Below are 72,089 nucleotides of genomic sequence, written 5' to 3' on the forward strand. Positions count from 1 at the left end.
TGGTCCTGCCCTCCTGCATTCTTCCCTTTTACCTTCCTCTTATGGTGGACAGGCTTTGTTCCCCACCTTAGGGCTCCGGTCTCCTCCAAATGAGATAGCCTCTCAATATCTGAGCCATGACCAGAGAAGCTGAATTAAAGGTTACCAGAGTGACTTGAAGGTTTCTTAAGAAGCTATAGCCAATATAGGCCTAAACCCACACAGAACATAGTCCAGGGCTAGAGGAGATGAGCAAGTCCCCAGCCATCAGCCACGTCCCAGGGAGCCAGGCCCCAAGGAGGAGGGTCTGAGGGCTCAGACCCCTGCTGGTCCTTCCTGGGAGAGCACAGATTTCAGATGAGCACATGCTGTTCCTCATGGGGGAAGTTATCCCTGCCTTTGCTGAAAACGTTCTTATGGCTCCCAACACCTACTTCGGGTAAAATCGAAATAGCTCAGTGCTGCCCATAGGCCCTTGAGGCCCTTGCCCCTGCATGGGTGTGAAACCCATCCCCATGCTTCTTGTGTGTACCCACACCACCCTCTGCCTTGTGAATTCTTACCCTTACTGTACAAACGTGACTTCCTCTGGGAGCTCTCCCTGAGCATCCAGAAGGAGTTCTGTGAGCTCTTCTGCATTCCCCTAGCACCCATGTTTCTGTTATGTCTCCCACAGGGCTTCTTACATCCTTTGGTAATGATTTGTCTGTAAATCACAGCAGGCTATGGATGCTTGACAGGGGTGGGGGGTGTTTTCTTGTATATCTTTGTCTCCCTGCAGCCCACACACTGGGAGATACATGGGAGATGTCAAATGAACAGAGAAGTGAAGAAGCTTGACCTGAGCCCTGGCTAAAGAGCCCCACAGAGCTCAGGAGAGCATGGATTCCACAGGGACCCAGCCCCTACAAGGGCCATGCTTTTCTCTTAGCAGAACCCACTTACTTTCCCAGAATGCCTTTTTTTTTTCCTCTCAAAATGCCAAAGCAGAAACTGCAGAGGAAGGAAATATGTGGAAACCCACCAGATGACTTTCCTTATTGTCTCTATGCCAGGTGTCCTTGGAGGGGTCAGAGCCCACTCTCCACTCCTCCCACCTGCCAGATGGCTTCTTTGTAATAAGCATGTCTAATTTTACAGTCAGAGGGAGGCAGCAAAGATGGAAAATTGCTTCAGGGACTTTAGTACCCTTGCCTCCTGTGGGACCAGGCGCCTTCCCAGAGAGCAGGCCCTCAGAACCCAGAGCCAAGACCATCTCCAGGCGTAGGCAAAGAGAGTGTTTGCTGCATGAAATGGTGAGGAGGGAAGCTGTATCAGGGAGTGGTAGCTCTCCATCTCCCTCACATATATCTGCCCATTCTGAAGGGGGCACTTGACGGGATGAGCACTGGGTGTTATACTCTATGTTGGCAAATTGAACTCCAATAAAAAAAATACACAAAAAAATAAAGCTGCCCATCGATTGTAACACTGCTCAAAGTCCCAGCATGCACACTTCATTCTTGGGGGTGTGGATTTAGACTCTAGAATTCAAATGTCCCTGAGAAGGATAATAACTTGAGCGGTTATCAGTATATTCTTCAGAAATAGTTGTTTTATTTTTTTTTCAGATTTTATTTATTTATTCATGAGACACACACACACACACACACACACACACACACACACACAGAGGCAAAGACACAGGCAGAGGAAGAAGCAGGCTTCATGCAGGGAGCCCGACGTGGGACTCCCTCCTGGGTCTCCAGGATCACACCCTAGGCTGAAGGCAGCACTAAACCGTTGAGCCACCTGGGCTGCCCAGAAATAGTTATTTTAACAGATAATGAGAATTGTCATTGTCAGCTCAGGCTGCCATAATAAAATACCATAGACTGGGTGGCTTAAACAATAGGAATTTAATTCTTTACAGTTCTGGAGGCTGGAAGTCCGAGATCAGGGTGCCAGCATGGCTGGGTTCTGGCTAGAGCCTTCTTCCTGGCTTGTAGACAGTGTCCTGCTGGCTGTGTCTTCACCCAGCAGAGAGAACACTCTGACATCTCTTTCTCTTCTTAAAAGGGCACTGATCTTATTGTGGTCCTCCCCCCTTGTGACCTCATCACTTCCCAAAGTCTCTGCCTATAAATACCATCATATCAGGGCTTCAACATATGAATTTGGAGGAGATACCAATATTCAAACCATAGCATTCTACCCCTCACCCCCAAAATTCATATTTCTCTCACATGCGGAATATATCTATTCCACCCCAATAGTCCTAAGAGTCTTAACTCATTTACATCAACTCTAAACTTTAAAATCTAGTCTCATCTGAGCATCTACACAAGACATGGGAGAGACTCAGGTATGATTCACTGTGAGGCAAAATCCTTCTCCATCTGTGCACCTGTGAATCCAGGCAAGTTATGGGCCTCCAGGCATAGGCCCACAGTTAATGGGTCTCCCATTCCACAATGGAGAAACAGGAAAGAAGGAAGGGTAATGGGTCCCAAACAAGTCAAGGAAGGAAAGCTCCATGAAATCTTAAATATTGGGACTAATCCTCTTAGGATTAGTTATAGTTATATTAGTTATTGGTTATAGCAGCATCCTGATTCTTGGTACCAAACCTGTCTTACTCAGCATGGGCTACCATATAAAATACCATCAACCAGGTGGCTGAAATAGAATTTATTTCTTAGAAGGCCTGGAAGTCCAGATTGGGGCACTAACACTGTTGGTTCCTCGTGAGACAGCTTTCCTCCTGGGTTGCAGATAGCCACCTTCTTGCTATGTCCTCACATGGCAGACAGTGAGTGCTGGTGCCTCCTCCTCTTCTTGTAACGGCACTAATCCCTGTATGAGGACCTCATCTTAATGACCTTACCTAAATTTAATTGTCTCACAAACACTTCGTCTCTAAATAGAACTTCAACATAGGAATTTGATGAGTAGGAGGACACAATTTAGTCCAGAGCAAGAATAATTTGCCACAAGAATGAGGAGTAAACTGAAGTCTCCTGGTCAAAAACAAAAAAGAAAAAAAAAAGGAAATAGGGCAAACCTCCTCAAAATGCTTCATATCCTGGAAGCAGGAATATATATATATATGGTTGTTCAGGTTGTACACTAAACAATCTTAGTAGGTGATGTGACCATTTTATGAAAGATAGCAAGGATGTATTTTGTTCTAAGGAAATCAGTATATTAAACTAAGTTTCTAGTTTTTATAACACTAAAATGTCTTGAGGAAGGGTTTTTTTGTTTTGTTTTGTTTTTGTTTTTTTGTCATCCACACAAAACATAGTATATAAGCTATATTAGCCCTTCCACAAAGTCTTCTTTTGATTTCTAACTCAAGGTAATGCTATGAGTGGGTATTTTGGACCCACTTTGCTGATGAGGAAGTTCAAATGGGCAGGATTAAAGTCATCTAGTGAGTAAGGAACTGGCCAGACTGCAATGCAAGCCCAAGGCAGAGCCTCTTTCTCATTGCATTCTGGCCATTATAGACATGGTCCTGTGTCTGGTTCCACCACTTTCTATGAAGATGTTTGTCTTGATGGTCCTCCTTGAGAAGAAGCTATGGAAGGACTGATCTCTCCACATCCTGCCCCAGCCAACCATCCCTTCTCTCCTCCCCCAGGGAGCTCCAGCTCCTCTGATCATAGAAGAGTACCTGGCTCAGAAGGATGATATGTTGAGAGCTGGCATCCCCGACCCCAGCTCACCCTGATGGTCAAGCCCAGAAAGGAGTCTTGCCTGCTTTACTCCACTCCTCATATTTCACTCACCTCAGCCCAGCCTCCCCTCAGGAAGAGAGTCCCTGTGCTCTTCACCCCTAAGCCAGGTGAGACATGTAGGTGTGCACCTGCCTTCAAAGCTTATCTAGTCCCTTGTGCTAGAATGATGTGCCCTCTGTGGTGGACACACATGGTCTGTTCTGTCCAAAACAGTATCTTCATCTTCTGGAAAGGCTCCTGTGAACCATGTGGTTCTGGTGAGGACCGCTAATCACAGATCCCATTCCTGCCCCTGCACCTCCATGTCCAAGATCAGCATAGGGTGGATTATATGACACAGGCTTGGCCAATCAGAACCCTTCCCTAGGAGTTTTTCAAGCAGGATCTCAGAAAAGAGAGCCCCTTCCTCTCTGGTCACAAAGTTTCCAGACAGAGGCCACTTCAGAGCTGGTCGTTGATCCATTTCTCAACAACTCCCTACCTTCTATCTACAACACAAAATATAAAGGTCAGTGAGATTAGAGTTTACACTGAGAAGAGCTGGGGAGCAGAGAAGAGAGAAGGAAAGAGATAGAGCTGCTTACAGCCATGCCTTTGGTTCCAGGTATTCCTGAGGCCAGTTTTGCTGGTCTTCAAGTTATCTGGATACATGAGACAATAAATCCCTCTTCCTTTTTAAGCCACCTTGAGTGAGGTTTCTGTCACTGGCTCCCAAGATAGTTCTGACAAATATACTCTACACGATGGGTTCACACCAAAGGCCATTGAGGGCCTCCTTCTAATCTTTCTCAAGCTCCATTCACCTGGCCCTTCTCTTTGCACCAAACCATCACAAGCATGCTTTTTGCTTTTGAAGCTTGTTGAACACAGACCTGGAGTGCCCATCTCTGGAGTGGGCTCAGGCTGCATGGAAGGCAAGTAGAAGGCCTGGCCCACTGACCTTGAGCTTTGTACCATCCCTGCACAATTTCTCATAATTGCTCTCTGATTTATGCTCCTTTCCTTGGCATGGTATTGACAAACGGAAGATTTGATAGATTCTCTCCAGGTCATCTATTTAAGGTATCCTCAGTTAATGCAGGAAAGAAATGATGTTGGGTTTTTAAGTGATTGAACTCCAGCCACATGTTATTTTTAGCAACATGCCCAGGATCTGAGCAGCTGCCCTGGCCTGAGTTGGGAAGGGGACCCTTTGGCCCCAGGAAGATCAATCCTGCCTGACTGCTTCCTTCCTAGGTGGTCTCAGAAAACTCTAAAATCCTGTTACTAAGCAGTTCTCACCAGGGGCAGGTGTGTAGTGAGAAAGCGAGACACCTGGACTCTGAAGCCAAAGACCAAATAAAATTGAGGGAAGAAAACAGAGAGTTCTGTCCATCCCTGGCCCAGTGCCTGTAGGACCCTGACAACCCATTAAACCAGCTGCCTGCCATGGCCCTTTGAGAGGGATGCCTGGACACAGGCTGTAATAGACTGCATCATTTAGCTGCAATCCTTTGCCTCTCCCTCTATTCACACCCTTTGCCATATAACTTTGTTGTGTGTACTGACCTGGGTAAAGAAATATCTATCCCTTGACTTGCTTTCAGCTTGTCACGTGACTGGCTTTGTTCAATACGATTTTTGTGGTGAGACCTGAAGGAGGCTGGAAAAATGCCTCTTACACTTTTACACCTCCAATGAGCACATGCCCAGGCCAGACTGCTGGAGGATGAGAGACATGTGGGGCCAAACCAAGTCAGCCCAGTCCTCCTCACCAAGGCCAGCCCGTATTAGCCAATAGTCAGCACACTTTCTGACATGTGAGTAAATCCAGCTGAGGCCAAAAGATCTAGACAACTGAGCCCAGTCTTTATAACCAAAGACCCACTATTTATATGTTCATGATTTAAAGTCACTGAGTTTTGGGGTGGTTTGTTAGGTAGCATTAATTGTGGCAACACATAACTAATATATCTGCCATAATACAGAGATTATCAAACCACACATGGGAAGACAAGCCAGGTGGGTAAGAATACTGAACCACTCAAAGGTCTGAATTAATTAAGGTATAGGAAGCCAAGAATTTTTTGAGAATTGCTTTTTAGGGCCTATAGTAACTTAAGTATATATATGTACATACATAAAGTAAATATATGAAGTTAACCAATTGTTGTCAGGTTGTGAAATGTACTTTAAAGAAAAAAAATCCAATTATAATCAACTTACTGATATGGCAGTGAGAGCTGTTAAATCATTTAGAAAACAACTTTAGCTATTAGTCTCATAAAATATTTATCTTGCACTGGGTACAAACCCACAATTTTCTTTATTACAAAAATCTTTACCTTTTGTTTCATTTGGTTGTTTTAACTCTTACTCCTCCATTGCCAGCGGCCCCTTCTCCACCACAGGTACCCAGTGCCCTAAGACTGTCTTAGATTAAAATGCAGTGAATTTTCACACTCTGGGACACTGGAATGGAAGTGGAACTTGAAGCACATTTTTCTGCCAAAATACTTCTACTACTAGAAGTGAGGAAAAGGAGATCTCAGGGGACCTGAAAAGAGCTAAATGTGGCCATGGTGGCATTTCCTTGAAGACTCATATTTAATCTAATAAACCTATCTGAAATTTGCTAGTGATTCTGGATTAATAGTCCCCTCAGGAACCTCACAGAAACAAACATAAATCTTTTCTGAAAAACATATGTTAAATACAGATCTCAAAGAATTCTCAGATAAAATTGCAAAGAATATGAGTTCACCTTTTAAAATCACCAAACACACAAGGGAACAAGCCACCATGAGCAAGAATTATCAGAAACAACAAACTGGAAATCAGATCACCAAAAATGAGAACTATTGTGGTCATCAGATGCCCAGGACAAAAGTCGCATGTTTGATGTGTTTAAAGAATTGAAGGGGCATTGAAAGTATGGTGAAGCAAAGAACTACCAAAATCGACCAATTTGCAAAAGAACTAAAATTGACTCCCATAAATGAAACAAATAAATGAAATTAAAAACTGAATAGAAGAGGCAAGTAGAGGAATAGCATGGCTAAAATGAGAATTTGTGAACTAGGAAATAGACTTGAGTTGATCTCACTGTCTAGGAATCTGGGTCTGTGGCATGAAGAGACTCCATCTCAGTTGTAGGGAGAACTGGTGGCAGCTGGACCCAGACCAGCAATGCCCCATTATCTGCAGTAAAATGGGCAGATAGAAAAGCATTGGCCATTCTACTTAGGGAAGACTTTGTGGAATTATGGGGACTGAGAAGCAGGAGGAGGTCTGGCCTGCAAGACAGAAGTCAACATTATACTATGCTGCATCAGGGAGGATCACCCAGAGTCACAAAATACTTTGTAAGACAGCCACAGTAGGTGTTCTGGTTATTTGTGGCTATATAACAAGCCACCCCAAAACTTAGAGGCCTAAAAACAACAATAATCCTTTATTTTGCTCAGGATGCTGCTGTTTAGGCAGGGCGTGGTGGGGACAGCTGGCCTGTGCTCCCCATCACATTAGCTGGGTTGCTCCACAACTAGAAGCTCATCACCAGACTCGGATTCGGTGGCAGAACTATAGCCCCTGAGTGGGGAGAGCTGACAAGGGCAGGGCCAAGACTGGGAGTTTATTAGCAGATGGTATAACCAAGTGGTTGGGCAGCCCGGGTGGCTCAGCAGTTTAGCGCTGCCTTCCGCCCAGGGCGTGATCATGGGGATCTGGGGTCGAGTCCCGCATCGGGCTCCCTGCATGAAGCCTGCTTCTCCCTCTGCCTGTGTCTCTGCCTCTCTCTTTCTCTCTCTCTCTCTATCTCCCCCCACCCCCGTGTGTGTCTCTCATGAATAAATAAATAAAATCTTAAAAAAAAAAAAACCAGAGTGGTTAAGAGCAAATTCTCTAGGGACACCTGGGTAGCTTAATGGCTCAGGTCATGATCCCAGGGTCCTGGGATTTAGCCACATACTAGGCTCCCGGTTCTGTGGGGAGCATGCTTCTCCCCCTCCAGCTGCTCCTCCTGCTTGTGCTTGTTTTCTTTTTTTTTCTCTCTCTCAAATACATAAACAAAACCTTAAAAAAAAATTTTTTTTTTTAAAAAGAGCAGATTCTCTAACCAGATTCCCTGCACTTGAATCCTGGCTTTTCCACTTAGTAGTTTAGGATCTTGGGCAGGGAACCTGACCCCTCTTTGCCTCGGTTTCCCCATCAACTGGAATAACAGTAGTACTTACCTTACAGATTTGTTGTGAGGATTCAGCCACTTAATGTAAGTAAGAGCTGAGAACAGTGTCTGGCCCACGGCAAGGGCTGTGTAAGGATGAGCTCATATCGGTAATAGGCTGTTTCACAGAAAAGCACCAGGAACCAAACAGGGAACAAACCCACCAAATGGTGTGTATCGGAGCTCCAAAGTGGGGCAAACTTCCAGCATTGAGAACTTCTGGTGGTGAGAGGGATGCTCCTGGGGGGCGGGGTCCCAGAGGCCTGGGGGGGAGGTGGGGCCTCGGGACACTGAAAAAGGGGATCTCAGAGCAGAGAAAATGGCCTCTCACCCCAGGGGCCTGGAGGTCCCACCAGGCTCAGAGGCAATCCCAAGCTCAAATACTATAAAATCCTCTGCAAGGTTGTTGGAGCAGTAAAAATAGTGAGGAGTCCTGAGGCTACTTAGAAATAGAACAACTGTTTTCTCCTTAATGAGCTGCCATACGCAGCATTTAATTAAAACTGCCAGAACTTCCCAAGAATGTGGACTGAGGGAGCACGGAGGGTCTGGGTCCCACACCCACATGCTGGCTTGTCAGGGCTGGGGGGCATCCTCACCCTGCTCCCTTACGGCCAGCTGCACATCTGCTCTCCCGTTTCCAGGCAGTCCTCATCATGGTTTCCTCCCTCCTGGCCTCAAATCTCTGTGGGGCCACCTAAGGCAACTTGCTTAGCCTCTCTGAGCTCAGTTTCCCCATCTGTAAAATGGGCATAAGGAGACCTCCTTGATAAGGTTGTTGTTGGGTCAGAAAAGATACAGCCTGGAGGGGCCTGTCCTTCCAACCCTGGACTGTCCTGCTCAGAATGATGGGTGCTCTGAGGGCTGCAGACGCTGTTTTCCAAGCCACATGCTGTAAGATGCTCCTTGAAAACCAGGCTCCCAAAGGTCAAGTGAGTCTGGAAATGCCGTGCTCTCCATGAGCATCTCCCCACTTGCAGGGTGCAAAGCACATGGATGTTTTAAAGGTTCTGAGAAGTCCAAACATGGAGACTCCCGCTTTGTTTTAACGCAGTGTTTTCTAAAATGTCTCACTGTGCAAACACTTTTTTTCCTTCTTTCACATGAATTTTCTTTATGTGTTTCACCAATTAGCACCACAGGGGGCAGTCAGAAGAAACACCGAGGTGGCACAAATCACACGTGCAACATTGCCTCATCTCTCTGAATTCCTTTCTCATCTGAGAAGTGAGGTAATTTACACCCACTTTGCAGGTGGAGCTGAAAATTAGAGGCAGTGTACACAGAACGCCCACCTCAGGGCCTGGCACCCAGCGGCCTGCAGGAAGTTGAAGCCACCGTGACTACAGAGACTCACAGACATGGGGAATGAGAGGGAAGGATGCACATGCCAAAGGTGAGAACCATAAAAGTCCAGCTTGACCATAAAAGTCCAGCTCAGCACAGGCTGGCTGGGGCTGAGCCTAGGGGTCCTTCAATATTCTGGACCAGCGTGGGGATTGTTCCCAGCACCAGGCTAAAATTGGGGCTGCAGGGGAGGGGTGTGTGGCCTTGGTAGGGGCTGGGAGGACCACTGGGCACAGGGGCAGGTAAGGGAATCATTTATTGACTATTGGGCACCTACTGCAGGCCAGGCTCTCCTAGTCACAGAGGATACATCAGTGGACCAAACAAAGTCCCTGCCCTCATGGAGCTTACACAGTCCACCAACTTTTAAAAATTAGTAATAAATTAGGAGGATTAGGGCTACAAAAAAATTAAGCAGAGTCAAAAAGGATAGATGGAGGGATGGGTGGGTGTTATTTTTAATAGGATGGTCAGGGAAGCCTCTCTGAGGAGGTGATGTAAGCAGAACGTAGAGAGACGCAGGTGATTTCAGATTCCCCGACTCCTCGCCATCCTCACCGTCATCAATAGCATCATCATCTCTGAGCCCCCACCTGCCTCCTCATCTGCGGAGCTAAGCGCCACTCGGGCACGGGCCTCCCCCGGGCGCACTTCCAGAAATGGCCACAAGGTGGAGGCGTGACTCTAACCGGGTTCGGGGGCGAGCGTTTGCCGAGGCATCCAAAAGACTTGAATCCAGGGCTCCTGCCCCTAGAATCCTATCTAGGTTGAGAATGATCTCTGGTTGTCTGCAGCCACAGGAACCCCATAGAATCGGGTTGTAAACAGGACCCACGGTGTGGTGAGGGTCTTTGGCCATCTGCAACCCAGTGACTGGGGGAGGCTTGGGGCCGGAGGGAGAGAAAGAGAGCAGAGAGCGAGCGAGAGCGCCCCACAGAACTTTCAGGAAAGCTGAGTGAGGGAGGGGCACACAGGCCCCCAGCACAGGATCCAGGGGGTCCCAAGGCTGAGATTGGCACCACCCAGAGAGCAGTTCCCGGTGATGGGGGATGGCTTTGCAGGTTTAAGACATCCATCTGCTTGTAGCTGAGGTGGAAGGCAGGTGAGGAAGTGGGAAGTGGAGAGAGTTGGCTATAAAAACTGAGTCCTGATTCTGTACAGTCAGGCTGCGGGGAGCAACAACCTATCTGTGTGTGGTTTATGGCAGGCTAGCTGTGCCTGTAAATTCATCCTAGCATCGGGAGAGGCAGCTGTGAGCTTGCTGGTTGCCTGCCACGATTCTGGGGGCAGGGGGGAGGGAACCCCACTCAGACCCCCCCACCCCTGTTTTCCTTTGGGCAAGGACAGTCCTTGGTGGCAAAACTGCCAAGACCCTCTCTCTGGGATCTTCCGTGAGTGCCCACTGCAAAGGGATAAGGTGGCTTGCTCTCCTCCAGACCCCCTCATTGCGAGGATTGACTACCCTTCCAGACTCATTTTAGAAAGCAGAATTGCAGGATTTCTAATTTTCCTGGCATTTTGCTCCCCAGTAACATGTGAACAGATGCTGCAAGGTTCTCTCTGAGGATCCCCAGGTAGGGAGAGCAGATTCTCCTCAGTGAGGTTCTTTGCTTTTCTCTGGGAGGAGAAATCCATTTCACACTGCTCTGTGATCTCACTAACCTTTAAATGCATGGGCTGAGGACTTAGGGCGCACTTCCACCTGTACCCTGGCTCTCATCTTCTGGAAATGAGGCAACTAAGACTTACCTGCTAGGGTCATCTGGTCAACTTAATAGCATAATATGTCTAATAGCATCTGGCACCACATCAGGACTCAACAAATAGTAATTACTTTTATGTCTAGAAATGACAAGGCACACCTTCATATCTACAATCTTGGTTTTTTTCTACCAAACAACCCTGTTTGGTGCATTCTGCCTTTTTTTTTCTTATTTCATTAATTTTTTTCCACAAGAAATATGAGAACATTCTCATCATAACAGAATTGAGCACTGCATCAGTATTTGGAGTAAAATGCAAACATTGCTCCTACTACCCCCTCAGCATATACCCTACCCCATCCTCCCACACACAACAGGCTCCCCAGAGGTAACTACTGGTGTAAGTTCAGTGCTTATCTTTCCAGACTTTAAATATATATACTTAAAAAAAAAAAAAAACAATACAGTCCTTGGAGCCGTAAAATTCAGTTTCATGTCAGATAGCATTAGATGAAGATTCCCTTCTGAATAAACTGGAGAGTTCCTGTTTCCCTCGGGCAGCTGTTTCTCTCGGGCAGCGTTTATTTCCATATCAACATGTAATGTGGTAATTGCAAAGGAGCCTTTGAAAATAGGCATTCAGGAAGTGGTTTGGCAACATTATGTAAATAATTACTGTTAAGGTCTAGAAAGTCATAGAGGTGTATATGCATATTCTCTGACTCATATGTCTATCAAAGGGCCACAGCCTCTGTTCCAAGCTCTGATCAGGGGATATGGCTACAGATCCCAGGGACATGATTCTTCAGGCCACCTTCTGTCAAAATGAGTAGCCAAACACAGACGTTGTGTCTGCCTGGACAGAGGTTAGGTCAAGCCTAATTCTGGGGTTTGAGCTCTGTTAGGGTAGGGAGGACAGGGTCCCACAGACTCTAGGGAATCCTAAGGGTCAGAAGTAGACCATCCGGTTCCCACCTGCCCACCCTCCCTCAAGCCATACCAGGGCCTGCAAACACAGCAGTCACTGAGCTGGTACCTGCTGAGTGTCTGCAGGGTGATCTTCACCAGCCACGCACTCTGTGTGCATTCTTTCACCCACTCCTCAAGCTAGCTTTAGGAGCTGGGTACAGCAGTCAGTGTTCCCCTTTTCTAGGCCAAGAGACTGAGCTAAGAGAAGCAACACACCCAAGAACACACAGCTAGAAAGAGGCAGCCCTGGGACTGGAGCCTGCTTGGTTGAGATCCCAGTTTCAAAAGGGGGCCTCATTCTTCTATTTTCTTTGACTTGTTTATCCTTTCAGATTTTCTGTACGCAACATGTGAGTCCATTCTGATTACATGTAAAATAAAAATGAAATGTTTTCAATCCCCAGTAGCCCCTTCCCTCCCCATAGTTGGCCACCCTTATTTGCCAAGTGTGTCCTTCCTTCTGGACCTTTTCTTACACACACACACACACACACGCACAAACACACACAGAGTTGCTATTATAAAAATATAAAAGAGATTATGCTGTAAAAATATTTCCACAATCTCTCTTTTCTTAGCAATGTGTTCTTTCCAGATTCATAGATTGGGGCCCATTTCCCTTTTAAATGGCTGTACAGTGCTCGACAGTAAGACTATGTCATCATGTCACTATTCTCTATTGATGGTCAGTTTACTCATCTGTAAAATGGAGATAATAGTTATACTTGCCACAAAGTATTATTGTGAGATTTAATGAGGTACTACATGCAAGTGGCTGAAAATTGGTCATGGTGCATGATAACTGCACATGCACAACTATTAGCTATTGTAATCTTTACTAGCATCATCACTTCTATAGATGGACATTAATATTATTTCCAGGTTGTTGTTTTTTTTTTTTTTTGTTACAAAGAATGCTACACTGAAGACTTTTTTTTCTCACATTTTGTGTGCATATGTGAATTTGCCTATGAAATAGATTTCTGGAATGCTGGGTGAGGAGTTTGGAGAGAGAGGTCAAGGTATTTCTTCCCTGCGTCAGCCCCATGCCTATGACATCAACATCGTTCTCAAGCTACAGTTCCACCAGGTAGCCCCTCTGCAGGTTTTGAATCTCACAGGTATCACATTCCTCCTCCCCTGGCCTCCTTAGCCCTTGGGTGGTGACAGCTTCCTGCCTGTGGCTGGCTTCTGAGGCATTTGCCATCCCATAACCCTGCTCATTCCCCTAGAAGCTGATCCTTTACATCATTACCATTATTTGAACCATCAGGAGGTAAGTTCTGTGTTCTGCTGGGACCTTGACTGACACACTGGCTGTTGTGTTCTACCAGTTGCCTGTTCGTATCCATTGCCCATTTTCTAGAGCATTGCTTTTATGATTTATAAATACTTTTAATAAAATATGACTTAATATTTTATAGATATGATATATTTTAGTCTTAGTTAATCTTAAATTTTTTTTAATGTGATACATGCTTGTAGTGAAAAAAAAAACAAAAACTCTGGGATGTTTGGATGGCTCATCAATTAAGCATCAGCCTTTGGCTCAAGTCATGATCCTGAGTCCTGGGATTGAGCTCAGGATCTGGTTCTCTGCTCAGTGGGGAGCCTGCTTCTCCCTCTCCGTCTGCCCCTCCCCCTCTCCTTGCTCTCTCTTTCAATTAAATACATAAAATCCCTTTTTTTTTAAAATTCTAGCAACACAGAATGATAAAATGAGAACCAAATGTCCTGAATGAGAAGTCCCCCCATAAGTCTTGTGGATGTGAACAGAAGGAAATGAGGGTGCAGACTGACAAATGAAGGAAAGTGTGATTGTGATTGTGATTGGATACTCGCCTATGGTACCAGCCATCATTCAGAAATCATTCGGTCTCTGCAGAGAACACGTTCCTGGTTTTAGCCCAGGGGTGAATACCACTGCAGCCGTCACTCCATGCATGGTCCAGGGAGCAGCTGACTGGCACAGCTGTTTTATGGACAGTCTTTTAATTAATCACCTTGAATTTGGCTTGCCTTCCACCTCTGCCCCACATTTGTAGACTACAAAGGAAGGGGTCTCTCCCACCCCTGCCACCCCCCTCAAGTCCTGGTGAGTTTGGGGTGGTGCCCCCCTTGTGCTGGATTCTCCCTTTATCTGACACAGTCATTCTTTCCACCCAGATGTCTGGTCCTCTGATGGCTCCCTCCTGTCCTCAGCTGGTAATGGGTATACTCCCTTTGGAACTTCTTTACTATCACTTCAGTGGAGTTTGGGCAAGTGGAAGGGGCAATGAACATGCTCAGTTCTATGTAGGAAGCCTACTGTAACTCAAACCACATGAAACACAGGATTTTTGCAACTCATGGGGGAGGTGGCTCAGGGGTAGCCCCATGTCTCCTCTGTCATTGTCCTCCAGCATCTCCTTCTGGCCCCTCCCCTACAAATGCACATACCTACCCTGCCAGCTCTCAGACTCTCCAGTTACCTTACAGAAAGCCTGTCCACACTGCAATCCCCCTTTAGAGTGCTGTGGCCAGAGCCTGGCTGGCATGATGACTTTCCTGTCATTAGTGCTCAGTTTGGGATCCTTCCTAGACCTCCTGGTCCTCTCTGTTGAAGCCCAGTGCCCAACCCCCTTCTCCTGAGACTCCATCTGCCTCAGGTCCTTGACTGGTGGCAGACTGCAGCCCGCTGCATGACACGGCAAATAAAGTTTTATGTCATGTCTAGGGCAGCTTTCAAGCCAAAACAGCAAAGTTAAGTAGTTGAGACAGCAATCGCATGGCTCACAAGACTTAAATTATTTACTGTGTGACCCTTCACAGATGTTTGCTGACTCCTGCTCTAGGCATTCTGCTCCCCAGTGTTTGGAAGGGGGAGAGACCTTTGTGACTCCTGCCCTTAATCTTGTGACCTGGTCAGTCATTCCTCCTGGAGAATGAAGGAGGTAAACCTTGATCCCTGTCCCTAGTAGTCAGGGTGACCCAAAGCCTTGCACATGATCCACTGTGACCTCGTTTCTGGGCAGGGGGCTGGCCCCAGAGCTGGATGACCACACACAACCAGGAACACAGCCTGTAACATGGCCAGCCAGTCAGCCAGACACAGATGTGACCCCACCCCATCCACGGAGGTGAGAAAGTTCTCCTGGACACAGCACTGGTGAGGGTGGAGGTGGTGGGGAAGAGTAGGCAACAAGGTTCTTTCTAGAACAGTATCGGCCAGACTGCTCAGGCATCCACAACCATGGGCAGGCCAGCTATGCCGGCCTTGCCCTCAGGCAGGGGACGGGTGTGGAGGGAGAGATGGAAGGTGCAGTGGAGGTTTCATGAAGGTGGGTAGCATCTCCAGCAACTCTGGGAACTGAGCTGCCGAAGATGCTCCTGGATGCCATTCCTCCAGGGAGCCTTGCCCCTCTAGGTGTCAAAACACCACAAGATTGGATTATACCTAATTTCTGCTACTCTCAGTCATCCCCTGAGACTCCACCAACACCTCCTCCTTTACCCCTGCCCTGCATTGGTCCCAAGGGAACCACGACATAATGCCTTAGAAACTTCTAGTTCTGTTACCTATGGAAACTTCTCTTTTCAAGGTCACCCTTTGACCTCCATGTGTCTGCATCCCATTGGTTAGTCACCTATCCTCATTTTACCCAATCTTCCCATATCCTTTGATATGTTTGCTTTGACACTGCACTTGCTGTCCCCTCTGCTCTTGGAATGTTCATCTCCTGGCTGGTCTCATGGCTGGATCCTTCTCGTCATTCTTGCCTCAGGTCAAAAGGCATCTCCTCAGTAAAGTATGCCCTGTTCATCAGATCCAGGTGACCACTACCCTCCACCGTATTGCACCAATAGTTTCTTCAGAGCAGTTATCATGACCTGAAATTACATGGTTTACTGATGGGCCAAGAGGGTAAGCCTAAGTTCTGGAACCCTAATTACCTGGGTGCAGATCTCCTCTCTGCCATTTCTAGCTGTGAGATCTCTGACAGCCTGTGGTCTTCCTGTGGCTCAGTTTCCATAGTTGTGCAATGGAGGTGATATAAGTCAGGCCCATGGGCTAAATCTGCCTGTTTCTGATCAACCAACAAGTGAAGAATAGCTGTATGTTTTTTGTTTGTTTGTTTGTTTGTTTTTTGTAAATTTATTTTTTATTGGTGCTCAATTTGCCAATATATAGAATAACACCCAGTGCTCATTCCATCAAGTGCCCCCCTCAGTGCTCGTCACCCAGTCACCCCCACCTCCCGCCCACCTCCCCTTCCACCACCCCTAGTTCGTTTCCCAGAGTTAGGAGTCTCTCATGTTCTGTCTTCCTTTCTGATATTTCCCACTTATATTTTCTCCTTTCCCCTTTATTCCTTTTCACTATTTTTTATACTCCCCAAATGAATGAGACCATATAATGTTTTTCCTTCTCCGATTAACTTACTTCACTCAGCATAATACCCTCCAGTTCCATCCACGTTGAAGCAAATGGTGGATATTTGTCGTTTCTAATGGCTGCCTACAGAATGGGAGAAGGTATTTGCAAATGATGTATCAGATAAAGGGCTAGTACCCAAGATCTATAAAGAACTTCTTAAACTCAACATCAAAGAAACAAACAATCCAATCATGAAATGGGCAAAAGACATGAAGAGAAATCTCGCAGAGGAAGACATAGACATGGCCAACAAGCACATGAGAAAATGCTCTGCATCACTGGCCATCAGGGAAATATATATCAAAACCACAAGGAGATACCACCTCACGCCAGTGAGAATGGGGAAAATTAACAAGGCAGGAAACAAATGTTGGAGAGGATGTGGAGAAAGGGGAACCCTCTTGCACTGTTGGTGGGAATGTGAACTGGTGCAGCCACTCTGGAAAACTGTGTGGAGGTTCCTCAAAGAGTTAAAAATAGACCTGCCCTACGACCCAGCAATTGCACTGCTGGGGATTTACCCCAAAGATACAGATGCAGTGAAACGCCGGGACACCTGCACCCCGATGTTTCTAGCAGCAATGCTTTTAAATGGTAGGGAAAAAAATCAAAAGAAGGATATTTTGTGATGGGTGAAAACTATGTGAAGTAAAAAAATTCAATGATCACAAATAGAGTTTTATTGGAATACAGCCATATCCATTCATTTACGTATTGTCTAGGGCTGCTTCCCTTGCTATTATGACAGAGTTGAGTGGTTGTGGCCAACTACACGGCCTGCAAAGTCTGAACTATGAAAGCTTAAAATATTTACTCTCTGGTTCTTTACAAGAAATGTTTGCTGACCTCTGAAATAAATATCTGCCATCAAGGGTTGATGTACATGAATTGATATATATAGAATTCTTAGCACAGTGCCTGACAGATGCATGTAGATAGAGATATAGATGGATGTCAGCAACACGGAAGTATCAGCTACTGTTTACCATCTGCCTTCCCTCTGCCAGCCTGTCCAGTAGAACTTCCTCCAATTATGGAAATGTCTTTATCTGCACTGTCCTGTGCACTAACCACCAGTCACATACAACTATTGAACATTTGAAATGTAGCTAGTATGACTAAGGATTGACTTTTTAATTATAGCTAATTATAACTAATTTCATTAGTTAAATTTCTACCAACTTAAAATACCACATGGCTAGTGGCTCCCTATTGGACAACACCTCTGGAAAGCAAAGCCCCACGAGAAGATGCCTGCCTGGCATGTGAGGAGCTCTCAGTAAATGTAGGCTCTATGTCGTTCTTCCCTCTTCTCTTCCTCCGGCCACCCTCTGCCCTCATGGTCTTGTGCTTTTCCTGCCCTCTTTGTCCTGCTTTCTCTCCTTGAGACAAGTCTTCTCTCTCCCACCTGGGGCTGCCATCCATACCCTGCTTGGGCTCCACAGGCCCCTCCTCAGGCAGTGCCCACTGGCATCCAAGCCTCATCCTTGGCCAACCTAGCTGTCACTGTAAATCAGCCCCGATAATTCACCATCTGGTCCCAGCCCTTAGCAAAGAGCAGAGGGAGCCAGGCCAGGCAGATTCTGGCTGGAGGCGGGTCAGGAAACCAGGGCTCTCGCACAGCAGCCAGGGACACTCCATCATTTCCGAGGCTGGCACAGTACTCACATGACACCTGGTGCCAGGAGTCCATGCCAGGCCTGAGAGGGGGGCACCAATTGCCGAGGAGCCAGGGGCCTGGAGGGCGGAGAGTGTCCAGGAGACTGGCTGCAGGTGCCTCGGATGGGCGGCAGATGGATGGCACAGAGGCAGCGACAAGGACTGGGCTACCAGGCAGCATTGCTGGAGTGTTATGTTCTGTACTCAGGGGCCTTGTTAACATCAGTCATCTGTGGGCCCTTGTCAGCTGTGGGAAAGGGCACTGGGGAAGTGTTGTTGGAGAGGGGAGGACCCATCCAGCGATAGCCCATGCCTGGCCACCTCGTAGCTGCCAGGCCTCCCCTCCCACAGAGGCACCACTGTCCACTCCAGAGAGGCAAGAATAAGCAGGAGAGACCTACGTCCCCACAGTAGAGCACAGTAGAGCACCAGATGAGAAGGTGGTGAGTGGACCCTGGGCCGGGAGCTCAGCAAGGACATTTAAATCATTTCTGACTCATACAGAGTTGAGTGAGTAAGCACTGAACCCTCCCAATCTTTTTGGGAAGAAGCAGGTGTAAGGATTCAGGAACCCTGAACTCCAGCCCTGGCTCAGCCTCTGAGAGCCAGCTGTGTGTTGTGGGACAAGTCATCTGCCTTCATCTGGAAAATGAAGGGGTTGGACTAGATCTGTCATTCTTCACTGGATGGATGGAAGGTGTTGAGAAATGTGTGTGGGGGTACTTTGGGTTGTCACGGTGACTAGGAGGCATGATGGGCATGAGTGGGGGCGGGCAGGGATGCCAACATCCTACAAAGAATGATTGCTCCACACAAGCAAAATTGGGAAGCAGCCCCCATCAATACCTGGATAACTGCTAGGGACTTGGAACTTAACCAAAGCCTAGAGAAGGATGGTGGCTGGGTCAAAGCATACAGACAGCAGGGACTGCCCAGCAGGGGACACTTGGACACTGCCCAGCATCCCGGTGTCCTGAGCAGACCCGGGGACAGAGGAAGAACTTCTTCCATGTCAGTGAGCCCAGGCACTGGGAGTTGCAGAAGGTCCATTTCTTCAGACATAGGTGGGAAACACAGATTCCACTTCTCTCATGGGGACCTTTCTCTAGGTCTGTCACGGTGTCCAATCACCCCCTGGCCAGAAAACACATCAAAACACAGCCTTCCTGTTACCTGTACCACTGGGCTGCTTTTTTCAAGGGAAGATAAGAGTGGAGGGAGAAGATGGAGCAGCTCATGGCTACCTTCCATCCCTCCTCATCTGTCTGGTCTCAGTGAAAAGCTCAACATTCACCTAAGTTGTTCCAAAGACCTGGGCCACTCAAGAGGCCATGAGTTAGGAAGGAAGTGTGTGGTGGAAGATAGCTGCTCCACAAAGGAGAAAGCGAGGCCATGTCTGAGAGGCAGACAGCACAGGTTGGCTTCCCCAGCCCTCACTCCAACCCCTTTGCTCCTCCTCAACATTGTCACCTAAGCAATAATCCTGTAGCCAGTGAGTTGCAGTAGTTATGTGCTGGAGGGTGTCTGGGGACAGCTTTTGCCGACCTGATAAAGATGTGGCCCCTCTCCCCTCCCTCCACCGTGCTTCTACCTTCTTCCTGCTGGAACTGCAAATATGATGGCTGGGACTGCAGCAGCCATCTTGTGCTCTAAAGAAAAAGACTAAGAAAATCTGGCTTTGGTGCTGACATCCCTGACATCCTGGAACATGTACCAGCAGTTACATACCTCTGGATTCTTACCATGAGAGGAAAAAACCTCTTTCTCAGACCCTGCAGTGCATTTTCTGATCATTGCTTCCCAGTACATTCCTCACTGATACAATTGGCTGCGCTTTCTTGCCATTTCAACACTCACATACATCAGAGCCCATGTGTGTCCGGCTCCTCGACCCAACTTTGCACTGAGACCATTGCCGTGGGTGTTGGCTACACATGGCGTCCTCTGACAACAAATTGCCTGGGCAGTTCTGCTTCTCCCCCCACCTCGGTAGCAGCTGCCTGCAGGTACCTGCTCAGCCACAGACATAGACACAACCCCAGAAGTACAAGGATGTCAACACCCCAATGGCATGAAGCAGCCATTGCCCGACAGTGACCAGGAACTAAAGGATATATGGTTCCTCCTTCTTCCCGCCACGTTGAGTAGACATTTCCAAAGCACTCAGAAGGCTCTTGGTGTTGGTCAGGCACACTTATATCAGCTTGCTCTCCTCCTTTCATCCTCCCCTCCCCCTATTTCTATTCCTTTCCCAAATACACTACCCATACCCAAAATCCTGTTTCAGATTTTGTTTATTTTGGGGGGAACACTGGGTGATCTCAGACAGCCTGCTCACCCTCTCTGAGCCTCAGTTTGCCCTGCACAGGGAGTAGATATGAGGCACAAGGTCTCTGGGGCCCCCCTCTGGGCATTCCTATGTTCTGTTCTTGCCTTCCCCCCATGTCAGTGTGTCAGCCCTGACTGCAGCTTCCCCCAAAGCAGGGTCCATGACTTCCTCAGGTTGTCTGTGGGGGACCCAGTCCAGCATCATACACAATCCACTGATTGTGCAGGGGGAGAAGAACAACCAGAGGTGTTCATTACAAAGTGAAGCAAACCAGAAAGAAAGCCTCGGGCTCAAAGCTAAATCATGTGAAGGGAGAGAGGGTGGAGGTTGCCAGGCAGGCGCTGAGCCCATTAATGAGAATGAGCAGGGGGTGGTGTGCGCCAGCCCGGGGCAGGGGTCAAACACACAGACTGGTGCTAATTAGCTGCAGTGGCTTTGGTCACAGGTCACTGAGAACCAAAAACTTCAGTCCTACCAGGTCATTGCTGAAGGAGCTGCAGGAGAAGGAAGGGTAGCCAGAAGATGGATGCGGGGCTGATGAGCAGTGGGAGACATGGGCTGGGATCCATGGCTGCCACTGAGTTGTCGGATCCTACCCCAAATCTTAAGCTCTGCTCCTGTGGGCTGGTCAGAGGCAATTCACTAGGCCTTCACTGAGCACCTGCCTCTACCAGGTTCAGGGTAGAGCGGATGTAGTCCCTGATTTCATAGAGGTCTCAATCCAGCGTGGAAAGAGCTTCTAGAGGGCACCTCTTCCTGTGCCATGTGTCTCCTACTTCCTGCCCAGGGCTTCTCTGATGCTACAGCATTGTAATAGAGCTAATGTGAGTTCCCTCCTCGGTCAGTCAGATAGAAACATACCAGGTTGAATTGTCCCACAGAGGAAACTTTATTTGCAGCTAATAAGGAGATCATGGGTAATAGCTCCCAAAGTCCAAAGACTCCTGGAGCAAGGGTGGATGGGTTCCTTCTGTTTAGGGTTAGGTTGAATTTTTAGATGGGGGAGCCCTGTCATCATAAGTACAGGTGGACCTAAGGTTGCAAAGATGCTTTAAGAAAAATGTGTCTATGGGACACCTGGGTGGCTCAGTGGTTAAGCACCTGCCTTCAGCTCAGGTTGTGATTCCAGGGTCCTGGGATCGAGTCCTGCATCAGGCTCCCTGCAGGGAGCCTGCTTCTCCCTCTACCTATGTATCTGCCTCTGTGTGTCTCTCATGAATAAATAAATACGATCTTTTTTTTTAAGATTTTTTTTTTTAATTCATGAGAGACATACAGAGAGAGAGAGAGAGAGAGGCAGAGACACAAGCAGAGGGGGAAGCAGGCTCCATGCAGGGAGCCCGATGCGGGACTCGATCCCGGGTCTCCAGGATCACGCCCTGGGCCGAAGGCAGGCGCTAAACCGCTGAGCCACTGAGGGATCACCTAAATAACATCTTAAAAAAAAAAAAGGAAAAAAGAAAACACGTCTATACATACATTATATGCTATGTAAATGAGGCTTATGCTCATCCTTGGGTGAGACGTTAGTATTATAATGAGGTAAAAGTAACTGTTGGACATTCTGTGGTCACTCCAAGGTCCATCTGTGCAGGCCTGAGTTGGGGTTTGAGTTCAAACTGGTCTGGGTGGTCTGGGCCATGGGAGCTCTTCCTTCAGGTAGTGGTTATTACTGCTGGAGGGATAGTTTTGGTTTCCACCTGCTGGGTCTTTTGCCTGAGTTGAGAGATAACCTGGAAAGCTGAGTTTAAGGAAAAAAATGTGGGACAAAGGTCAGTGAATACAAGGAGGTAGGCAGTAAAAGTCAGGTCTTGGAGTCTAGCAGATCGGACAGCAAACAGCACGGTCTCTGGTGGGCACTTGCTTGGTGCTCAGGTGCCAGCAACCAGAAAGCGTGGGTCACCCTTGGCTGGGAGCAGCGGCAACAATGGATAATTTCTCTCCCTTTCATAATCCCAGGCTGTATAACACTAAGATGCTTTGTTCCAGGAAGTTCCACAGATGTCCCACTGGGATCAAGTGGCAGTTACTCCCAGGGTTGGCCAGTCCCATGATGTAAACTTGGACTGGCTCCCTCGGTTCCAAGTTCACTTCCCCTTCTCCCTTCCTCCTGCACACAGGGGCCGCTTGCTGCCTGCAGGCCAGCTGTCCCTTCAGATGGCTCTCCAGCAACTGGGCCACGACACAAGGATGCACATGGAGGACTTGTGCGCGCTCTCTCTGTCTCTCTTCCTCTCCCTGTTCCACTTCACCCCCTACAGATCACGAACTGTCCAAGAAGCACTTGACCTGAGTTTAGAAACCCAAGTTCAAGTCCTGGTTCTGCCCTTTTCAGCTGAGTCCTTGGGCTTGGCCTCCCCCTGTTCCCATGGTCTGATCTGTGATTCAGCAGTAGGCGTGCTTACTTACTGGCCGTGCGTTGTACATCATAGAGCACATGGTCCTGTGCTCCTGTGGGTGACTCCCCTGGAGTTCTGCAACCGAGGCCCTGAGACACCACCAGGTAAACTGAGTACTGGATGCTTCTAACATGTTGCTTGACATAGTAGCACGGTCATGGAGTATAATGCCTGCCATTAGACTGGGGAAACTTCTGAGGTCAAAGATCTGTCTTATCAGACTGAGAATTATTGAGAGCTAAGAATGTATCTCCCTAATGGGATAGAGAACTTTCTGAGGACAGGGCTGTGCCTTATGCCAACATCTAGGGGCTCCTCCACTATTCCAACTTGCTGAGAGCATTAATACAATGTCTTCCCTGAGAACAGGACTGGGGCTCCCCTCAGACCGGGGCTCCCTGAGGACAGGGCTGTGTCTCCCCTCAGACTGGGGGTCCCTGAGGGCAGGGCTGTGTCTCCCCCTCCGACTGGGGCTCCTTAGGTGCAGGTTTTAGGAACTTCTCTGTCTCTGCTCCAGCAGCTGTCGCTCCTCCAGGCCCTCCACCCTTCCTGGCACTGTTCCAGTCTCCTCCAGCTCCAGAGATGGCTGTTCTCTTCCAGGCAAGCATGCTCTCTCCCAGTCTCCGTCTCCCCTGTTTTGGCTGAGTTGGTCCGCTGCTCATCCCTGGGTCCCGCTGTCCTCCGCCCTCCTGCCCGCACGTACATGAGGATGAACAGGTTGCATTATGCTAGCTGAGCTTACCCTTTGGTGATTAAAAGGAACATCATGCTGCAAGCAGAGTAATCCTAATTACAAAGTGGAAACCACTGCTTTTTACCAAGAAACAAACGGGGACATTCTGTGCCTTTTCCAAGCACAGCGGGAGGTTGCAAGCTGGCACAAGCTCCTAGGGAGCTAGGTGGTGGAGCTCCCCGGTGAAGCTGCCTGGCCCCCTAGGGTTTACCCCTTCCCCCTTGAGGGGAAGGAGACCAACCTCTGCACAGAGGGAATTAAATCCCTCCACAGGTCAGGTTCATTAACAGGCATCAGTGACCCAGAACCACGACCGTGTTCCCTGGGAAAGTGCAGAGGTTGCTGCAGGAACAGCAGCTCAGGCTGGGAGCTGGGGCAGCGAGGGGTTCATGGAGTGACAGCCAGGGCAGGGGACAGTCCACCTGCTCCTGCTCGGGGACCCATCCCTGCAGATCTGCTGCACCCCCACCTAGTCCCAGCCCGCGGACTCCCTCCTTTCCATCACAAGCCAGAGCTTCTGGTGCTCAATGAGGTGCCTGCAATTTTCCAAGACACAGCTCCACCTTTTATATTCATTTTCCCCTCCCCCTCCTCCCCCTGTCCTTCCTCCCCTCCTCCCTTATGTCAATCACTGGACACAGACTTTGTGACAGTGCTCAGCCCTGGGGATTCACAGCCAACAAGGGAGCCAGGACCTCCCAGTCGAGCTTTCATTCTAATAGAAGAGACACTAGCAAAAAAGTGATTCTAGAAAATATTAATGAATAGGGGTGTGATGGTATTAAAAGGCAAGAATAGAGGTTGTCTTATCTAACCCAGGGTTCCGGTCTTACAGAATAAAGCCTGAAGTTACGATGTATCAGCAGTTGGCATAATTCATTCACTACTCATTGGTTCATCCACTACATACAAAGCACCCACTATGTGCCAGGTCTTGTTGCCTGGGTGGGAAGGAAGCTGATAACCCCCTTCCTCTCCCCTCATGGAGCGAACTTTTCAGACGGGGAGACCGCGACTGTTATAGTAACACCCAGCACCAGGCATTGTGCTTTCAGAGACCTTTCCGAGACTGTAATCCTTATTCTGGGAGGCACCGTCACTTGTTACATGTCACCTCCAGGTGAGGCCACCAGGGTTTCCATAAGGCCGGAGACTCTTTTGAATCTCGGTGCTGCCCAGAGTGCTTGGAATAAAGACAATATGAATTTAGGTAGGTCAAAAGGAAGGCTGACCCTTTAGTGGGAGTCACTGTGAACCTGCTGGTTCATGATCTGCCTTCCCGGCCACACTGTCCCCTTGGGCATCGTCTGACAAGTAAGTCATTGCTGGCTGGATGGAGAAGGCCAGTCTGATTTGCAGGCCCATGCAGCTGCCCATGCTGACCGACACTTCCGGGCTTGGCAGAGGCCCACTTCTTTCCTTGATAGCAACAGTGTCCTGAGGCCTTTGAGAGGGAAATCATTTTAAATGTAATGATTGCCTTTTACATGTGTCTATTGACTTTTCTCCATGTTCATTGGCATTTCCCAATACTTAGTTAACCGAACAGCCCAGTTACAGCAATCCCAAGCAAACGAGGAGGTGCATATTCATTGCTACTGCCCCAGGCCTCAACCTCGGGGCCCGGTGTCACTTTAGGAGTGGAACACCAGCCCCTTCTCCTGCCTGTACTCCCTGCCTTGCCTTAACTCTCCAGTTGGGTGCGGGGGTGGGTGGCGGCTAGGAAGAGGCATACACATGATTCAACTCACGGGTATCTGTGGAGCTATTCAAGGCCAAGGGTGGGGGGCAAGGGCAGGCCAGGTGAGGCTGTGTAGTCCAGCAAGGTCTTTGTCTCACCCTGAACTTAAATTACCCCTTGCCAGGCCTGACAAGATGCATTCTGTGTTAGGACTTGGGAAAGTTCATGGAATGGTGCCAAAGAGGCTCATCTGCAAGACAGAAACCAGGAGAAGAAGGGGACATGGCCCCGCATGGCAGGTGCTTCATATCTTTAATAACATATTCCTGTGGGTCTCCCTGTTTTGATCTCTGAGCTGGAGGTGACGATCCCTGTCCTCATGTGCCATCTAGAAGGTTGGGGCAGACATATGGAGCACAGTCGCACCCCACACACATCCCCTCTTGTGCACACCGGCCACCTTCTGAATGCCTGCAGGTGCTTTTTATTTTTGGGACCGAGGGCTTTCCTTAGTCCCTGGAGCCTTTTCTCCTGCTTGTGGCGAACGAGAAGAGCTGGCATGAACAACTCAGGGGCAACTCAACCTGTGTTTGCTGGAAGTAGGTGTATGAATGCCCCAGCTTCCTCACTGCCAGGCACAAAATTTCAAGCCACAGCTGTCTCCTAAAGCTCCTGCAGTTGGTGATCAGATCTTCAGTGCATGTGGCATTGGATTCCCTCCCTTCCTCACTACCCCATTTACCCACTCCTCTTCCTGTTTCCTGGGACCTGCTCCTTTTTTTTTAAATTTATTTTTTATTGGTGTTCAATTTACCAACATACAGAATAACACCCAGTGCTCATCCCATCAAGTGCCTCAGTGCCCGTCACCCAGTCACCCCCACCCCCCGCCCTCCTCCCCTTCCACCACCCCTAGTTCGTTTCCCAGAGTTAAGAGTCTTTATGTTCTGTCTCCCTTTCTGATATTTCCCACACATTTCTTCTCCCTTCCCTTATATTCCCTTTCACTATTATTTATATTCCCCAAATGAATGAGAACATATAATGTTTGTCCTTCTCCGATTGACTTACTGCACTCAGCATAATACCCTCCAGTTCCATCCACGTTGAAGCAAATGGTGGGTATTTGTCATTTCTAATGGCTGAGTAATATTCCATTGTATACATAAACCACATCTTTATCCACTCATCATTCGATGGACACGATGGACCTGCTCCTAAATAGACTATTTGCACTAGAGTCTTTGACTCAGGGACGCACAGGTGGAAGACAGTAGATTCATTTGGGTATGTGGATTCAGATCCCATTTCTACGACTTAGAGGTTAGGCCTGTGACTTAAGCTCCTTTTGCCTCTTCACTGGTAAAATGGGCATAACGATAGACCCTACTTCATAGAATTGTCTGAAGATTGCATGAGTGATTACATAGAAAGCTTTATAATAGCACCCGGCTCGGAGCAAATGCTTGAATGTTATTAAAGCATGAGCTCCACAAGATCACAGGCATTTGCAGTCTCACATGCCCTGTGTATGCAATTAACTGTTGTGAGTCTGGGCTCTGGTGCCCGGCCTGGCCTGCCACCTGCCCTCACTGTGCACTGTGCCTTTCCTGGAATCGACAGCTGTTGCCAGGCAAGGGAGACTGAGTCAGTCCCTGGGTGACCCCCACTCCACCCTGCCTTAAGGACATCATCCAGGCTGTGGAGGTCAGACCTGAGACTGACATTTTCATATTAAATGAGGCCTGTTCTCTGGTTTCCCTTCCCTTCCCCCTGGGCAGGGGTGCCCAGAAGAGGCCCAGGGCAGCGTCTCTTAGGGCTGCAATTTTTAATTAGCCTTTACTCTTTGAAAAGACTAAAATGTTATACAAACGTGAGTTGTTAATAAAAACAATTAATCTTGTTGGGGCCAACAGGGCCTCTCCCTTCTTGATGAAGGCAGTTCAACAGAAAACAAAAAGGGGACCAGGAGTCTAGTCCTGGCCTATTTACTAACTCACTCAGTGACCTTGAACAAACCATATCTTTTTGGGGGGAGCCTTGGGGTGCTCTTTGATAAAATGAGGGTTTTAAAGACTCCTCCCATCTCTGATTCCAAGGCAGACCTCACCAAGGATTGCAGGCAGGGGACCAGATGTTTACTACCTAGATGTGCCCAAAGATTTTCACCCGTTGACTAATTTATTCTGCATGTGACCCTATTATATAAGGACTGCCTCCTGGTTTATAGACGGGGGCACCACAGTTGGGAGAGTTACATAACTCATCCACCGTCAGTGAGTTAACAGTGATGGAGCTGGGCTGTGTGATGCACGTGCATGTGCATATGCATGACCACCCGTTTGTGTATTGCATGCACTTGAACAGTGTCATGTGTTGGTGCATACACGTTTGCATGTGGGCACATAGGTCTGCTTGTGTGTTCCACTGTATGCGTGTGGGTGCCCAGGAGTGGCATCTATCTGTTCAACATCAAGTTTCCTCTGAGATGTCCTGAATGGCAGGCACCCCATGTCCCATTCTCTCTCCTCTTGCTGTTCCCTCTCCTTCCTTTCTTCCCTCACTCTTTCCTGTGTCTCCAGACAGAGCCACCTGAATTGGTTTTCTTTTGAAAAGAAAACAAAGCCTACTCTTTCCAAACTCCAAATGCTTTTACCTGCTGGAAAATCCATAACAATTAACCAGATCTGCCGGAGAAGAAAAAAAAATCCCAGGACCTGCTGAGATGGTTCTAGCAAAGGCAGTTGCTCTCTGAAGCTGGTTAAAAATTCAGAGGGCGCATTGGCATATGATATGAGGAGCAGTCTTTTACTAAAGAGATTTAATGGCCCACAATTCAATTTGAACTAAAAGAATCCCCCCGATGACTCCTTATAAAGTCTTCCCAAGCCCTGAGTCGATATCTACGGGGCTGGTGAGGAGCAACTATTGATTAGCTGTCTCTGCCAATGAGCATTACAAGCCGAGGAGGTTGGAGGGGAGTCGTGCGCACAGTTACACGGGGAGCACGTTGTAAAATCGGCCCGTATTGACTGGTGGCGGTGCCGCCCAGGCCAGGACAAAGATGGCTCACGTGGCACCTGAGAGCTAATCAAGGTCCCTGGGACCCCACTGGGACAGATGAAGCCACAGTCCTCTCTCCTACCAGGGGGCACATGACAAGGACACAGAAGCCCAGTTTCTCATCATTTCATGCCCAACAATCCTTGGGTATAAGAGGAGACTTAAAATTTCCTTGTGTTCTAACCAGTTGGTTCACCAACGAAAAGTAGAAAAGTGTCTGTGATGCCACATTTATCCTTGTGCTGGCAATTTGGCAACCTCAGCTGTATAAGCATGTAACAAGAATTCCAGAGTCAGAAAGGCAGGGCTTCTGGGTATTAAAAAAAAAAAAAAATCCTCATGATGAAGTCTATGCATTAAAATACATGCTGAATTCAAGGACCAGCAATTTAGGCCCTCACTCAGAACCTATTAACTCTTATTTTATACATAATTCTAATCTACTTGATGTCTGGTTTCATACTAGTAAGCAACGAAGCAGGTAAGGATGACTCTGCTAAAGGTAGTACTACTATTGGCAGCAAGGGGTAAGAGCTGGTGGAAAGAGCTAAGGCAGAGAAGCTTTAAGTCAGAGTGGAAACAGTCACATACTGGGTCTCCGTATTAGTCCATGCTCAGGCTATTCAAACAAAATACCATAAACCAGGTGGCTTAAACAGACATTTATTTTCTCATAGTTCTGGAGGTTAGAAGTCCAAGCTCAGAGAGCCGGCAGGGGTACCTTCTGGTGAGAACTCCCTTCCTGACTTGCAAATGGCCTATTTCTCTCACTGGGCCTTTCCTCTGTGTGCTGGGAGGAGATAGCGAGCCCTCTAGCCCTGTGTCTCTTCCAGTTCTCATACAGAGAGCAGGCCTACTGGAGAAGGGCTCCATCCACCCTTATGATCTCATTTAACCCTAATTACCTCCTTAAATCAGGCCCCATCTTCAAATGCAGTCCCACTAGTGGGTTAGGGCTCTGACTCAGTTGAATCCGGAACAGTCTGCAGTGCCCCGCACGGTACAACAGCTGATGTTCAGGAAGGGTTATCTAGAGAAGCTTCTAAATCATGTGTACTTGCTTCTCTGTAAGACGGCAGGGAAATAAGGGCTGCATTTTATAAAGATTTCCCTTCAAAAGGCAAAAAACATTTGCCAAAATATTGGCTTTGAAGGAACAGAACTCCATTTAAAAAGAATATCACTCTTGTGAAATAATTCTTTTTTCAGAGTCCTGACAGAGCATTTAAGAAATGTCACCCTCAAATAAGGATCATTTAAAGAGAGTTTAATAAAGGGGCTTTTTGCAAAGTTGTGGGCAGATAGGGAAACCAGGAGGTGGAGTGCTGTAGCCAGGCTGGGAGGGGTGAAATGTATGCCCCTCAGAAGCCCAGTTCACCAAGCACCGAGGAGGCTGCCCCTAAAGAACTGGAATGTTCTTTCTAGGGCTCAGCAGATCACAGCAAGGAGGAGGGAGATGGAAAGTGAGTAAGCTAAGCAAACGCTCTCTCCGTCCGTCTCATGCAGCTCCCAAGGTGCCAAATCTGACCAGCAGTCAGAGAGCAGGAAGCCCAGGGTTGAACCCATGGTTTCAGCCTCCTGGAATGGAAAGCAGACATAGAAGAGTAAACCCGGTAAGATGCCCTGGTGCCTTACCTGATCCTGGGTGCCCTGGCTCTGTGACAGGTCATCCTGCCCATCCCCCTGTATGTTGAGTGCAGGAGCTGGAGGGGACCCCAGCCCTCTCCTGGCTTCCCTCCCCCCCACTCTGGCCCTGTTGGATTCTCTCGTCTTCCATAAAGCAGGAGGATCTCACTTAAAAAGCCTCTCCAGCCATCCTGCTGTGCCTTACCATCAAACACACACAGAGCTGCCCCCTCTTCAACAGAAAAAGAAGTTCATTTCCCACCAAAATTCATTTCAAAATGGAACACCACCATTTCTTTATTCAAGCCCTGCCCAGCCTGAGGCTCTGGAACCTTTGCCTCCACCGGTGCTGAAAGGAACAGAGCCAGAGCCAGAGCCGGGCTTCTCCACACCTGCACCAACTGATTTGCACCAAACGGCTCTAATTAGCACATCCCGAGCTATGATTAGGCTTCCAGGGGAAGCATGCCAAATGCCATTAATTATGGATGTGATCTTAAATTATTCACTTGGAATGTTTTTTTTTCCTTGATATGCCCCTTTCATCTCAACTAACTTTTTGTCACATCCAAGAATAGATCCAATTAAGCCTCAAAAAGCAGAAGTTTGTTATGTTAAAGAAAAGGTAAACTGAAAATTAATCACTTTTTTTTTTCTTCACAATTATGGTGTTTGTTGGTAGTGATGAGGAAGCAGCCCAAAGAGGAAAAGGTCTTTGATTTTCTTCCCTACCTTTCCTTTCTGCAGAACCTTGGTTCATATGGCTCAACAGTGCTGCCTTGCTCTTTCTGCTAGGAGCACGGCCGAGGATGTCTTAGTTAGGTTCCCTGGAAGCAGGTCCTGAGCTGAGGGTCTGTGTGCAAAGGATTTAGGAAGCCGAAAGGAGTTGGAGAAGTAGGACAAGGAAGGTGAAGCAAGGTACAGGTCCCAGCCTCAGCCTGATCCTGAGGGGAGCTCTGCAGTGTAAATTTCACCTGGGGTCTCTAAGGCAGGGGAACCAGACTCTTGCACCAGCTGATCATTGACTAAAGGCTGCTGGGGGCTGGAGGGGGCCCTAACTCCCAGGCACTTACTAGCCTGCTGACTACAAGTGTGGACTAGGCAGTTCTCAAAGGCAGTTCTTTGAAAAGAACATCAGGCATAGGCCATTAGAAACAAAGTAGACACTGGAAACGACTGCACAGAATGGCATAGTCTCCACTAAAGGGGCCTCAACAGGATCATAGACAGAGAATGGAAGATGGAGAGCAATTCTGTTTCAGGCCCCCAAAGGTCAGCATGCCTGCAGTGTGGTCTGTCGGCACAGATGCTCTAAGCACCCGTGTGTACCCAGCACCACGCTGTGTGCGGCGGGAGAGACACAGGCAAATCCTGTGGAGCTTACACTCGCTGTCAGGAACCGGTCTAACACAAATGAAAGGACAAAGTTGAGGATGTCCAGATTAAATACAGAGACGTATGGTTGAGACCTAATTGCAGGAAGGGTTCATCAATGTGAATCTGAGCTGGGCTGTGGAGGATGGAAAGAAAAAATGATGATTTCTTACATATACCGGTTTATAAAATACTTTATGAAAAGCACTCTCCAGCCTGTTTTCTCATTTAAGCATTCGAATAAGGCCTTGACACAGTGTAATATTTGCAGTTTACAAATCGGAGGCTGAGAAAGTGACTTTCCACTAGCCATGCTGTCTCCCAGGTAGTAGATTTGCAGGCAGAGAGTAGAAGGAAGGGTGCTGGGTGGGGCAGCAGTCTGAGCAAAGTGTTGGTGGCTGCCATGGGCATATAAAGACCATAAGGAAAAGAACTTGTTTAATTAATTTCCATGTTGTGGTGGCCATTTGTTCCCACCCCCCTTGAACTGCCCCTGCCATGTCTCAGCGGAATAAAATAATCTCTCTTTAGAAGGAACCCATGCCTGGAAACAAACTCCAAGTGGAAGTGGCTGCCCATCCAGGCCTTTTACTGTAGACAGGAGACATGCAGGAGCCCTGAAGAGCCAATGGTCAGGCACTGTAGAGGCAACGCGCAGAAGGCTGGGAGCCAAAGGTGTGCACAGGACGAGAGGGACACTGTTGGTCAGAGATCCAGGCCAAGGAAGACTGTCCCGCACAAACCAGACAGGCCAGAGCCCAAGAACAGCATTGTGCAGCCAGAGATGCCCAAGGACAGTTTTGCTCAAGGGCAGTGGCTGTTGTCTCCAATCCCATCTCAGCTTCAGAGTGGCCCTAGGGAAAGATGGGCTGTCAGTCCAGTTCACCAGACACTTAGCGAGCATCTAGTATGTACCAGACACTAAGTACACCAGGTACTCAGTCTCCCATGGACTATGACTTGGAGTATTTTAAAATCTACTCAAGAATCATTGGTACTCCTCCCTTCAAAAGGTGGAGCCAAACTCCTTTGTATATGGGCTGGCCTTGGTGATTTTTTTCCTAGTCGGCAGAAAGTGGTAAAAGTGGTGATTTGTGACTTCCAAGCTAGATCACAAAAGACATTGTCACTTCCTTCTGCTTCTCCTTCTCTTGAATTTCCTGTGCTGGGGGGAAGAGGCCAAGGTGAGGAGGAACAGCAGCCTCCTACCAGCCCAGCATCCACTTGGCAGCCATGTGAAGGAGCCATGTTGGAAGCCATTCCTCCTCCCCCCGGGCTCCTCCAGCCCCGTCAGGCCTTCAGGTAACTGACATCTCAACTGCAGCTTAATGAGAAACCCTAAGTCAGCACCACCCAGTTAAACCACATCCAAATTTCAGACCATAAGAGAGAAAAAAGAGTTATTGTTTTATCCACTGAGTTTAAGGTAACTGGAGAAGTAGGCATGATTAACACAAGACAGAGTATTCAGAACCCCTTGAGAATAGATCTTCCTGATTCCATCAAAGGCAGGTATCAGCATAGTATCACAGTAAAAATACAAACAACCTGAATCCTAAAGCTTTTTTCTTTTTACTTTTAATTCAATTAATCAATATATAGTAAGTACATCATTAGTTTCAGATGTAAAGTTCAGTGATTCATCAGTTGCATATAACACCCTCTGCTCATCACATGCCTGCCTTGATGCCCATCACCCAGTTACCACACCCCATTTCTCTTCCCTCCAGTGACCCTCAGTTTTTCCTTAGAGTTAAGAGTCTCTCATGGTTTGCCTCCCTCTTTGATTTCTTGCCATTCAGTTTTCCCTCCCTTCCCCTATGATCCTCTGTGTTGTTTGTTATGTTCCACATATGAGTGAAACTCTATAATTATCTTTCTCTGATTGACTTATTTCACTCAGCATAATACCCTCCAGTCTACATTGATATAAATGGTAAGATTTCATTCTTTTTGATGGTTGAGTAATATCCTTTTATATATATATATAATATATTAACATATATATATAATATATTAACATATATATAAATATACCACATCTTTATCCATTCATTTGTTGATGGAATCCAAAAGCTTTTTGAAAATAATGGGCAGTTTTGCTAAAGATTCTTTAGAAAGGAGAGGAATCAGGTAGGAATTACATCTCACGGAGACCCAAACTTCTTACAATCTCCTTTACTCTCCTCTTCTTTCTGGAAAATGTTCTCTAGATGTATCTGCTTTTGCCAGAATTCCAGCCCATCTGTGTCACACCTCCCCAGTGCTTCCATGGGTAGCATTGTTCTGATGCTCTCATACCTGTTACTCACAGCCAGTACAGCAGAGGTGTCCAAGCAGGACAAACACACTTGGGAGTTTACATAAGTTGGTCCTTGTCACAGCAGTGAGAGCAGCAGTGGACAAATGTGCAAGGTCACTGCAAGTCCAGAGGAGAGCATGCTATCTGCTGGGGGTCTCCAGAGCTTCACAGAGAGATGAGCTGAGACGTGAAAGATTCCAGGAGGAGGAAAGGGTGTCCCTGGCTGAGTCCTTAAATGAAGCAAACCACCAAGGTGCCACAATGGAAGGGAGAGTGGTATGTTTGGGGAATGGTGCCTTGTGGCTCCTGCACCTGAAGATAGAGGTCCAGGATTCAGAGAACTTCAGCCAAACTTCCCGGGAAGTTTGGGATTCCCAGGAAAACTCAAGCTTGCCCTAACCTTGGACTATTCTTCCCTTCTTGGAAAACAGCCCTGCTTGGGGTTCACTTTGGTCACGAAATAGTGCTGAGGGCTTTGGGCAGCAAATGTACCCTCTGGGCCTCAATTTACTCCTCTGAACACAAGAGGCTATATAAGGTCACATGACTCTCAAACTGTAATTAGCTTAGAATCATCTGGGGATCTGGTTTAATGCTGATTCCTGGGCCCCACCCCCAGGGGTTCTGCACCCTCAAGAGCCAAGGCAGGGCCTGGGAATCCACATCTTAACAAGACTCCCAGGTGCTTTTGCTACAGGTGGTACTCATATTTTAGTAGCTTCCTAAAGTGTCATGATGCTTATCTGGGAAGAATTATCTGGAAAGTAGCTTGCAGATCCTTCTCCTGAAGATTCTGGTCCAGGCAACCAGCCTAGGAAAGATTTTCAAAGTGTAGTCCCAGAAGCAGCAGCAACAGGCACCCCTAGGGATTTCTTATACAGCCCATGCAAATTGTCAGGCCCCACACTAGAGATACTGAATCAGAAATCTGGGGGCAGAGCCCGTAGTTGCTTGAAAAGCTCTTCAGGTCAGTCTGTTGTCTGCTAAGGTAAGACATCCACTAGCCTAGAGTTTGTATTACTGAGCAATCATGGCAGGTCATTCTTAGCATTGCAAAAGGTTGGGAAGTCTTGCAATCACCAAAGGCATTTCCAGCTCCCATTGCCCAAGGTTCTAGAAGGCCTAGATTCTCCCCAACTTGTCTCTGGGCCTCTCTGGGAAAAGGTGTCCAGGAAACAGCCAGTATTTCCCCTTTATAAGTAAGTAAGTAAGATTCAGAAGAACTGAGAATCAGTTAATTACTCTGCACCCCCTTACCCAACACCACACACTCACTTTGAATATGCATATGCATTTCTCCACACCTCACCTCCAGCAGCTCCTTTGAGAAGTGGAGGCCATGGAGAAACTTCCTGAACACAAGATTTACCAAGAATGATGCTGGAGCAGCAGGGTCCACTTCTATTAATTCGTTCCTGCTAGCTGACATCTCATTTTCTGGAAGGTGACCTGTGGAGCCTGGCTCCCCTGCCCCCTCCCCACCAATCCCCCGTTTTTTCCTCTTTGTAAGTCAAGAACATCCCTCAAAGCATAACAAGGAGATTGGAGTAGGTTCTGGACCCACTACTCATCAGAAAAATGAACAACTCCCTCTGCTCCTCTCTCTCCTTTCAACACATTGTTTAATTCTGGGGCAGACCCCATATCTCAGGGCTGTGACAGGGAAGGGCAGTTCCTGACCTCTCAATGCTTTGGCTCCAGAAGATCCTTCCTTCTCTCCCTTTCTCATAGGGTGCCTAAAATCCCACCATTAGTGCAGCAAACTCTCACTTACACACATACATACACACCCACATACACAATACACTATTTATGCATCCATCCATCAATTCATTCATTTAACATTCTTGTGCTCAATAGGAGTTGAAGGTGCTTGTGATTGCATATGATCTGAAAAAAATATTTAAGTCTTGGCAGATAAAGCTTGACCCTGATAGCTTCATTAGAGTTTCCCAGTATCTGATAAGGAGATTTTATAGGTAGAAAGGATAGGACTTGGGTAGGGGGTAAAAGAGGGCATTGGGAAAAAAAACTTGTCTGTCTTTAATTCACCCTAGAAACATGTTTATTGAGCAGTTCATGTGTTCAGGAACTTCATACTAGGGGCTCGGGAGAGGCAGTGCATAGTATGACCTGCAAATTCCTGGCCTCAAGCGTGTTTCACCCAGTGGAGTTCCTGCTATGTTATGTCAGAGGCAGCGTGATGGTGGAAAGAGCCCTGGTTTAGCAGTCAAGAGGACTAAGTCTAGTCTGGCAGATCCTCCAGCAGCTGAGGTCTTGGAGAAGCCACTTTATTTGTAAGCCTCCTAACTTCTACAGTGAGGGAGGGAGTCCTCTGCAAAATGGAAGTATTCATAACTTCCCTGCTGTTAGAAGCAGATGAGAGGTGGTGGCTGTACCTCTTCCCTGTGAAGAGCTGTAAGTGCTGAGTCATTCTACAAAGATATATTTAGCACCTACTATCTGCCAGACACAATTTAACTGGGGATCAGTGAACACAATGGACAGAAATCCTTGTCCTGGCAGAGTTTCCAGTGGGGGCAGATGGATGATGATTAAACAGACAACAGAGAATACTATCTGGTTACCTTGACTACCAGGGTGTCAAGGGCTCTGGAGAAAAGTACAGCAGAGTGAGGGGGTTAGGAAGTACTGAGGGAAGGGGGTGCTGCTATTTTATATAGAATGGCTAGGAGCACCTGGGTAGCTCAGTCCATTAAGTGTCTGACTCTTGATTCTTGATCTCTGCTCAGGTCTTGATCTCAGGGTCCTGACTTTAAGCTCTGTGTTGGGCTCCACACTGGGCTTGGAGCCTACTTTAAAAAAAAAAAAAAAAAAAAAAGGAATGGCTAGAGAAAGTCTTTTAATAAGGGACAAAGTGATCCCTGAACAGGAGCTGAAGGAAGTGGGGAAGGAATCACAGGGTTATCTGGGAAAAGAGCATACCAGGCAAGGGAAACTGCCTGGTTCACCTAAGGGCAAAGGCCCTTAGGTGAATATGTTTTGCAAAGAGCATCATCAAGGTTGCTAATGAAGAGGAGAGCCAATCGTGAAAGTTTCAGAAATTTTGACAGATGCTTTTCTTTTTTAAATAAATTTATTTTTATTGGTGTTCAATTTGTCAACATACAGAATAACACCCAGTGCTCATCCCGTCAAGTGCCCCCCTCAGTGCCTGCCACCCAGTCACTCCCAGCCCCCGCCCACCTCACCTTCCACCACCCCTAGTTCGTTTCCCAGAGTTAGGAGTCTTTCATGTTCTGTCTCCCTTTCTGATATTTCCCACTTATATTTTCTCTTTTCCCCTTTATTCCCTTTCACTATTTTTTATATTCCCCAAATGAATGAGACCATATAATGTTTGTCCTTCTCCGATTGACTTATTTCACTCAGCATAATACCCTCCAGTCCCATCCACATCGAAGCAAATGGTGGGTATTTGTCATTTCTAATAGCTGAGTAATATTCCATTGTATACATATACCACAGCTTCTTTATCCATTCATCTTTCGATGGACACGAGGCTCCTTCCGCAGTTTGGCTATTGTGGCCATTGCTGCTATAAACATCGGGGTGCAGGTGTCCCGGCGTTTCATTGCATCTGTATCTTTGGGGTAAATCCCAGGCAGTGCAATTGCTGGGTCGTAGGGCAGGTCTATTTTGAACTCTTTGAGGAACCTCCACACAGTTTTCCAGAGTGGCTGCACCAGTTCACATTCCCACCAACAGTGTAAGAGGGTTCCCTTTTCTCCGCATCCTCTCCAACATTTGTGGTTTCCTGCCTTGTTAATTTTCCCCATTCTCACTGGTGTGAGGTGGTATCTCATTGTGGTTTTGATTTGTATTTCCCCGATGGCAAGTGATGTGGAGCATTTTCTCATGTGCTTGTTGGCCATGTCTATGTCTTCCTCTGTGAGATTTCTGTTCATGTCTTTTGCCCATTTCATGATTGGATTGTTTGTTTCTTTGCTGTTGAGTTTAATAAGTTCTTTACAGATCTTGGAAACTAGTCCTTTATCTGATACGTCATTGGCAAATATCTTCTCCCATTCTGTAGGTTGTCTTTTAGTTTTGTTGACTGTATCCTTTGCTGTGCAAAAGCTTCTTATCTTGATGAAGTCCCAATAGTTCATTTTTGCTTTTGTTTCTTTTGCCTTCGTGGATGTATCTTGCAAGAAGTTACTGTGGCCGAGTTCAAAAAGGGTGTTGCCTGAGTTCTCCTCTAGGATTTTGATAGAATCTTTTGACAGATGCTTTTAAAACACAACTGTAATTTAAAATTATACTATATAGAGGTGCCTGTATATCTCAGTCAGAAGAGCTTATGACTTTTGATCTTGGAGTCATGAGTTCAAGCACCATGTTGGGTGTAGAGATTACTTTAAATAAATAAAACTTAAAAGTTTTTTTTAAAGATTTAAAAAATGTATTTATTCATGAGAGACACACAGAGAGAGGCAGAAACATAGGCAGAGGGAGAAGCAGGCTCCCCGTGGGGAGCCCAACAAAGGACTCAATCCCAGGACCCTGGGATCACGACCTGAGCTAAAGGCAGACACTCAACCTCTGAGACATCTAGGGACCCAAATAAAATTTTACTATATAAACTTTATACATCTATAAATATATACATAAATATATACAATATGTACATATATAACTTATATATACTATAGAAGTTATAGAAATTAAATAATATATCAAATATGTTAAAGAATATTATTAAATAATATATAAAATATTATATCAAAAAGAAAAGCAAGAAATATTCAAAACACATCGTTTCCTAATTATTTAGCCATATTCTACTATGATCTGTACTCTTCAGATTATTTACATCTGTTGTAGGCATCTAGTGGAAATAGTATAAAATGGAGTGCTACCGGGCATCTCTTCTGAACTCTGCATTCAATGACAGCATGTTGGTAGTTTGCAATCAGCCATGGTTGGGAGTATTTACACCAGAGAAATTGGCAAACAATACTTACTAATCATGATTGCTTCTTTGTTTTTCCAGAGAGCTGATTTTTAACATCTTCCAGCCCACCACTGCCTATGGCACCCTGGAGAGAAGATCTGAGACTCCTTTCAAGTCAGATGGTCTCTGAGTCCAAAGAAGGTGATGGGGGTTGGTGCTGAGAAAAATTTTAGGGCCTGGTAGAGACAATCAGGATGTATTAGGTAGGCCATCCAACCCCAACTTCCTCCCTAGGTCCCCATATTTCTCTTGGAGCTGTCCCTATTGCATTATTGTCTCTATGCCCTCACTTTCCCGGCAGACTGAGGCCAGTCCCTTATTTTCATAGTTCAGTTTAGGAGTCAATCTGAGCTCCTTTGTTTGCCCAGCCCTGTGCTTGCAGCTCCCAAGGGATAGTGATGATGACAACAGGTAACATTCATTCAGGTAGACGTGGTTATCATGGAGGGGGAATCTGAAGCACAGAGACTTAGTAACTTGTGCAAAGTCCCACAACTAGTAAGTAGCAGTCATAAGTTGAGCCCACGCCATGGCTCCAGAGCCTACACTGATAACCACAAGGTGACACAGTGAGATGAGAGGTGGAGGCCCTGGCCTCAGGGGACTCCTTCCTCAGGGGTGTGGGGGGTCAGGAATGTCTGGACCTGAAAGGATAGATGATAATATGCCAGGAAGAGATGGCAGTCAGAAGACAGTGTTCCAGGTGGAGGGAACAGCAAGTGCAAACATCTAGAGACAGGGATAGAAAGGGAAGTGGTCAGAGAATAGCCAATGGCCCTGTGAGGCTTTTTCCACATCCTCACTAACATTAGAGAAGCTTGCCTTTGGGTGCTTCAAAATGAGTGGGAAATATTAAAAAGGGAGACAGAACATGAGAGACTCCTAACTCTGGGAAACGAACTAGGGGTGGTGGAAGGGGAGGTGGGTGGGGGGTGGGGGTGACTGGGTGATGGGCACTGAGGGGGGCACTGATGGGATGGGCACTGGGTGTTATTCTATATGTTGGCAAATTAAACACCAATAAAAATAAATGTATTAAAAAGAAAAGACAGCATTCCAAAAATAATTTATCTTAAGGTTTGTCTGTGTCTGATAGCTTTTGTTTAGTGATTCATATTATGCTCAAGGTGGTAGTAAAGTGAATTGCTTCTCTGAACAGAGACTGGAGAATTGAGTGTGTGTGTAGGTGTGTGTGTGTGTGTGTGTGTGTGTGTGTAGGTGGAAGGTGGCAGGGAGTAGAACTAGCAGAGTGAATTTGGCTTGGGATTAGCATTTTCCTTAGGTCAGTTGAGTATTCATCTGCCTTGAGCAAGGCAGGGTGGTAGAAGCTGGTGGGAGGCAGGGCAGGGTGGAGGGATCAGTGTGCATTGATGTCCCTATTGCCCTCTCTTGTAGCTCAGAAGCTGCTGGTCACTCTCATGGGGTTAATGAGAAAGTGAATATCTCTGGCTCAACCATTGTGTAACCACACCGTCTGTAAGAACATCTGTGCAATAAATCCCACTTGAGATGACAAATCACTCTTTCTGAACTCTAAACAGAACCCATGCCTTTTGCTGAAGAAGTTCTATCTTCTGGCCTGTTGGCCTCTTTATACCTGCTTCTATGAACTAGAAGCTAATCATGGGTATCTCAGGAATTATATCCTGTAAGTTTAATGCTGCTCTGTGTAAGGGGTTACAGGAAAAAAAAAAAAAAGGTCCCAATGGAAATTTCCATTGGGGTTTGGAGTGACTATTCTTTCTGGGAAAATACTCTTGAACAAGATAATCAAAATCCTTTTTTTTTTTTTTCCTGGAATTTTAAAGAGAAAAATGCTGGTGGAAGGGCCCAGAGACTTGTTTCTCTAGAAGGGTCCAGAGGTTTAGAGGCTCTTGAGGGTGCTGACTACTCTGGCCAGAAGCACAAGACATCCAGAACTGAGGATGAGAGGTGAATGATCTCAGGATAATGTCCGTTTGACAATGACAGAGCCAAGGATAAGCATCATTGCATTCGAGGTGGACTGATGATGACAATGTGGGCTACATGTGTCTGGAGGGGCTCCTTCCTAAGAGTAAGAGATGACCCTTTTGTACCTGTAGTTATTGGGGTCACTGTTTCTGGTTCTAAAAGATCAGCCAAACTCCCCCAAATCAGAACCCTTAACTACAGTGTATTTTCCTTTTTTGCTTGGAAATTCAGAGGAAAAATTAGTGTTCACATAGTGACTAGATGGTTCCTGACATGTCTATTTCTCAGTAACTCTGTTTTTGGTCCTTGTGAAGACTGTGCCTAAAAAAGGAAGGCAGGTGGTGGGGAGTGGGGCACCTGGGTGGCTCAGTCATTTAAGCATCTGACTGATGATCTCGGCTCAGGTCTTAATCTAAGGGTCATGAGTTCAGGCCCTGCATCAGGCTCTACGCCCAGTGTGGAGCCTACTTAAAAAAAAAAAAAGATTAAAGATTAAACATATAATACTAAAATAGAAGTTGCTCTTCAAAATCAATCCTTACTTGCAAAGAGTGACTCTTCACGAGGCCTTGGAGAGGAAAGGGCACTGGGGAAGAACCACATGATTAGCAAAGGGGACCTTTGCTCCCTGTGTGTGTGGTGTGGCTCTCCTTACCTTTGGGGCCCTCTGCTTCCCTCATACTGATCCTTACTGGTACCTCTAATAAGCCTATATCCCAAATGGTTCTAGTTCCTCCACATCTTTCAGGCTCTATCCCATTGAAGTCCATCCATTCATCCAGCCAGCCAGCCATTAATCCATTCCCCTCCACTCTTCCAGCAAACACTGAGCATTATTCCTCTGTGCTGATGATGGTACAATTATACCAGGACTCAGTATGTGTGTGGCTTGAGCAGACTTTGCATCTAGTAGGGTAGTAGATTTCCCCATGAGTAAGCTCAAGAGGTGTTAGGATAACTGGGAGAACAGTTAATACAGGGCTCAGAGAAGAGGAGGGAGCACAGGCTTTGGGGATGGGCTGTCTGGGTTTCAAATCCTGGCCCCACCACTTGATAGCTATAAGAGCTTAGGCAAATTACTTGACTTCTCTGTGTCTGTCTTCTCAACTGTCAAATGGTATCCCATTGTACTTAGCTCAGTAGGTGCTGGTTACCTACTGCTCTGTAACAAAGTACTCCAGCCATCTTATTATATCTCAAGACTTAGGTGGGTCAGGTACTTAAGCAGAGTTTGGCTGTTTGATGCTTTTGCTCCACGTGGTGTCAGCTGAGGTCATTCAAAGTTTATTCAGCTGGCCTGGAGGGTCTCAAATGTCTTGGATTTCCTCTGGGATGACTGGAAGGCTGGATCTAGCTGGGATGTTGGATGATAGCATTCAGAGGTGCCCACTCCATCACGACCAGTTTAGGCTAATCATACTCCTTACGTGGTAGCCGAGGGCTCCCAAAGAGACTGTGCCAAGAGATGGAAGTGAAAGCTGCTAGGATCTTCAGGCTTGATCTAGAACCTGGCACAGCATCACTTCTATCACATTCTATTGTCAAAGCAGACCTGGGGCCTGCCCAGATTCAAGGCAAGAGACCATACACCCCACCTCTCCAACAGGAGGAGTAGAAGGAATCTGTGGCCATCGTTTGAGCCACTATAGATACAAAAAAAGATGAAATGAGTTAGTACATGGAAAGCAATTAGAGCAGTGACCAGCAGAATAAAGGCCATACAGATGTTTGTTGTTATTGCTATCATTAGCCACCCTTGAGCTGAGTCTTAAAAGGTGAATCTATGCTTTCTTGGTAAATGAGGTGCTGCGGAGAGCCAGGGGTTGGAGAGTTCTAGATAGATGGTGTTGTTTGCACATACTTGCATCTTGTGGGCAATTTTATGAGAGTCTTGGACTTTGCTAATTCAAAGTAGATGATTAGACCAACCAAAACATGTAACCGACTAGTAATTAACAATCTTACACCCCCTCCTAGAGACAAGCAGGGGCCTAACCTAATGGGCAACACAGAGGACAAGACATCACTTGGAAGCCCGCCCTTCACTCAGAACGTGCAGTGTCAGCTCTGAGGGGCTCACAGACCCTAGAACACACAGATGGGCAGACGCAGCTCTGCGCTGCCTGCCTGGGCTCCCCCTCCCAAAGCCCACTGCCTAATTGGAAAGGGCCATTTCGACATCTTAGCAGAAAATGGGGTTTTTCTTTCCTTGATGTCGTGATTTGACTGGGAGTTAGTAAAGCATCCATAGAATCCTAAACATCTACTTAGAAAAATCAAGCCTTCATCTCGGCTTGGCACGGGGCTCTGCGCTCCCCTTGTGGGAGGAAGATAAAATGCTTTCATGCGTGTCCTCCTGCCTGTGAATGCGGGCTGGTTAAACATCTCTGGTAATGGCTGAGCTGTGCCAAGGATTTTATCTCTTCCCAGTAACAGTCCCTGCCTTTAAACGGTTTCCACAGGGAAGAGCCATAATGTACACGCAGAACACAGGCTGCGAAGGGCTTTCAGGGAAGAGGGAGCTTTTAGAGGGACAGGCAAAGCCATGGTGTGAGCCTTTGTGGCTGGTGCCAAACTAGGCCCTTTACATAAATTACCTTATGTAATCCTCACTACACTGGCGGAAGGGGGTGGGGGAAAGAAAGGCTTATTTTCACCTCCTCTTACTGTTATCAAACCTGGAACCCAGAATGGCTGAATAAACTGCCCAAGGTCATGCCCACGGCATGGGGCAGAGCTACAATTGCTATCCAAATGTGTCTGAGATCTCTATTTTTACTCTATCATCTAGTAGGGGGGTATTCCCCATCACCCCTAGAATTGCTCTTCACCCTATTACTAACCCTTACAAAGTCCCCACTTTGAAGTGGACAAAATGATTAGTGTCACAGCTTGACTGTATGGCTTCCTTAGGAAGACCCCAAAGCATGGCATGTACTCAATCTGAAACCAGAATGGAGTACACAGAATGGAGAGTGCGCTGAAGGGAGGGAAAGGAGGGCATTTTAACAGGGACTTAGAGGGTAGAAGAGATGCAGTAGACAGATCATTTTGCTGCTCAGGGAACTCAAAAGCTATGGGTTCACATTTCAACCATTTCATTAAGGTGCCAATCCATAACCTTGGAAAAGTTCTGTCACCACTAAGAGACCCAACAGCTTCTCAAAGAATTAGGTTGATCTAAACAAATGTTTGATCTAGAAGGATTTACCTACCTTGGGGTGGGAAGGACCCACTAGGCTCACGATGGGCAAAACCCCTTTGAACCCATGTACCAGACTGTTGTCCTCACAAGAGTGGGCTCTTTGAGACCAGTACCATTTTGGCTTGTCTTTATCTGCCCAGCCCCTGTCTTCACCCTAAAATTGAGAAACTCTGCTCTAGGCTTTCTGAAGTCTCTTTTAGTCCTGAGACTCTAGAAATTTATCAGGGCTGCTGCATATAGTTGTATAGGTTGTACACTCGCAGACTGCAATGTGAGTTGTACACTGCAGTAGGACTAGCTTCTATATAGGCAGGATGGAAGAAAGGACATGAGAAGGTGGTGAAGAGGGGAGGGGTTCCAAGCAGAGAGAAAGAATGGTCTGTGGCTAGTCTTTTCTCCAATCAAGAGGTAAATAAGTATTTACACTGCCTAAAGGAGTGGTCAGGTAGGTGTGTCTGGTTCAGTAGAGGGGGATTTGTGGGGTTTGTCACTAATTACACTCATTACCCACATCTGATCATGATCATTTTGGCTCTGATTTAGAGGGATGGTCTAGGCAGAAAATCCTTTGATATAAATAAATTCTTTAAAAGAAAGAAAAGACACCCCTTTGATGTGTCAGAGATGTGGTGTCACTGGTTTTAAGAGGCAGCTTCCTATGGGAAATCCTCCATGGACTGACTTCCTTCAGGGTTTATGTGTTTGGTTAGTATTTGCTGATAAACTATTGTTTAAAGAGAAATAACTGTGTGTCCCTTCACACTGGGGCTTCCTGAGAGCAGGGCTATGTCTTCCCCCGCCCCCAGCCTGGGGCTCCCGGAGGGCAGGGCTGTGTCTTCTTCCTTAGAGTATTTGCTAACATCAGAAGTATGTCTCCATTCTTCATTTATTTGATGTTCACTGAGGACTTATTAAATGGCAGACCCTGTTAAGGAACTCAAAATATTATATTGATAAATAATAAACAACATTAAGCAATGATAACAGCTAAGAAGAAAATAAAAGTCCCTGGTGTAGCTCAGGGTTGCATGGCTATCTCAGCTGTGGTTTGGGAAGGCCTGTCTGAATAGGGGCTCCTGCTGAGATCAAATAGTAAGAAGCAGCCAGACATAGGAAGGTCCAGGTGAAAATCATTCCAGGCCCTGCTGACTGTAAGTACAAAGGCCCTGAGGTAGGAAAGAGGAGCAGAAAGGTCAGTGTGTCTGGGCCTAGTGGCACAAAATGACATCAGAGAGGTTGGAGTGGGTACTATGGAGATGTCACTGGGCCTTGTAGACCACAGTGAGGAGTGGAAGGTGACAGAGAAGTGGCTGACTCCCATCCCCTGAGGTGTCCTTAAACTTTCTGTGGCTTCTCTGTGATACCCTGTCTGAGCTCTGAATGTCTGCACCTAAGAACGCTGTGGCCCGTTTCACCCTCCTCAGCTCCTTCTGGTGCCCCCAGCAATAAGGAGAAGCATCCTGCCAGGGCTTCCCTCCTGCAGCCGCCCCAGGAGCAGCCCGCTCTGGACAACACACCATGAATTCCTTTGCCATTACAGCCTTGCCATTACAGACCTGGGCCTGGACTTCAGCCCTCATTTCCTGCTCTTAGGCACCATCGTAGTCAAGCCAGTGAAGGGAAGACCTCCTCAACCCCAAGTTGGGATTTATAGACGGGATAACCGAGAAGTGTGCGGCCGGGCTGTCTCAGGTAGGCCCTCATTTCCGGTCTGTCTCCAAGCTGACAGTAATCACCCCAGTACCCTGGCCACCGTCCTGCCTTTTCTCCACCTCCACAGCCCAGACAACTGATGACAAGGAATCAGTAAGTGCCTGCTTGTCACGTCCCCCACAAACAGGCCATGAAGCGGCCAGGCTAAGAAGTCACTGACCTACTGTTGAAATCTGACAAGTTATTTTAACCTTTCAGCTTCTCAGTCCCTCCATCTCTAAAATTGGAATAATGGCATGGACTCATCAGGGTTGAAGTTAGATAGTAAATACTTGGAGGGGGCCCCCCGTATATCATACCAACCGGGTAACAACTCTCATATTGCCTGTGTGCCCGGCACTATCCTTCATTTTTACCAGGGATATCTTATTGAAACTCCGTCACCCAATGAAGAAGGCACATTGTGATCCCCATTTCTCAGATGAGGACACTGAGGCAGAGGGAGGCCACCCAGATCTCCAGGAAGGCTATCAGATGGGGGTTCTCAGTCCGGGGGGCTACTGTCTCCCTAGGGGACATGTTGAGAGATGGGTGTGTGGTTTGGGGTTGTCACAGCATCTGGGGTGGGCAGGAGGTGTTCTAAGTCAATATGTCCCTTGGGCAATGTGTGGAATTGGTCCTACATGGGAAGAACTGACCAACCCCACGTGCCAATAGCACCCTGTTTTGAGAAATGCTAATTCCAGAACAACCCCTCACTAACAGACCAGAGATTGAATTCCAGATCAGATGATTAGTGGGGGCTCACCTGGTACAATAGGGCAGAGCTAGGACCACAGCCGAGTCCCGCCTTGACTACCAGCACCTTCTCCACACAGAGCCCAGGCCAGAATTTGAACTGCTTTGGACCGCCTTCAGGGCGAGGGTGACTGGCAGCGCTGAGTAGGGCCCATGATTCCCCACACCCCTGGCCTGCAGAATGACCCCCTCACCCAGCCTCACCTTGAAGGGTGACCTCCATTATCTTTAATCAGGGTCTCAGATTGCCACTGCCCATGGCCACCTCCCACATAGAGAAGGTGTTGATAATTACATTTCTGCCCTCTGTCGCCTGTAATTAATAATTGCGATTAATCTGGCACACTTCAGTCAAATAATGCAGGGCCTAATTGGCCTCGGAGACTTTCTCCTTTTGATTGAGACAATCCTCCTTTGAAGGGGTTCTGCAGCCAACTGTGTTAACTCAGCAGGACCTGTCAAAGGCTGCAGTACAATAATTTGCATGACATTTTGGGAGCTGAAACTGAGCAAAGGGGTGGGGGAGCTGGGCCCTTTGAGCTGGGGCCAGAGGGCCAAAGATTCGGAAGTGCTAGAATAGATCTGTTTAACCCTTGACTCACTCTGGATGCCAGACTGAGCAGCGCAGAGTTTTTTCTGGTCCTGTTGCACGTCAGCCCCTACTTCCTCCTTCCATCTGTGAGAATGTGGGTGTGGGGAATAGACAGGCATCTTTGTGACCTAGCAGGGGAGAGAGCATTCCTTCTTTTCCTGAGTTCTCTGATTGCATCTGTTAAAATTCTTTTTATTGTAAGTGACAGACCACTTAGCTTCGCCTTAGGTAACATAATTGAATGAATTAATTATTGAAAAGTTCAGACAGAGTCTTGCTAGCTTCAGGTATGGTTTGTTCCAGGGATTCCCCGGTGGCATCAGGATGTCAAGCCCATTTTTTTTTTGCCATTCTCTTGGCTTTGCTATACTCCTGGGTCAGTTTTCTCTTCTGGCCACCACCCTTCCCTGCCCACTACCATCACCACAATAGTGGCTGTGCTACCACCTGGACACACAGCTTCTTCCTGGGAAGAGGTCCCTGCAAAAGAAGAGAAAGTTCCTTTGGAGAAGCTTCGGGCAAACATCTCACAGCCCATTGACCCAAATTTGTTGTGTGTTCTCTCTACTTTCCTCCCGTAATATCACTATGGTCCAGGTGATGGAACTAGTTTCTCCAGGGTAGTATCATATTTGTGACATAGAACAGGAGTTGGCCTTGAGCCAAAGGACATGTGTTCATAGATAGTTTTCTTAGAACACAGCCATGGTTTTTTTTTGTTTGTTTGTTTGTTTGTTTGTTTTTTGCATATTGTCTGCTTTTGTGCTATCAGGGTAGAGTGTTGTGACAGAGACCTTACAACCTGTAAAACAATTTATTGTCTAGATCTTTAGAGAAAGAGTTTGCAGACTCTTGACATAGAACGGCAGAGCCAGATGATGAGTCTCACCTTATCTACCTCCACACCTTTGCTAACACAAGCAGAATTGATTCTAGCAACAGACAAAGGTGTGGCTTGCTGCTGAGGCAGGGCTGGGTTAGAACTCTCTGGTTTTTTTTTTTTTTTTTTTTAAATTTATGATAGTCAGAGAGAGAGAGAGGCAGAGACATAGGCAGAGGGAGAAGCAGGCCCCATGCACCGGGAGCCCGATGTGGGATTCGATCCTGGGTCTCCAGGATCACGCCCTGGGCCAAAGGCAGGCGCCAAACCGCTGCGCCACCCAGGGATCCCAACTCTCTGGTTTTTAAAAGAGCCAATGTCTTAAGCTGCAAGGGTCACTCAGAGCAGTTGAGGACCTAAGCTGAGGTAGGGAAGTGGTCAAGGGTATACAGGAGAGGAGAATGGAGCTCAAGGAGGCACCAAATGTAGCCCCTCAGTTCCTTCACAAACTTTCCCAGAGGGAACTAGGCTGTGAGCAGGTGGAGGGTCCTGGCTCAGCCTCTAAAGCTGGGCACGTGATGGGCCTTCCTGACCTTCAGAACCGGACTTCCCAGGAGAGGGACAGCCTCTGCTCAGTCCTGGCCCCCAGCCCCTGCCCCCTGCTAGCCTCCCTTGGGTGCTGCCCAGGAAAAGGAACCGCAGTTGGCATTTCTATAACCTTACTTTTCAGATGCATCCAGAAAACATGTTTGAATCAGTCCCAAGACTACATCCTTCTCTAGTTCCTTCACCTGGATGCAAGATACCCTGCAACTGAAATCCATGGGCAAGATAGGATTCTTGAGTAATAACACTGGCTAGTGTGTCCTGGTGCTTATGTGGGTCAGGTGCCACATGGATTCAGTTACTCTTCACAACCACCCCACGAGGCCGGTATGGCCATGAGTTCCCACTGACAAATGAGAGCAATGAAGGCCAGAGTGGTAACTTGTCCCAGGTCACATAGCTTGTCAGTCGGGTCGTCTGGGAAGCAGACATTATGATTTACTGGGGTTTATTAGAAGTAATGCCCATGACAAATATAAAAGGGGGCAGAAGTGCCTCCAACCACCACACACAATCATGGTGTCTCAGCCACCCACTGGAGAGTTCCAGAATGGCCTGCTAGAGGTCTCTGGCTCTGGGCAGATATGGCCAGGCCCAGAACCCTGCCATGGTCTATGGGGAGCTGGCCTGGACTCCAGAGCTCAGGTGGATCCTGAGGGTGCTATAGCCCGAGGCTGTCCGCTAACTGCCCTCCTTGAGGCTGAGTGGCCGATCCCTTCTTGAAGGGGAATCTGAGAGGCATGTGTCTGTGGCCACCTCACAGTTAGGAAATAAACCAGGACCCAAACTCCAGCAGTCTGGGGCCAGATGCTCTACCTCTTGGGAGACAGGGTGGAACAGTGTAAGGAATGCTAAACTGGAGCTAAAGCTGGGCATCCTGGCTCTGTCACCACCAGCTATGGGATCCTTGGGCAAATCACTTCATTCATTCATTCATTCATTCATTCATTCCAGCACATTTTGAACAATTGTGGAGTGTTGAGTCCAGTGCTAAACCCCAATTCGAATGCGGGCCACAGCTTCATGGAGCTCTCTTATGGGAATGAAGGAGCCCAGTAGCTCACAGCCCTGCAGGACAACATCGTAAGGCAGGGATGGACACAACAGGGCACAGAGATATGGATGCTTTCATGGGCCCCAACTTCATCTGAGAAAGGAGCGCTGGACTCAAAGATCTCTGAGACTCCTGTCCACTCTATGAAATCAGCTTTGGGCCAAATCTGAGGAATCACGGGGTCTGCTCCAGCAGACCACAAGGTTGGGACTAGAGTAAATACCAGGCCAGGGGGATCCCTGGGTGGCTCAGCGGTTTGGCGCCTGCCTTTGGCCCAGGGCACGATCCTGGAGACCCGGGATCGAATCCCACATCGGGCTCCCGGTACATGGAGCCTGTTTCTCCCTCTGCCTATGTCTCTGCCTCTCTCTCTGTGTGACTATCATAAATAAATTAAAAAAAAAAAAAAAAAGAAGAAGACCAGGCCAGGGAAGCAGCCTGGTGGTGTGTAAGCTGGGACACATACAGCTGCCCAGTGCACTTTCCAGAAGTGACCTGTTCTATCTCCAAGCTTCATAGTGAATCCCCAACCTTGGAGCAGGTTCATGGCCTTGGGGGGCTGGGTCCAATGCCTTTGGTATCCCCGACAGTAGGGCAGGCCCTCCATCTTTGCCTTCAAATAGACACTACTGGTCCAGACTGAGAGCCAGGACAGCTGGGCAGGAAGTATCAGTTAAACAACAGATGTTCATCAACTGACAGATGAGAGGACTAGGGAAATCAGCAACTCATTTAAAAAGGCAACCACCCAGAATTTCCTTAGTCCCTTTCCTCACCTGGCCATGCCCAGACACATGACCTTGAAGAGGTCCCTTATCTTGCTTCAAATTATTGCCAAGAAAATCTATGGCCAATTAAGCAAATGCTCCTCTTGCACCTTTTACTTTTGCTCTCTTAAATAAGCTCTGGCCCAAGCTGTGGGAGATGATGCTGCTGGACCCACCAGTTCTCTTCATCAGACTAAACATTTTACCCCACAACACAGGCTCCAGGGCTTGGTTATTAAAACAGCAAAACCCAAATGCTCCCAAGATAAACTCCTGATAATGTGATAATAGCAATCACCTGGGAGAATTCCAACTGGTACCTATCACCAGGGGAAATGTCATCAGCAAGCAAGAGTCCTAGCTAAAACAACCCCACAGGTAATTTGCTGGTTTATGGCTCAGATGTAAAACACTAATGTGACCAGACTCCAGTGGCCAGTGGAAAAGCATTGACAATGAAAAGTCCTTTTCCTCAACTGAGCTAGGGAAAGAGCCAGAAAGATGCAGCATCCCTGGTTTGCGTCTTCATCTCTCCTACTCCAGCCATTTGGGGCCAGTGTTAAGAAAGACGCAGATGGTTGGCGGTTGAGGGTGGGGAAGGCCAGAATTTTACCCCTAAACTTAGCCAGATATCACCCATCTACTGATGTAGAAATGTTGGGGTTCAGAGCTGACGGCTCTGAAGAAAGAGTTCTTGAGATAAGACGTCGTCATTGCAAAAAAAAAAAAGGGCGTTTAATTAAAGCAGGGGGACAGGACCTGTGGGCAGAAAGAGCGGCACTGGGGCTGTGAGCAGTGATTGTTTATATACTTTCAAGCTGGGAGGGAGTTAGGGACAGTGTAAGCCTCCAAGGTAATTTGGAAATAAGGTTTCTAGGACCTTGAGGGGGCTAGCTGTTGTTAGGAAAAGTTTATTTATTACTGGTTAGAAAAAACTCAGTCATGAACCCCCTTCAGATGTAGATCAGTGAGTCATATGCTGGAGGATGGTTACTAACATGTATCTTGGGGGAAGAGGGTAGAGATAAAAGAAGTTTCCAAAGGGATTTTTATATGTTAAAGAAGATTTACAGGATCCTCGGGGTTCTGGATAATGTTAGGCTAAGATTGCCATTTGCCCTTAGCAAAGTGTCAACATCCAGGCTACAGAAGCAAAGGGACAGCTATCAACCATTCTGGGACTTAAATGGAGAGCTTGTTTAACATGGAGATTCCTGGCCTTGTCCCCAGGGAATCTACTACAGCAGGTGTGGCCTGGGGCCCCAGAATCAGTCTCCTCAGGTGATTCAGCTGTGGACCACACTTTGAGAGTCCCTGGTTCCCCAGAGCGTGCGTCTGGAACCTTATAGATTTGTATCCCAAGAATGAACACAGTTTAGCTCTCACTCCCCAAATAAGTGTATTAATCTATAAGTTTTGTACATGTAATATCAAGAGCCAGGATATTAATAGAAAGAAAAATTGTTAATGATAAAAATAAATATAAATGGAAATTATAATATTTCCTGCCTGCCAACGCCTGTCCCCCTTTCTGCTTTTAACTCTCAGGGTTTTAAAGTCCTCCCCACTTTGGAGGCCAGGGCCCCAGAGACTGGGAAACCTGCTCCTGATGATCAAGGTGAAATCTCAGGCTTTCCTTCCTTCCACTGTGAATTCCTCTTGATTCCATTTCCTTCGGATGGGGCAGTGGAGCTATGGTGGGTCATGCTGGGGCCCCTCTTGGCTTTTGGGGTGCTCCTTGACTGCGAATGCTCCACGGTTTTGCCTTTCACTGTAGAGCATTTGGACATTTCTCTCTGTTACGCTCAGTGTCAGCCAACATGCTATGAATCAGGCCTGTGCTGATTTAGTGGTATGTCATATTTCGGGTGACATGCTTCCTCACCTGTAAAATGAGAGGGTTGGGCTGAGGGATTGCTTAAGGCCCCTTCCAGTTCTGACAAGTGAGGCCTCTGTAAACCCTGGTAGTGCCATTTGTGAATAGATGAGTAAGTGGGGGCACTCAGAAAACACCAGGGAAAGGGGGAAAGCTGGTTAGTGTGGAGATAACATCTTCCAGCCAGTTCTCAGGGAGAAAAGAACATGAGAGAGTCAAGGTCACCAAAGCAAGGGCAGGAGGACTGCTGGGCTTGGCACCACGCAGGATCGGCAGCATCAGATCTGGCTCCTAGCATAGCCTTTGCCTAGAGCAAGTTCCCTTGAGCAAATACTTTTTTTTTTTCTTAGCCTCAACTTCTTTTTCCAGACAGGATTGACTTGGATGACCACCATGGACCTCATCTTAGGTGTAATCTAAAAAAATTCTTTTTTTCAAAATGAGAGTCATGAAAATAAATTTTAATTATTTAGTGAGGCAGGTAGGGCCTGGTAGAATGGAAAGTTTTCTTGAAAGTTTTGTTTCAGGGATGTGTGTGTGTGTGTGTGTGTGTGTGTGTGTGTGTGTGTATGAGAGAAGGAGACAGAGGGAGAGGGCTCTCAACTGAAGGGGCCCCATGAAAAAAAGCTGTTTTTTTTTTTCCTTTGCTTCTTTTCCTGCTTCTGTTCTTGCTAGGACCTGCACCCTTACTTCATACATGCCTTAATGTATGTCCTCCTTATGAGGGTCAAGGAGTCAATGATTTCTTTGGAGTCTTCCAACATAACATATTACATCTAAGCAGCATCCAGGTGAGCTTGTCTTGACCGTCTTTCAAGACAGCTGGCTCAAGACACCTTGATATCAGGACCCCTGGCTCCAGGGCGTGATTCACAAAGGACACATGACCACTTGTCCTTGTTCGACCAGTTCCTGGGATGTTTGAGGACACATGCATATACCACCATCCTCAATAAAAACCAGACCCCCAAGCAAAAACAAGACTCATGCTCCTTTTCCTTTCCGAGTCTCCCCAACACTCTATCTCTCTATATATATCTTCAAAACATTCTGCTCTCACTTCCTCCTGCCTAGAGTGTGATTTCCACCTTGTGCAAAGCCAAGGACCTTCTTGACTCATCCTGTGGAACCCCTTCTGAGACCTCAGACCTGGCCTGCCTGCATCATGTGCACATGCTAAGTCATCATACCGTTTGGGGGCCCAGGAGGGAACAGAAGACACACTTAAATAAGAACAATGTGAGAAGGGTTTAATGTACTATTTACAAAGCCAAACCATAGGGAAACCAATCTGTAGGACACAGGGTCTTGCATCAGCAGACGTGTTACCACCCCTTGAGCAGAAGGAAATGGGGAGGAAATAGTTTCCAGAACCCAACAGAGGAGTTGCGAGGTAAAGGCCACCTTGAGAGGAGACTTAGCCTTTAGTAGAGGGACAGCCAGCCTGCTATGATAGAGTAGGAAGTAAGCCAAGAGAGAAAATATCCTGGCCTCACTATCCTCTTTCCCATGTCCTGCTGGTGCTCCCATTGGCATCAGAAGCCAGAGGGCAACAGAGCCACAGGTGCAGTGCCCTATGCCTCTTAGGGCAGAAGGCAGGAGATGCCAAGGGACAGAGGGGCAATTTCCCACACAGGGAGATATTTCTTACCATGGATTGCAGTCAAATACACTTATGAGCCATGGCTCACAAGAGACCAAGGTGGTATTGGAAGCCTGTATGGGTTTACAGTCAGTCAAGATAAGGCTGGAAGCCTGGCCAACTGCCTGACCTTGGATAGTCTACTGAACCTGAGGCAGGCAGGCTGGGTCCGAGGCCCCAGAGAGGGAGTCCTATAGGACTAGCCAAGGACTAGCTATAGGATTGGCTTATCGCAAGGTGGAAATCAAATGTGAGCCATCAGGAGGTGAAAGCAGAGTTTACTGAAGATGTAAAGAGAGAGCAGAGATGGATCATCCAGGAGACTCTGAAAAGAAAAAGGCGTGTGTGTCTTATATTTGCTTGGGGCCTGGGGATTTTATTGACAATTGTGGTCTGGTGCATGTGTCCTCCTAGGTATCCAGGAACTGGCCAGAACAAGAACAGGGTCCAGGTGTCCTTCATAAGTCACTCATTCCTTGAGCCAGGGGTCTTGGCATCAAGGAGTCAGTGGTCTTAGAGAATATTCAGGATGACCTCTCCTTAGATGTTATTTACTGTGCTGGAAGACTCCAAAGATAGCATTATCTCTTTGTCCCTTACAAGGAGGACATATGCTATTTGCATTATAAGTCATGTGTAGAGTGAAGTAGGGGTGCAGGTCCTAGCAAGAACTGGAAAATAAAGCAGAGGAAAAAAGTAGCTTTTTTTCCTGGGGTCCCTGTCTGAAACCCAGCTGAACCTTAGCTTCCATATGTGCAAGAGCGGAAGAATGATGCTGACTATGTAGGCTTATCACAAGCATTACAGATACTAATTGAGAAATGCCAGGTACATGGGGTATTCAGTAGTGACAGTGGGGATCCTGTGTTCTAAGTCCAACAACAGGAATTATTCGCTGACAACAGGGAGCCCCTTGACAGCACTGGGGTTTGGGGAGGAGTATGGCCCATCTCTTTTCTTTAAATATCACCCTTGTATGCTGTGGGCCTTCTTTCTTTCCATGCTTTCCATTCAGCCCTTGGCTATTTTGTTCTGCAGACAATTATTGATGGAATGATTTATAAATTACAAGGTGTGTATTGTTCTTGGAGAAAGCACAGGCCAGTTGTCAACAGAATTTACAGAGAAATTAAGTGGTAAGAAGAGTTAAAGCCCAAGGAAGGAACCAGAGCAGGAACAGAAAGAGCTTTTCTGGGGAGCCAAGGGTCTTGAGTGTTCTCTGAGTAATTCCCATGAGCTGTGCTCCTCCTGGAGGCAAGGGGCCTGTTCTAGCCCAGGGGGTGCTTCCTCTGTCCCTGCAGCCACAGCTTGGGCTGAACCCACATTCCTCCAAGCCCCTGCTCCGCAGACCCTGGTCTTTTGATTTTGTGACAAAAAGTCGCTTTATTTCTCTCCTTAACAAACACCAAGGGTCCCTTTTCACAACCAGTCAAGCCAGATTGCCCAAGCTTCTACTACTGGACCATATCTTACTGGAGTCTCCGTTTTCTCATCTGGAAAATGGAAATGATGACTCCCGCCTTAAGGGATGGCTGAGAAGTGTTGAAATCAGGTATATAAATCAGGTATATAAAATGTTGAAATCAAGTCAACAAATGGAAACTTCTGGTCTGGCCCATCCTGATAAGTGTCTTCCACAGATTATAACTCTGGCCATCCTCCCCAGGCAGACAAGTTTCTTCCTCTGCAAGCAGGTCACTTGGATTCACAAGGATCTTCCCTCTGATTCAAAACTGTTGATGCCATTGCAGGCTGCTCTGGCTCTGTTGAAGGAAGATACTGATAATTACACCTAGGGGGTAGGGAGTGGGTGGGAGAGGATTGCTTTGCTGGAGCCTTCAGCCTTGTGCTCATTTGCATTAAATCAGGGGCCTTCACTCACTTTCCCAGCTACACACACACACACACACACACACACACACAGGCACACATGGTTGCTGGAAGCTACAAATCAGGCTTGTCATTGGTGCTTTGGTAGCAGAGGAAGGGGATCAGGGAAGCAAGCCAGGAGTGCTGCCTTGAAAGGGATGACAATACTGTGTGGCTCCTGACAGCAATGGCTGCTGGCTGAGAGTGGGGTTCCAGAACCAACGTGCTCAGGCTGGTCCCTGATCCAAGCCTTAGCACTTTCCCACTGGGTGGCCTTGGGAAAGATACTCAGGCTCTCTGTGCCATGGTTTCTTTAACTGAAAATGGGGACCATAGTGTGCTATGATGAGGATTTCCTGAGTCAGAACAGGGCAGGAGGCTGGAATAAGCCTTGCCGGCACACAGTGTTCTAGTGTTCCATGCATATTAGCCACCATGTCAGCTTCGGCTTGATCATCATTGTACCTCTAAGACACATGTACAGTGAGGGGAGCCCTGGACTGGGCTAGGAAGAAGAACTAACATTAAATCCATTATTATAGTTATTTTTCCAAATATATTACTCGAAATGGGACTTGGGACAAGTCGTAAAGACCCTTTACACTTCACCAAAATAAGCAAAATGAAGAACAAGAGGACATTTGGCTGAGGGGCAAGGAGGAGCAAGGCAAGTATGTGGAATGCCTCTTGCGTGGGCCTGTGGAGTTTCCAGAGGTGGGCCATCCCAGGCTCTGAGCACCATAAAAATACAATCAGTTGCAAAATTCACTGACGCATGCAAGTCAGTTGCAAAATGGATGAACAGCCCCCCAAACAGAAGGTTGAAGAAAGAAGTCACACACAAAAGAGTACATGCTGTGCGATTCCATTTATATAAGAAGTACAGGCACAGGCAAAACTAATCCATGCTGTTAAGTCAAGTTAATTGTTCTCCTCAGGGATGGGACTGGGGGCGGTGTGTGTGTGTGTGTGTGCTGGGGGTCCTGGTCATGCCCTATTTCTCCAGCTGGGTATGAATGACATTGGTGTTTAATGTTTGTGAGGATTCATCATACTGTACAGTTATAGGAGGTGTTTGTGTATATGTATTTCTCCGTGAAATTTTCAAACAAAAGCAGTCACTTGGTGAAAGCATAGCTTTTCAGCACACGGAGTGTGGATGCTATTGTTAATGACAGAAATAAAGAGCTAACCTTCCTCGTGTGCCCTGCTGACCACTACATGGATTTCCCGTACAGCTGTCCCGTGAGGTAGGGTGGCCCTCTGCCTTTACAGAGAGGACAGCTGAGGCTTAGTGGGGTTAAGTCACTTCCTCACACCCCCAGATCCGTTCCACTGTTTTGTGTGTCCTCCCACCCACCCCTACCCCCATACCCAATAGTGAATGCCTTGGGGAAGACAGCACAGAATCTGGCGTACAACTGATGCTCAATTAATGCTTGAGGGAAGAAGCAAGGGATGTCGTTGCATTGTCACCCGTCAGCCCATCTTGGCATTCTGAAATCATTTTTGTCTCCTGTCTAATTTCTATTGCACTTTTAGGCAGCACCAAGGGGCACTTAATTGCTTTTCTGTTGCTAGTTCTAAAACATTCTGTCACTCTGGCCTGTGCCTCTGAGCTGCACAATTGTTTGATGTGATTGAGGAGCAAAGAGAGAGAGAGAGAGAGAGATGCTTCTGCTCCCTAGGGAGCACATGGGGGTCGGCGAGGGAGGATGGGGAGAAGTGCACAAAGGTGGGGGTGGTAGCCGGGAATGAATGCCTAGGCCTGACTCCCTCCACTGGCCCAAACCCTCAGTTCTTAACCCAGTACCAGCAAGGAAAAGTGAGTGAATGGCCCCAAAATGGAAACATCTCCTAGCCTCATTCCCCACTCCAAGGCCTTGCTTATGTCCCCATCATCTGCCTCGGCCCCTTCTCATCCTATTGGATTCTTTGTTGAATTAAGATCAATAAATAGCCCAATATGTGGCCAATTTGCCACAAAGACTGCATTTTCACTCTCCCTGTCAAAAGCTTTAGCAAATACCAAAAAGCTCCAGAGTCTCCAGAGTCCAGGGCAGACGGCACCTCTTCTGATCCCAGAAGCTCTTTACATTTCCCTTCAGAATTGTCAGGGACATGGCTTTCCTGCCCTTTGGGAGGATCCTGTCTTTCTCCCACTGCTTGTGTTACACTGAGTCAACTTTCAATGAATAATGAATTATAATAATAATAACTTGAGGAAATTTATGCCCTAGCTTCAACGAGGTCCAAAACATAAAGAGAAAATTCACTGTAAATTACATCCTGGGACTAGCAAGTGAATAATGCAGGCATCTTTCCCCAGAGACCTCCAAATCAACTCATTTAAATTAATAAATCCCATTCTCCTCTGTGCCTGAATAACAGGCTTATTTATGTGTCTTAGAATTGGCCAAAATATCTGAGTGAGGGAACAGAGCAATTAGAGCCCTTTCTTTACACACAGAGATTTTTGAGTTGCCGGCTAAGCTAGCTAACTCTCATTTTGGCTGGATGTAGAAAAAAAAATTGAACTCAATCTGATGAATAGATTGCTTCTAAATCTACATGCTGCCAAATAACCAAATTGCCTGAATTTTTCACTCTTCAGTTACTTCTTTTGTTATTATCTGGGCATAGGACTTCTAGGCCTAAAACCTTGATTTGGACCAGTCTTTCTTGAAAAAAAATCCTGCAGAGCTGCTCAAGACTGGAAAATATGGTTTTTCTGACAGGTCCCCCTACTGAGACCCCTTGCATTCAGAGCCAAAATTTAAAATATTTAACAGAATGGGGGCATGCGATTGCCAGAGTAGTTGTAGCTTGCTGCAAGGTGGAGGGGGGGCACTGTGCAGTGTTAACTCTCTAGTTTGGGGATTTTTAGGGTGGTCAGTGGAGGGCAGAGGTGGTTCCTGGAAGAGAAGCAGGGTGGGGCCCTGGAGAGATCAGGGCAGTGCTCTTTATCAATGGGAATGAAAGTCTTCTAAAGTTTCAAGGGAACAGATGACAGAAGAGCAAGTCTGCTTCTATGAGAGATGAAGAGATGGGGGTGAGGAAGAGGTTCTTTTTTTTTTTTTTTAAGACTTTATTTACTTATTCATGAGAGACACACAGAGAGGCAGAGACATAGGCAGAGGGAGAAGCAGGCTTCCTGTGGGGAGCCCGATATGGGACTTGATCCCAGGACTCCGAGATCATGACCTGAGCCAAAAGCAGACACTCAACCACTGAGCCACCCAGGCGTTGGGGAAGAGGTTCTAATCTGCCTGTTGTTGGTCATTTTTGTTCTCTTCCTTCTGACCTTATCCTTAGGCTGTTCCCAATCTGTTCATTATCACTCTAGTTCACACAGCTATAGTGCAATGCAATTCTGATGTTAACTATCTGGAGTGTCAGGTCAAGTTCCATAGGTCCCCAACAAATCTGCCCTCACCTCAGACACTAGCCACAATTTGCGGGGCGGGGGGCAGGGGTCAGAGCCACCCATAGTTCAGACCAACTGGCCATAAATTTACAGGTAGCTCTTACCTTCTGAAGTTTGATAATTCACTAGACTGATTCATAGAACTAAGGAAAGCACTTTACTTGAAATTACTGTCTTATTATAAAGCATAGAAATTAGGATCAGCCAAAAGAAGAGATACAGATGAGGTCTGGGAGGATCCCACATGTGAAATTTCTATGTCCTCAGGACCCCTCACCCTCCCAGCACATTAATGTGTATCACCAACCAGAGAAGCACACCCAAGTCATAGTCCAGAATTTTTATTGGGATTTCATTCTGTAGGCACGATTGAAAGCTTGGCCACAGGCTGGAGCTCAATCTCTAGTACCCTGGCCCTCCCAGGAGGTCCATCTGTTGCCATGTGACTCAACATCCCAACCATCTAATCACATGTTCAGTCTTTGAGGCATGACCAACCCCCATTCTGAGTCCTCCTGGTAGCAGAAACTCAGATGTTGTCCAAGGACCGCCCCCCCCCCCCCATGAATAGCACAGGAAATTGCAAGGTTCAGAGGCTTCCTTCCAGGATCTAGGAACAAAGACCTACCAAATTCTTTATTATATAACATATGGTTTAAATGAACATGTTTTCACTGGGGCCTAGCTTCTGTGTCCATTAGGAATGTCCTAGAATGCTGTTGCATGTGTGTGTGTGTGTGTGAGAGAGAGAGAGAGAGAGAGAGAAGAAAGACATGGAGGTGTCTGAGAAAGTGGAAAGAGGATGAAGCAGAAAGAGCCTTGGACTACAGGTTGAACCCTAGTCTCGGGTTGGATGGAATGTTATCCTCAGGGAGGGCAAAGACATAGTAGTTCTACCACCAAGAACAGCTCAGTGCTCTTAGGAGTTTTTCCACAGGCTGGAGGATAGATGGTCTGAGAGGGAGCCAGAGGAGGGAAGAGTTGGGGGTGGGTGATATCTTGTAGGACATGGAATGTCAGGGTAGGGAATGGCTTGTGTCCACAGTCTTGTGTGTGTGTGTGTGTGTGTGTGTGTGTGTGTGTGTGTGTGTGTGTACATTCCTGGGTCTGTGCCTGTGTACACACATGTGAGCATGTTTGAAGGTGAAAAGGAAGGACAGGCTAAGTTGACAATACTCTCCAGATTTGGGGTACCATCCACTAGTGTACAAGATGAACCAATGGCTGATAATTGGTACACTCTCACCATGATGTCTCATGAACCACTTAAAGAATTTTGGCTTCCTTGTCCTTACGACCTTTGGCTCCACCAGATTCCCAGGGAGGGAATACACTCCTGCCAGGAGGCACAGCACTTGAAGCCATGGTCCCAACATGGTCACCTGAGGATCCTCCTGCCAGTAGACCAGCAAGCAATGAAAGGAGTTACAGTGCTATAAAGGTGAAAGTAACTAGCCCTGACCACCAGGGTTGCTCAGGATGCTGTCACATGCTGGGGGCAGGGAGAAACATCTAAAATTCAAGAATTCACTGAGCTTGGGCTTCTCTGTCCGGTCATGGCAAAGACAAGTGTTGGAATCACAGCCTGACAATAGCAAGGCAACTAAGTGCTTGGATCCCTTGAGATGAGGCCCCACAGTCTCCTGCCAGGCAACCAACCCAGATCAGCTGGCCAAGGAGAGGGACAAGTAGGATGTGTGCTGGTAGAGGGAGATGATGAATATCATTTATGGTCTTGGGACCAGTTATGAGCACAGGGACCATAGCTAGCTCCACTTAACTTCTTGTATTAAGTTTGAGCTGAGATGTAGACAGCTACCACCATGAAGGACACTCGAGGGTGGACTGGATATAGTGAAAGGCCCAAGAAGATTTGAGGGGCGGATGGTACCATGCACCTCTTCTGTACTACTTCACACCATCTTGTCCCCACTTCTCACTCTAGCCACTGCCATGGCAATCAGTCCTGTGCAGGCTACAACCGGCTTCATGCAGGTCACAATATCATAGCACCTTATCTAAGTCCATGCCATATACCTCTCGCTTCCTGTGCTGGGGCTTCTGACACCAAGGTGAGATACTGGCAGGAGTCCACTAAGCACACGTACATAAGCAACCCAGAAATGTGTCATACTTATGGCCTGTGAGGCCACACTTGACCAACAGGGGAAGGAAGACAGTAGAATGGAGCTTCTCCCTTTCATCCTCCAAGCAGAGACTGCTGAGACATATTTCTCCTGGGTTCCTATGAAAATCGAACCCCCTTGGCCCACACTAGTAGCCAGCTCATTAACGCATTCTCCTTCTGGCTTTCCTTCTTCTGCATCACTCTTTTGCCCTTCACTCCTGCTCTGTGGAATCATAGATCAAATCAACCACCTGCATGTGAGCCTTTGTTTTGGCTTCTGCTTTGGGGGATAAGCAGTCTCTCTCAACTGTTTATTCTCAACACAGAAGCTAGAGTGATCTCTTTGTGAGTTAGATCATGAATCCTCTGCTCCAAACTTGGAGTTTTAGACATGCTCCTTCCAGCCCCCCACCCCTTCCACCCTTTTCTTGAGGTAGTCAGGGCCAGTTTGCCCCACTGGAATAGCTACTTCTCTCCTGGGATACCTGGTATGATCTGGCCCCACATGACCCCTCTGACCTCATAACCCACCACCTTCTTTCACCTACCCACTTCCATTCATTCTGGGCTCCTTACTGCTCTCAAACACATAGCCAAGCTCCCACATCAGAATTTCCACACTGACTATTCCCTGAGCTTGGAGTATTCTCTCTCTAGATGTTTCCACGGGCAACACCATCATTCTTGCCATTCTTTCCTCTAACTGTATCTCAAGGGAGGGTGACCAACCATCCCAGTTTGCCTGGGACTCTGAATAGTCCCACCTTCTGGGGAATATTTTTTTTTAAGATTTTATTTATTTATTTATTTATTTATTTATTTATTTATTTATTTATTTATTTATTCATGAGAGATACAGGCAGAGACATAGGCAGAGGGAGAAACAGGCTCCCTGGAGAGAGCCTGAGGTGGGACTTGATCCTAGGACCCTAGGATCATGATCTGAGCTGAAGGCAGACACTCAACTACTGAGCCACCCAGGTGTCCCAAGGTGGGACTGTTAATACTGAAACTAGGTCAAGCCCAGGCACACTAGGATGCTTGCCCATCCTATTTCAACAAAACCTGACTCTTCTATTTAAAATTTCAACGACTCCCCTTCCCTCCCCTCACACACCTGATTCTCACTTATTTGGCTCTTATATTTCCTTTCATTCATAGGATCCTCACCTCCAACCTCCTACACAGTTTAATTACATGTTTATTGTTTAGAGTGTTTCCAGATGTATCCCTAGAATCTAGAACAGCTGAGGCAGAGTTCTCAAAGCATGGTTCCCTGGGCAGCAGCAGCATCACCTGGGAGCTTGTAAGAAGCGCAAACTCTGGACTTTACCCCTGATCCACTGAGTCAGACACTCTGGGAGTGAGTCCAGGGAATCTGTGTGTTAACAAGCCCTCCAGAGGATTCCAAGGTGCGTTGATGTAACAGGTCACTACCTTAGCACAATAGCAAGTGCTCAGTGTTTGCTGAATTGCTTCTGCAGGGTGGATCCTCTTCATCCATTCTATAGAAATGGGTTCTTAGTGGGCTCTTTATCAACAAAGATTTGTCTTTGTATGGAGGAGTTGTTACTTTGAGCCAAAGAGAGATTTCTCTTCTAGCCTGCAAGCTCCAGCTTGAGAGCACCCGGGGTCACCATAATTAACCCAACACTGGCTGCCTACGTGCAGTGAAAGGATCTCAGTGCTTGCTTATCTCAGTATGTAAAAGGTGTTAGAGAAATTGAACTGCCCTTACATTTTCCCATGATACCTGAGCTGTATTTTTCTTCTTTGACTGGGGAACCTCAATCAGCAATATTATGGTGGATTATTTCAAAGGGTGCATTATTTCAAAGGGTCAGATGGCAGGGGAGCAGGAGAAAGTCATCTGATCCCTTCCTGAGAAATCAAACATTCTTGAAGTGCAGCAGGAGAGATTAGACTAGGCCCCAGGAGGAACTTTCTGAAGGCCAGGGAAAGTGACAGGGACCTGAAGAAACTATGAAACTTTCTCTCATAAATACTGGAGTTGGGGGCTGATCCTATGTGTGGGTGGAGGAACTAGCCACAAGACTTTCTGGATTCAGGGAATGGATTGGAAGGTGGCTGCCTTTCTTTTATTTTTTTTTTATAATTTTATTTTAAAGATTTATTTATTTATGATAGAGAGAGAGAGAGAGAGAGAGAGAGAGAGAGGCAGAGACACAGGAGGAGGGAGAAGCAGGCTCCATGCCGGGAGCCTGACGCGGGACTTGATCCCAGGACTCCAGGATAGCGCCCTGGTCCAAAGGCAGGTGCCAAACCGCTGAGCCACCCAGGGATCCCCAGGTGGCTGCCTTGCAATGAAGAGTCAGAGGAGCAGGGGTTGCCCCCACTCATCAACCATGAGGCTTTGAACCCATTTTTCTTAGTTTCTTTAGCTCAGGGTTTTTCAACCTTGGCACTATCAACATTTTGGACTGAATAATTCTTTGTGGAGGAGGCTGTCTTGTGCATTGTAGGATGTCTAGCAACATCCCTGGCCTCTGTCTCCTAGAAGCTGAGACAGGAGGAGTATCCTCCTCTCTAATTGTGATGACAGAAAATGTCTCCAGAAATTACCAAATGCCTCTGGGGCAGGGACTGCTACCTGCACTGTGAGGCCTTGAGGATCTATCTATAAGGTCCTTCTTAGCACCAATATGCCAAGTTTCCATCAAATAGAGCAAATATCAGCCATGGCACTCGGGGCAGCAGAATCACGGCAGGGCTTTACTCTGAGCCAGAGTATGTGTCACATACACTGCAGGCCACCATGAAGCCAGGATGGCTCCGATTTGATCTCTACAAAATGCCTGCCTTCCAGAGAAGCTGGTAGCATCTTCAATGAGCACCTATTCTGGGGAATCTCAAATCCTAACTGAGCTGGCGAGGAAGGGGCATTGATGTCACACGCTGGAATACCTCTGTTACTTGTAAACCAGCATCCCAGGCCATGCTTTCTCAGGAAATCCAAAGTCATAGCCGACCAAATCCCCAGTCCAAGCTATTTTTGAGGGATTATCTCCAGAAAGACCATTTCAGGGTGAGGTGAGCGAGGCAGCATCTTGCAAGTGTAGGGTCAGATCCTGTCTTTATTAAAACTTGGATTTTTTTTCATTGTGGATTTTTTTGCATCAATTTTGATTTTTTAGACATATTGCATTTAAATATTATTTTGCTCCTGAGTTATTCAGTCGCCCTCTGAAATGTTGCACCCTGACAAGTGTCTCACTTATCTCATCCCAGTCCTGACACTGACAAGATTTTATGATGCAGAACAGCAGGTCCCTTGGAACAGTTGCTCCAAGGGAGTAACTAACACTCACCCTGAAGGCCCAGGATACCTGGGATGGAAGAAGTCCCTGCAGTGTGAGCGTGCCAAAGACAAACCTGACCAAGCCTCCCAGCCCTGGTCCTCAGCGAATGAATGGTCTAGGGCACCACATATCATTCATTCATTTATTCACACTCATTCTCCGAGGACCCGCTCTGGAGAGACGCCGGCAAGACCAATGTGGTGAGGATCCCTTGAAGGCGGGGAAGACAGGTTCATAAACAAATGTCGCCTAATGCCCGTGATAAGGGTGGTACAAAGCACCGCGGGAGCCTTCTTGGGCAGTGATTCATTGGATCTGATATGCAGGGACAGAACCCAAATGCAAGATTCATTCTCAACCCAGTAGAGATCTTGTCAACCACAGGTCATTTTCCAATCTGCTAACGAGCCTGCCAGTCTCCGTGGCGAGATGTGAGCTGGGTATTTACTTAGCTTCATTTGCTTCAGTCACTTGGGTAGCAATCAAGGGATTCCCTACCCCCCTGCATACAGCTGAGGCTTGGCCGGGTAGAAACAATTAACGAAATGACTCCCACATAATTAGAGAACTTAATAGATGAAAAGCCAGAGGATGATTTTTTACTGCCCACTATCTTTTTTGTTTGGAGATTTGGGAGGTGGGAATGGCAAGGACTTTCAAGGAAAAAACAGAGAAAAAAATATATACTTGGGAACAATGCCCTAATTCCCCATTTCACAGATGACCAAAGGGAGGCCCACAGTGGACAACTGAGTTGTGCAGGGTGCCAACCTTGAAAGAGGACCTGTAAGTAGTAATGGCACAGGCCCACAGGTGCGGGGAGGAATGTGGGAGAGGGCAGCGTCTGCCTCCACTTCTCTGGTTGTACAAGGACAAGCGCAAGCTTTTTTTTTGTTAAGAAATTAATTAAGCGGCGGCTAATCCCTCCAGCAGTGATAAATAGAGTTAACAGCCCAGTATTTGTTTGTGGCAGGAGATAGGGTCCCTTGCGGCTGGTGCCAGGTGTTCCACACTCTAGGGAGGAGGGGCTGGATAGCTTAAAGCATGCTGCCTTTGGAACGGATGGCACTCGGAGTCTCCTCCCAGTAGCCCCGTGTCTACCTCGCTGTGCCACTGAATGCACAGAAGCGGAGGCATCTGCTCACTCACAAGGCACTCTCTGCTCTGGGAAAGAGGGCAAGAAGTATCATTTTATGGTTGAGGAGAATGGCATTCAGTAATGTTTGGCGATTTGCCCAGAGGCATTTTGCTACGCACTTTGCTGGAAGATCCTGCCCCGGAGTCCAGACCACGGTGTTTTCTTTTTTTTTTTTTTTTTTAAAGTTTTTTTGTTTTTTATTTATTTATGATAGTCACACAGAGAGAGAGAGAGAGAGAGGCAGAGACATAGGCAGAGGGAGAAGCAGGCTCCATGCACCGGGAGCCCGACGTGGGATTCGATCCCGGGTCTCCAGGATCGCGCCCCGGGCCAAAGGCAGGCGCTAAACCGCTGCGCCACCCAGGGATCCCGACCACGGTGTTTTCTGCCCACCCCGATCTCTCTCCCCAGTCTTGCAGAGGCTCTGCTCCTGGAATACATGGGGGTCTGGGCTGCTATCTTTCCACAGTGGGGCCTTGTGTGACCATCTCTGGCCCATGTCCAATCATTTCTGTGAACTCCACCAGTGCAGAGAGAGTCAACAGCCTACCTTTGAGTTCCTCTGCAACAGAGTTCTTTTTTATAGCTACCTTAGTTCTCTTTATATAAACAGAGCCTATTTCCCCTCCAAAACTCTGCACTAAGGACCATGCCTTTTGCTCATCTCTGGTCCTGGCACAGCACCTGCCCAAGTATGTGCTCCAGAAGCAAGGACTCTCTTCCCTTGTTCCTGTATGGCTGACCCTTGTAATACCCAGGTAAAGATAACTTTGGGATTCTCTGATTATCTACCCTGCAGCCAACCCACTTCCTAGAAGTTGTAATGGGATGGTTTTTGTCCTGGAAACAAGAGATTACAAATGCAAATGCAGGGGGGTGGTGAGGAGCTGGTGGTTGAAGCAAGTACCACAAAGGATAGAAGCCCACCTGCTGGGTCTCAGGGATGCCTCAGGTCTACAGGGGTGGGCAGCTCATCTCGGCTCCTATCCATGCTGGTTTCAGATAACTATGGACTTTGCTTTGTCAAGGGAGGCAGAAATATGAGGTTTGATGTGAAATTTCATGATGTGACCATGTTGGTGTTAAATCCATTTTTTTAAAAAGACACTGTGATCAGATTCAACAACACACGAGTCTGGGCTGCCTATCTGAACTCCGAATTAACACCTTCTTAGGCATAAGGCTGAAAAGATGGCAGGAAGGGCCAGGTTGGGTAAGGGTCTGCAAGAGCCACTCAGGATGCCTTTCCTCCCTTTTCCTCCCCTCCCACCTTGTAGGGAGTGCAGAGGCTCCCCTGTTCTGTCCTTGAAACTGTACCTCCCTGGCTGGATGCCGTTGTGTCCTGTGTCCTAAAACTACATCCCTCACTCTAGTGGTCTTGGAGTCTCCCCTCCACTCTATCCACAACCTCACCATTCTCTCTCCTTCCTTGTGGGTAAATGAGAGGGAAAAACCCATCAAGTCCCATGCATTTCACGGCTTGGCAATGTTCGACTCAAATGTCTTCTCAGCGAATCTCTCTGTTTTCAATTACCTCCTAACTTACCTCCAGGGAGCTCAGCCAAGCGGGAGGATTAGTAAAATAATGAGTTTAAATTATTTAGGTTTTTTTGCCCCCCGTCTTTATTCTGTGGCAATATTGAATCTAATCCAGGTCCAGATGCATTGGGTGATACATGACAGGTTATGGCTAATAACTGATCTCATTTTCAAATTAATATGCAAATTCACTCAGAGCTGAGGAATGGAATGAAAGAGGCCAGTTGGGGACAGCAGGAAAGAGAGGTATGAGCAGGGAAGGAGCAAGAGGGGAGAGGAGGCTGCAGTGCCCCCCCCCCCATCTCCCCTCCCTGATCTAATCAGCATCTTCATATGAGAGACAAGAGAAAAGAAATCATGAAAAATCATCTTTGTCAAACAGGATCCCCAAGTGTACTCATGTCTCCCTCTACAGGGAGGCTGTGGGATCTTTGTACAATGGAGCTGGAGGGGAATCCTCCCCCATTTTACAGATAAGGGAACTGAGGCCCGAACATACAAAGCAAGCTGGGAGCAAGGTTATACCTACAAGTCCGAATACCGAGGGTCCCTATGCCAGCAGGAAGGTGTGGGCGAGAGAAGTCTTCCCTGGAGTGAGTAGCAGGAGAAAGGAGATACTTTTCTACTCCAAACTCTAAGAATGTGTCCCTTTTAGGTTGTTGTTGTTGTTTTTTTTTAAAGATTTTATTTATTTATTCATGAGAGACATAGAGAGAGAGAGGCAGAGACACAGGCAGAGGGAGAAGCAGGCTCCAGGAAGGGAACCCTATGTGGGACTCGATCACCGGACTCCAGGATCACACCCTGGGCTGAAGGCAGTGCTAAACCGCTGAGCCACCCGGGCTGCCCTCCCTTTTAGTTTAAGAAGCAGGTCCTCTGTGTATGGGATTCTCTATTGGGCCATTCCCAGTGCTCGGTCAGAGTGTTGACCATTTCTGATGATTACCAGTTGGACAGCTGAATTCTTAAAGCCATGAAAATGGGGCACACAATGGGCCACCTATGGGAGACAGGCTTTTGTCCTATTAATTTACTCATCAACTTCACATAACCAATGGGAAAGTAGTCACAGCAAGTGACCTGCCTGAGGGAGAGATTCCACAGCAGAGGTGGGCCTGGATTCCAGGGCTCCTGGGTCTGTCCTAGTGCTAGCAGTAGCTCTGTCTCCCAGGCCAGCTCTTTGTGTTCAGGCAAGGAGCCATGGATGTGGTTGTATGCAGCCTGGATTCTATGTATTTTGAAAAAAATCACGGAAAAATAAGTTTTCTTCCCCACTCACCCTGGAAGATGGGTTATGGGAGGGAAGGGGCCACTGGCTGCATATAACCCATAGCTAGTAAAGAGGGAGTGGTGGTTCTTTGGCTAGGAGGGAGCTGAGCCCAGGCAATGTGTCCTGGTGCAAAGATTGATGCCTGGGATGCTTCATTAGGCAGGATCATCTTAGCAGGAGCCCTGTTCCCTTAATCACTTAATCTTAGTATTGGTTTCCTTAATGTGTATTTACCCTCCTGTCTATTTCCTTCTCTGGGCTGCCATTTTTGGTGTCACTGGGGCTGGGGTTCAGATTCTGGGGTTGTCGAATGCTGGAGGATGGGAGGCTGTGGGGACAGAAGCCCACGGAGCAGGGGGTCAGGGAGGAGGGAGTAAGAGGAGACTCTGGAAGGCTGTGCTGTCCAAAATGATAGCCACTAGCCAAACATGGCTATTTACATTTACAATAATTAACATTTAGTAAAATAAAAAGTTTAGTTCCTTAGCCCTACTGGCATTCACACTACTGTTCAATGGCTACATGTGGCTAATGGCTATTTTATTAGCATGAATCTATGGAGTGTTTCCATCATCATGGAATGTTTTGTTGTATGGTGCCATTTTCAGGTGTTTTTTGTGTCTTAGGCATCTGACTCCTGGTTTGATTTCTGAAAATTTCCCTTGTATCTGGGCTGTATGTCCACCTGCAATGTCAAGCTCAGGGTTCTACCTGTGGTGGGGCTTGTTACATGGCACCCTATTATCTAAAATCAGAGGAGGGCATGAGGTGATCCAATTTATCTATCCAGGACTCAAGCCATTTATATTCCAGTAAGAGCTCTTCTATTGGTCTTATAATCAACCAGTTGTAACTGAGAGTCAGACTCCTTTGACTTGAGGAGGAGGGATATGAAGGTAAGAAAACCAGAGAGCACAAATATGAGGTGATGTTTGGTTTCTGGGGGGTGAGAGCAATCCCCTGATGGGTCTTTCTTTCCCTAATGGAGGGCTTTCCTAAAATGCCGGACCACATAGCAAACAGCAGGTTTTAGATAGCCTGCTCTATGCAGCACCAAAGAAAGAGAGAGGGGTGAGGGGAGGAAGGGGAAGGAGAGAGTGTGACAAATCAGAAAAACAGGAAGGTCATGATGAGCATAGAACACCTTAAGCTGGTATAGTATCTTTGAAGATCTCACTGGTGTCACTTTATTGCCTCATGTGGTGCTTGCAACATATAGATGAGGAGCAGGACACCTATTCCTATCATGCCCATTGTGCAGATGAGAAAATTAAGGCTCAGAGAGGTCAAGGGCCTTGGTCCAAATGAACCTCCTCTGGTGCCAAGTGGCAGTTGTGCCTCACAGATCTTGTTGATAAGAGCCAGAGCCACTGAGACCTAGAAGGCCAGTCCCAGGAGCTGCCACTGGCAGCAGGAAACAGCAGTAGCTGTGTGCATACTGTGGAGCAACAGGAGTTATTTGCTGGCTGAGAGAAGAAACCTATTCAGCAGTGGAAGAAGCCCATGAGACTGCAGGAGGGGAGCTGCAGAGAGGAAGGGAGAGAATGGAGGAGCTAGAAGAAGGTGCATAAATGAGCTCAGCAAAGGGGAGAAGAGAGGGAGGGTGTGCAGCCACTGCCCAGAGTGAGGCACTTACTGCTGAGCCAGTGTCACCTGCCAACCAGGCCAGCTGGCTGCTGGCCACTGACCCACAGGCCTGGGAGGTGAGCAGTGGGGCTGCTGGGAAACTTCCAGGTTTAAGATCCTCTCTCTGGCAGTTACATTTTTCTCAGTCAGATCCCGTTTTGTTACAAGTTGTATAGCACGTAGGCTATCAATGTTGCCCCCACTCCAAAGAGCAGGCGGTTGGCTTGATTACTACTTTGGAAACATTTTTAGCAATGTTCCAGATCCAAGTAATGAGTAAGGTTTATTTCTTGCTGTGACCTGTTATACACACAGACACACACACACACACACACACACACACACACTCATCTATCCATGAACTGAAACAACAGTTTCTCAAAACAGTACTTTTTTTTTAAGATTTTATTTGTTTATTCATGAGAGACACCAGAAAGAGGGGGGGTGGAGAGGCAGAGACACCGGCAGAGGAAGAAGCAGGCTCCATGCAGGGAGCCCGATGTTGGACTCAATCCTGGGTCCCAGGATCATACCCTAAGCCGAAGGCAGACATTCAACTGCTGAGCCACCCAGGCGCCCCTCAAAACAGCACACTTAATGAGATGTACCCTCCCGTTTTCTCTTCTTAGCCCATCTTGTCTCATCTCTGTTCTTTTCTTCCCTTCCATTTTCTTGCATTGGGAAAAACACTGGTCACAACCCACTAAATTGATTTTACTCCTCACTGATGTCTTAACCTACAGTTTAAAACACACTGATTTAATGAATTGTATGAAAAACTCTTGTTGCCCTTCCTTCTTAATGATGCTACCTATGTGACCCCTTCTGTTTTGAAGATGCAATCTCTGCTAACATGGGCTGCATAGAACACCAGGTGAGGGGGGCACCTGAGTGGCTCAGTGATTGAGCATCTACCTTGGGCTCAGGACTTGATCCTGGGGTCCTGGGATCAAGTCCCACATCAGATTCCCTGCAGGGAGCCTGCTTCTCTGTCTGCCTATGTCTCTGCTTCTCTCTGTGTGTCTGTCATGAATAAATAGATAAAATCTTTAAAAAAGAAAAAAGAACACCAGGTGAGGTTCTGTGGAGGTTTCCTTAAGGCAATAGGGGGAAAAAATCTCATCACTTTTCCTCCTCAAATACAATGATGCAACTGATGTTAATCTGAGGGATTGTCAATTTCTGGGCATGGGAGTTGGCTATTCCTGGTAAGTGTATTAACCAGGATAATTGGAAGAGTTATTAGAGCCCTCCATGAATATCTGTTAGCCACCGTACCAGGAGTTTTCTAGATTTTATTTCATTTACTCTTTGCTATAATGCTATAAGATCAATATCAGTAGTCCCATTTTACAGGTGAAAGAAAGAAACTGAGCTCAAAGAAGACAAATAACTAGTCTAGGGTCATACAGTGGTAAAGCTGGGACTTAAATCCAGGTCTATATATATCTAAAACCTCTATTATCTTGGGAACATGAAATTATTTTAACAATTGAACGTCAACATTACCTCAGAGAACAAAACTGCCAGTGTCTTGTGTCCCCTCTTTGTCTCTCTCTCTCTTTCTCTCTCTCCCTCTCACACCCCCCCCATGTAATTACTAATTCAATCTGCATGTAATTTATTGCCCAATTTGTTTAACACATGTACAAGTCATATTGGATCCAGCCATGTAGGTCCCCATGTGCTCCTTCTGAGAGGAAAATGAGGATGGTGTGAGAGAACTGGAAACCTCCAAGAGGGGCTATCTACATGCCAATAGCTTCCTTTTAATGCAGGCAAAAAAAAAAAAAAAAAAAAAAAAACAAAGATCCTACCATTCTCAGACTTCTTTGTAGCTGTTATTCTGCATGTGAATTAAGTTCTCCAATTCAGTGTTCTCGCACAAGACTTGGGAAACAAAGATAAAGTGGAGGCCATCTTGTTGCTTCTTTGGGCTATTTTTCCACTGGAAAGGGAGATTGTGGTGATGGGGCATTTCCACCCTGTGATGGCATTCCAATGCTCATTCTCTAGCTTCTGGGTGTTGAGAAGCAGCTGGAGACACAATGACGGAAAACCATATTCTAGACCCAATGCCCATCATTGAGAGTAGCTCAAGACAGACAGGTACAGAGGTAAAGCTGCAGGGCTGGTTTCCTGAGTCAGCATTCCTGAACTCTGCCTCTTGGCTGTGGGTGTGATCTCAAACTCAACAGCAACAGTGGTGGCCTCAAGGGAGCAGCTCCACTGATAGGTCAAAGCCATGGTGTTCTAAGAGGCATTCCTGGACACAGCCTGAAGCCTACATACTTCTCACCCTTCCCAAAGCCTTTAGGACC

General features: G+C 47.1%; 1 long non-coding RNA gene across 2 annotated transcripts; it reads left to right on the plus strand.

The window, feature by feature from the left end:
* Positions 1-14,823: 14,823 nt before the first annotated feature.
* LOC140637068 (uncharacterized) lies at positions 14,824-48,457 on the plus strand. Of its 2 annotated transcripts, none has more exons than XR_012034306.1 (4): positions 14,824-15,043; positions 38,525-38,688; positions 45,184-45,335; positions 48,237-48,457. It is a non-coding gene; the product is annotated as an uncharacterized lncRNA (long non-coding RNA). The 2 variants fall into 2 exon arrangements; XR_012034305.1 differs by having other exon boundaries at positions 14,825-15,043; positions 38,525-38,626.
* Positions 48,458-72,089: the final 23,632 nt, after the last annotated feature.

The sequence above is a fragment of the Canis lupus genome, chromosome 7, assembly GCF_048164855.1.
Source record: "Canis lupus baileyi chromosome 7, mCanLup2.hap1, whole genome shotgun sequence".
In the NCBI taxonomy this organism is placed as follows: Eukaryota; Metazoa; Chordata; class Mammalia; order Carnivora; family Canidae; genus Canis; species Canis lupus.